Consider the following 71,892-nt stretch of genomic DNA (forward strand, 5'->3'; position numbering starts at 1 on the left):
GACAGATCTATGAATATAAGATTTATGAAAGTGTCTCATGCAACTGTGGGTATGCACGAGTCCAAATTCCATAGGCAGGCAGCAAACTGGCAACTCCAATGAAGATGTTCGATGAACTCCTCAGGAAACGAACTGGCAAGTTCGACGAACTACTCAGGAGACACTTCGCTGGTCAGCCAAAGAAGTGAAGGTCCTCTATCTGTCTCGCTTAAAAGTCTTCAACTGATTGATTGGATTAAATCCAGCCAACTGCATTCTTGCATTGTGAAGACACACCCCTCATTTACATCATCAGTCACAGCTGCAGCCAACTGACTGATGATTTAATAAACCAGTCTGTTGGTTTATCAACCAGGCACAAATGTCCTCACAGCAACAGTTAGGCCAGTGCTTGCTTGACCAGACAGCTGGGTACCATCACCTGGCCAAGTTGACACATGAACCTAACCATCACATGCAGTATGGCCTGGGCTTGGCAGCTGCTTTGGACCCTCTCCGATGGAGCCTGCCTGCTTAGAGTTTGACCTCAGTGTATTTCTGTAGCATTCTGACCTCAACCCAGACCTTCCCCACCCTTGTCTTAGCTGGGATCACGCCGTGATGTCTGCCCTGTCTCCCTGGCCAGCGTGGCCCACAGCACTGTCCCCTTGTCCCTCCCAGACAGAGTGCTTGTCAATCAGAGTTCACCTGGGTCTTGGGTTCTCAGTGTCCTTGAAATTCTAATGAGCTCCTGATAACTTGGGAAACCGCTCTGCAATTGTGGAACTAGCTTGTCTGTCTTTATGCACAGTAAACTTCTCAAAGACTATTTTCCTATGACATTCTGATAATATTTTGAGTGTGAAGGCATTAATAACTTTGTCTTGGAATTTACTTTGGAACTTTGGAGATGGCTTTTAATTTACGAGCTAGCCCACAAAGTCTCTTTTAATTGTTTTGGTTTGGGGATCAGTCTCTAATCCTTTAAAGTTATATATGCAACTACTATTTTTTTTTTTCTTTCCATTCTTTTTGAACTTGTTATTGTCTATTCTACTCACAAAGAAAATCCTTTCTTTTTTCCCTGTCAGATCAAGGTTTTGAAAACATCTAGCCAAATGAACAAAAATCAAGGGGGATAAAATGTCAGGTAATGGTATTACTTGTCAATTGATTTTTTTGAAGCTTCAGTGCTGCTGTAACGCTGGGGAAATCAACCCTGTCTTTAGGGCCACCAGAATTAAGCCTTCCCAGAGCAAAATCCCCCATCACTTTCTTTGTTTTATCTTATACTTTCAACAAATGGAATTGATGCAAGGAGTGTTTAGAACTTACCCATAAGAATTTCACTCACTTTTCCCATTTTCATTTCTTTTGGACCCAAAAAAGGCTTGTTTGTTAATGTAAGTCTAGTAAAACAACATAAATGGCCCATGCAAGCAAGAGTGAGTGCTTTCGAGCAGTTCTTATTTACTCTACAAGGCACCTTAATTTATCCCCCAGTTAGACTCTTTTACTTCCTATTTCACTGTCTGAAATTCCAACAATAAGGCTTTCATTTGGGTAAGGGGTTTTCTATTTAAAAAATGTAAATACTTATGGGGAGAGTAAGGACTTGTGAGTTATGCATACATTAGGGAGAACCAGTTCAATCTGATTGCTTTCCATGCGCTGAGGAAAAGGGAATTTTGAATGAAGGCAAAGAGGAGGTAAATTAGAGGTTGCTTGCAGGTTTGCTGAGGGCAGGCCTGTTTAGGGCCCTAGGGCACTTCCTGGGTCCTCAAGGCCTTTGTTCTCTTTAAGAGGCCAGGACCAGGAAGTCGGGAATGGGCCGTGAGAAGGTGCCCGAGACGAACTTGACCTACTTGGAATGTTTGCTAAGGCAGGTCCCAAACAGAGAGTCCTAGCAGAGAGGTGAGAGGTGGTGGAGCCCAACTTCTCTGTTGGATAAAAGTGATTTTTGAGCAGAGGAGGTGACCTGCCCAGCCTCACACAGTCAGTGGTGGAACCCGGACCTGAGTCCTAATTTCTCGACTCATGGACCAGTGCTCCTCTAATACTCGGCCACACAGCAAGGGGGAGAAACACTTCCCTCTCCCCGCGCTTTGCCTGGATCTCCACCAGAGCTCAGCATCCGCTGCTCCAGTGATTACACAGGCTACTACGGTCCTCTTGGGAAAGTCACCACTCCTAAAGCCTTGTATCCACAGGAAAATGAACTCCTGGCCATAAATCACAAACTTGCCAACCCACCCTCAGTCTCTGGCCCACTCCTGGGTCAGGGACTGCCTGTGCTGTGCAGAGAAAGACAGACTCGTCCCGGGAGGGACTTGACTTCACCACCTTCCTCTGGGAACACAAACCTGTCCTGGGTGACAGACAGGAGCCTGGGGATGGGACGTACCACCAGTGAACAGCCAGAAGGGCACAGGGCTGGCGGGAGAGGCCAGTGAGCCTCTTGGGCCATCTGTTTCCTGTCACCAAGGACAAGAGTTGTCAGGGGAGGAGATGGCTACTGAGCCTCACCTTCTGCTTCTGAACAACTCTGTTTATCCTCAGCACAATTTTTGCCATGCTCACTGGTGACCACAATAAAAGCAATGCAGACATGGAATAAGCCCCAGCCTTGTGCCAGGTGTGGGGTGCTACACCAAAAGATGGGACAGAGCCCCAACCTTGGGTTCCTGAAACAACCAGAAAATATAAGAAGGAGGATAATTAAGTGCCAGGGCAAGGACATGAAAATAAAAGCATTATGTTTGGGAGACAGCTTGGAGATCGATAATAAGAGCCACATGTAGACAGAGATTTACGGTTTACAAAACACTGTCACATTCATGATTTCATTTGAGCCTCAGGTGAGCTACAAGTTAGAGATGAATTATTATTCTTGTTTTTTGGAAGAGAAAATTCAAGTTTGTGCAACTGGCCAAGAGAAGAGACCAAACAGGATTTTATGCCTAGTCATTTGCTTCCCAAATCCACTGTTTCTGCTGCCCCCACGACACCTTCAGACCAAACAGTGTAAGGAGAGGATGCTGTTCAGCACAGGAGGTGAGGGCAAGGATTCAAAGAGCTTTGAACTCAGTAGGGAAGTTTTAAATTTCACTTAGTAGTGACAGGGAGACATTGTCATTTCTTGGCCAAGGTGAAGAAAAGTTTGTGGAAAATGGTGAACCTGAGCTTTAGTCCCATCCCTGCTGTTTCCCAGTTCTGGTTATATTGGGGAACTTACCACTGTGTGCCTCAGTTTCCTTAAATGTGGATAACAGTACCACCTCACGGGGTGGTGAAGGTGCAGTGAGATCTCGTACACAAGGCACGTGTGCCTGGCATGGCATAAGAGTTCAATAAATGCTAGCTACTATTATCAACATCGTTTTCTTTTTCAATACTAATAAAATGAGTGAGTCGATCATTATTCAGATAGACCACGGGGTGAGATATTGGAGTTTGTGCAAAGGCAACTGTAGAGAAGCAGGTGGGGAGAGAGAGGACGGTTGAGTTCTAGAAGTAAGGGACTCTTTTTTTCCAGTGACATGCACTGAGCCTCTCCTGGGCACCAACCATGGTTCTAGATCTGGGGATACAAGGTGGACAAGCATGGAGGCAGGCAAGCTAGAACAGATGTAATTGCTGTAATGGAAATCCACATGGTGGTGGGAAACTAGGAGAAGGATCCCGGGAGAGTCAAGAAATCTTCACTCAAGAGTAACCACGTAAGTACCAAAACATGTTTTGAGGGAAGAAGAGACAAGTGTGGGACGACTTAACCCAGAATGAAATGTGATCAATAGGGGTTGAAGTTTTTAGCCCTGGATGGCGAAACACATGGAGATAGAATTGGCATAAACGGGGAATTTGGGAAGCAGGTTTGGGAAGGAAGAGGGAGATCTCTGGATAGCACAAAGGAGTCATGAATTTCCTTTTTTGGCAGGACAGTTCCCTGAGGGGTGCCTCAAACTCTGAAGATCACAAAGAAAACCCTCCAGTTTTGAACCAATTGAGTTACCAACAGCTAATATTTCCTCAGCTTTTGCCAGGGTCTCACCTAAACAAAAGGATGTCCAGGAATCTCGATCTTTAGCCTTTGACAGCCTGGGGGTGGGTGCCTGGGGACTTGAGCAAATGTGTTCAGGTACAATGAAATAATGCTTTAAGTCTCTCTCCAAATACCCTCGCTAAGACTGGAAGTGAGAAGATGACTAAAGTCTCCTGTCAAAGCATTATGGGAACAAGTTCCATTTGTGGGATGCTCTGAGGAAATGTTTGGATTTGAGTGATACCATCACAAAGCTCTGGGCGCTGGCCTCCCTTCCTGAGAATACATGGGAGGGAGGAATCCAGCCTCTGGGGAGGCAGGAACTTGGGTTCTCAGCCAAGCACCTGCGCATGGAAAGGACCGCTATGTAAGAGGTGGTCTTGGGCTGCAAACCTCAGACTGCATCAGGATTAGAGCCTGCCAAGTTGCTTAAAGAAGTGAAATCTCCTGTGCAGGTAAATTTCTTTGGCTCCAAGAGTGGGTCCAATTTAGCTGAGAGCCCCTAGGGGCTTCAACAAGGTCTGGGTTCAGAAGGTCAGAAAATGGCAAGGGTTGCTTATTAGTTGCTTCTTTTGGTTCAGATTTTGTAGGTCGGATTGTATATGGAGAAAGTCCTGGAATCTGGAGATCTGAATTTTGTGCTCAATTCTTCTAGCACTTATCAGGATGACGTTGAAGAATATGTCTCAGACCTTTGGCCTCAGTTCCCTATTTAAAAAAAAATGGTCCTTTGGGACTGATGATCTCTGAAGTCCCCTCCAGCTCTGGTTTCTAGAGATAATTATTTGAGAGCATTTTTGAGGCTTGGTAGGTGCTTTCACTTCCCAGGATGCAGACTATTCCAGGGTCTTCTGAGCCTCCTAGGTTTTGGAAGGGGTCTGGAGGCAGCTGTGTGGCACCCTGTGGGCTCCTTATATCCAAGGAGGCAGGCTGCTTACCAGGTACCCATGGGCAGCAAGATCTGTCTGACTTCCTCTGTGAAACAGGATGGAAAGAAGACACTGATGACAATATTCATGTCTCTGAGAGTGAAATGATACCTTCCATAATATTTACCAGTGCCCATGGAGGGCTCCAACATGTCTGTGGTGCTGGGGAGCAGCCCTCGCCCAGAAATCAAGAAATCACCGTCACTGGAGCAGTGAGAGGGCTTCTAGGCAGCAGAAACCCAAACTGAGACTCTAGGTGATTCCAAGCAAGGTTGTGACTCTAGCTCAGCCTGTTAACTCTCTCCTATGGAGGCAGAGGGAGATACTGCTTGTTTGGGTGGGATGTGGCCTGGATGTGAGTTAAGTTTTTTTTGGAGGTCTTGCATACGTCAAATCTAGCCTGCTCTGGGGGGATCTCCCAGACCTGGCAGGGTCTGGACACTCTTGGGTGTCTTTGACCTTCTAGAGGGAGGATTCCTGCACATTACCCCGAGTGAACCCATCTGCAGTGAAGGGAAGGGGGCTCTAGCCAGCGTGAACTTGGCCACTGGACTGTGACTTCTGTGCAGGCAGAAGTTTTGTCTAATTCATCCTGTTTTCATCCTGTTCCCCTACCATCTAGCACAGGGCCTGGCTCTTGGGGAAGCACTCAGTAAAGCCTTGTTTAAATGAATTGAATTTACCACTTGCAAGTCCCTCTTAAATCTCTCTTCTAAACATTAATACAGTCAGTCTAAGGGGATAGACTTCATTTGACTGCTGGTGGCATAATTTATCTTGTGATAAATCTCTCCACCTCAAGAGTAGCCACCATCCCGACTCATAACCCATGGATTGGCTTTGCTGTTGGGAAGTTATGTAAATGGAATCACAGGATTTTTGTATCTGGGTTTTTCCACCCAGTATTATGCTTGTGAATGCTATCTGTAGAGTAGTGTGGAGTTCTACTTGCTCATTCTCAGTGCCATATAATAGTCTATTGTGTAATGTACCTCAATAGATTGTCCTTCCTCCTGCTGTTGGAGGGTGTTTGGGACTAGTCTGGAGAGTGCTGTTCTGAACATTTTTGTGCACGTCTTTTGGCACATGAATTTAATCATTTCTCTTGGGTACACGCCCAGGAATGGAATTGTTGTCCCACAGGGAATACACAGGCTTAGCTTTAGTATTTACTGCCCAACACTTTTCCTGTGATGGATTTGCTTTTCCCAAAGTCTTGCCTGGGTTTCTAACAGCATAGTTTGATATTTGGAGGCCCTAGTCCGGTGTTTGCAGGGTGTCTGCATTTCTAGAAAGACTTGTGGCTGTGCAGTGCCTTGGGGAGTCAGGTGGAGGGGGGCATTTCGGTGTGTGTTGGCGGCAGTTGGCTCGGGGCAGGGGCTTCCTGCATTTCCGCCCGCCAGTGACACCTCTGTCAGGCTCCCTTTGGAGAGTCCTTTTCTGCTTTAAGGCTGACTTTATTTTACATAGATTCTCCAGAGCACTTTGCCCGGGACACCACGTCCCCTGGAATGGGGTCCTAAGGCAAGCCTGGATGAGAGCACAGGAGAGAGGAGGGGAGGGTTAATAAAAAGTCCCCTGAAAGCAAACCTCAGCTTAAATCTGCTGTCAGTGGCACGGTTGGTCGGGCTGGTCGTCACAACAGGACAGCTGCTAAGTGGTTGACAGTTTACAAAAACGTGTTCACATCCTTTCTGTCATTTAAGCTTCACGACCAAATAAGGAGACATCCATCTATGCAGTCAGTCAGTCATTTAAGAAATACTTGTCAAGCAGCTGTTTATTCACAACACAATGACAGGCTCTGTGAATCCAGAAAAAATATAAACCATTCCTGCCTTCAAGAGTGTATTGTGTGGGCACACTCTTCATTGTTCCCTGTAAGGCCAATGTCTGCTCTAAAAAAGAAAAAGGGCCCTTGGGGTCTTCTGTTAGAAATTAAATCTAAATGTAGACAGATATGTAAATGAGGAATTTTTAAAAAAATTATTCCAAACTATTAATTGTGCAGAATCATTTCCTCTTTGGTGAGCAGGTCATGCTCTCTGCCTAGCAATACAGGTTTCCCTGTTCAGAATCAGTAACCAAGAAAACATCTGAAAATGGCCCAGGAACATTTGATGTCATCATATCTACAAAATGAATTAGAGACTTTCGCAGAGAGAAACGGCAGTTCACACCTTCAGGTCTTTTGAGACATGAATATTACTGCACGTTTTAAGAGTCTGTAAAAAAAAAATCAATGCATCAGTTTGTTAGAGAGAAAATTCCGTTGCTGTCTTAATGATGATTTCAGTCAGCCCCTTTCTAACCCGTGAGCTCCTGTTTGGGGCTCACTCCTGTAGGGAGCTCTGTGTGGCAATATTCCACCCCCTTTAGACAGTGCTTTACGTCAGGGGTCGGCAGACTTTTTCTGTGAAGGGCCAGATAGTAAATATTTTAGGCTTTGGAGCTACATGGCCTCTGTTGCAACCAGCCAACTCTGCCATTGTAGTGCAAAAGGCAAAATGAAAACAAATAAGCATAAAATTTTATTTACCAAAATTGGTGGGGGCTGGATTTGGCTCCCAGGCTGTCATTGGCCAACCCCTGCTTTAGAGCATTCAAGCCCCTTCACATCTGTTATCTCTTTTGAGTCCTGAGAGTGGGTGGTTGGTGTCATCCTCATTTTACAGGTGAGAAAGGGAGCCCAGAGAAGTGAAGGGGTCTACCCGCGGTCACATGAGAGAGAATTGCCAGACCCAGCCCCTCCTAGAATCTAGAGCCCGGTGACCCCTGCACACCACCTGTTACCCTAAAGGAGTCCAGCCCCTGCCCAAGGGAAATCATAGGGACTGTACTCAGTCTTATTCTTTTGTTCTCACTCTCAAAAGCACAGAATTCATTCGTTTTTCAATCGGTTGTGTTTTATCACAGAGACAGAGCCAATGTGTAAGAAGCCTAGGTTTCTACTCCAATTTCACCCCGAGGGAGTGGCTGTGGCAAGATGCCAGAGTTCTGTGGCAATAGATTATCCCTGGAGAATCTTCCAGGTTCTCAGCACCGGGGGTGAGGAAATGGTGCTAACTTCTTTTGTTTCCTTCCAAGAGCACCGACTCTGCCCTTCTGGGTGGTAGAGGGCCAGCATGGGGCACGGCACCTGCACATAGTAGGTGCACAAACATCTGAATGAATTGACCATCCATCCAGGGACTCAGGGCATGGAACAGCTCCCTGGGAACTAGCCACCTGATTTCTTACTCTGTTTTTCCCAGATTCCTGGGAAATTCATTTCTGTCGCTGACAGTCTCAGTCTTTCCAGCTTTAACGTATCGTCTGCACTTAATCACTTCCAAGGTGGTTGAAGAAGTAGCTTCTCGAAATGAAATCTGGTGGCTTGACAGATCTTATTATTTGAAATCAAGGCAATACATTTAGTTTGACGCTGCCACATGTGACAGCAGTCAGACCGATTCGTTGGTTTTTCTACTTCTTTTTTTTATTTGAAGTAATTTTACTGAGATAGGATTGTGTATAAGAAAAGGTGCTGATCTTAAGTGTGTAGTTCATCAAGTTTTGACAAATGTATACACCTGTGCAACCAGCGCCACAAACAGTATAGAGAAACATTTCCAGTACCCTGGAGTCTCCCTTGTACTCCTTCTCAGCCAATTCCCAATTCTTGTCCCAAGTAACCACTAATCTGTTTTTTCTATATTTTATTTTTATTAAAAACATTTTTTCTTGAGACAAAAGCAATGCATGGTAAACGTGGATTTATAAAGGAAAGTATAATGAAGAAAGATAAAAATGGGTTGTCACATTATCTAGAGATAGCCAATATTATTATTTAGAAACATTTTCTTCCTGCCGTCTCAGTGTGTGTGTTTAACACTTCGGGGTTGGGGTCTGTATGTGGCTTCCGTGATGATTGCATATGAGTCTATGATAACTGTGTCAGAAATCATCATTTTGCTCAAAAGCCTGTCACTGACTCCAGCATCGTAATTAATGGCACTGACTTGCTCATACCAGAAACCTACTTGCTATTATGAATAAATCTTTTTTGCATTATGTTTTCTGATTAGCTGCTGCTATTGTCTGAGAACACTGTTAAGTGTTTGCACAGTATTTTACCTTGTATTCATTGGCCTTCTTGAACTCTGTTATTAGTTCCCATAGAATTTTGGGGGGAGAGGGAATTTTCTTGGATATTCTACATGTAAATAATAGTGTTCTGATTTTTATGCTTCTTTTTTATTTTTCCCGTCTTGTTGGCTCGCTAGGATTTATAATTAAAAGTGAGTAAAAATGGTAGTTACAGGATTCCTTATCTTCTGTTTACTTTAAAGAAATATTTTAATATTTCTTCAGAAAGTACGCCATTTGCCCTAGTTTTAACAAACATCCCTTTTTTAGATTAAAGAAATTTCATCCATTTCTAATTTATCTTAGGAAAATAGAGATGTGCTTAAATACAGAGCTAAAAATAAAGTAATTATATCACACAGTATCACTATCTGCACATATTTTGTTATATCTCTCCCTAGGATATTTCTTTCTTTTGTAAATGGTATCATATTTTGAAGTCAACTTTGGTTAATCCATGTCATGGCATACTATATGATCATTAAAAATGGTCTCATGGCTTTGATTTATAGATAAAGGAAAGCATTTGTTAAATGTTGTCAAGTGAAAAAAAGATACCGAATGCAATGTGTGTATAATATTATCTCACTTTCATAATAAATATAGTTACGCACAGCAAATAAATCTTTAAAAGCATGTAACAAAATGTTAGTTATGGCTGTCTCTGAATGGTAGAAATTTTTATTTCCTTCATTTTGCTTCTAGGTAAGGAGGACGTGAGCCTGGGTGAGGTTCTGAATCCAAGGGACCCTCAGTCATTAGCCACATCCTGGGCAGTGAGGGATGGTTACTCAGGCTTGAAGGGACAAGAAAGTAAGTCCCTGCCTGTGTGTGGCCTCGTGTTTGTTTGCAGACGTAAATGTGGTAGAAGAAATTGTGGGGAGGAAAATGGGGCTGGGTGGGCGAAGTGTTGTCTGATAGCCCATATTAGGAAGAAAAACTCAGGTGAAAGCACAAAACCTCAGTAACGGTTTGTGGAGCTCTGTCAGTGGGGCCAGCAGAGCACTGGGTCTTCCCACAGGAGGTGCTCTTAAGAATAGCCAGGAATCAGGCTGCCTAAACCAAGAGAGTAAACCAGTATTATCCCATAGGAGTTGTTCCCATTTGCTAAAGCTTCACTGACGAAAGGCCAGTCGTGTCTGGAACACCTCTGAGGCACGTGGCCGAGTCTGCTGGTCCTTTGCTCCAGGTTGTGTTGCTTTCAGTTTACGATTCCAGTGGCTTCTCCATAAGCATCTGTTGGTTCTCACTTAGCTTCTCTGGGGCAAACTTTGGGCTTCATCTCCAAATGTCTTCCTGTCTGCATCTCCAAGCATCTGACTTGTGTCAGCCCCTGAGCTCTCTTAACGTCTCCAGTAAACTAATTAAGACCCACCTTGAATGGGTGAGTTCACACCTCCATGGAAATAATCTAATCTAAAGGTCTCACCCACGGTTGGGTGGGTCACATCTCCATGGAAACAATCTAATCAAAAGATCCCACCCATAATAAGTTTGCACTCACAAGATTGGATTAAAAGAATATAGTTTTTGTGGGGGGACATAATAGGTTTAAACCAGCACAGGAGTTAAAAAACAAGTATATTCACATACCATACAAATAGGTGAATATATATTTCAATAAAATTTAAAATAAAATAAAATAAGAAATTATAAGAGCAGAGGATGCTTCCGCATATGAATCTTTCCAAGCCAAATGGGGTCCTATGTCCATGGATAGGGTCATTCCGTGAACTGGTCATTAGCTGTTCTTGATGAGCTAAGTACAAAACTGAGGGTAAGTGTTTAAATGGATAGCAGTTAGACCAAATAATTTTATTTCTGCTGAATCTGAAAATTAAAAGGGGGGGGGGCTTGTTTTTTGTATATCTTTTTAAAATTTCACTTTTCTGTTAATTCATCTCCATTAAACTTTTTAGAAGTATCAGTCTGTGGCAAATTGGAAATAAAAAAAAATCCTGGTCCTTCCCCGGTGATAATTAGAGAAGCACCATTAGAGAATGGAAGACAGTAAGGTGCGTTTTTTGACTGCGGGGCGGACCGGGGGCCGGCAGGCCAGCAGGACGAGGGGGATGCAGTGAAGGGCAGGTGCTCAAGGAGGGCTCCCGGGGAGGGGTTCATGTCAGGCTATGGAGGACAGGTAAGCTCTTGACAGATGGAGAGGACCGTCCGGTGATGCCTGAGGCTGGGAGGGAGCACTCACGCTCAGCATGGACATGTTTGCGGACTGCCTTGAGGGTGTATTCATCCTGCCCCAAGCACTGTGCTGGGTGTACCGGGGAGTCACAAAAACAAAAGACCCCAAGGGCCTCGGGGTGTGGCACTCAGGGAGGGGCAGCCGGGGCCCTGGGTTCTGGATCTAGCTCTGCTTCAACTTCCCTGTGATGCCCTGGGAAGGTCACTTGACCTTCCCACCCCCCACTAGACTGCAAGAGCCACAGAGTCAGGGTCCAGCTCCAGGGAACAGTGTCTAGCTCAGAGGGCAAGTTCCTAACACAGTGTTCAGCGAGGGAGCAAATGAATGGGTTTCTGTGTTAACACCTGAAAAATGAGGAGGCTAGACAAGACCAGCAGTTTTCAAACCACACAATGAGAAACCTTGCGAAGATGCAACCTGGGGACTCAAGTCTCCACCTTTGAGTTTCTGTAAGATTTCATTTGAAGAAAGAATCTCATGATTCAAATAATTTTGAAAAATACTGAACTACATGATTTCCAACTCTGACATTTTCTGATGCTAAGAGTATAATACTGCAAATAACAGTGGTAGAAAAATTATTGAATTAAATCTTACGCTGCACAAATGCAGACGCAGGAGACCTAAGAGTATGTTGGAATATTGGGGTTGGTGGGGCCCAGTTGTTTTTCAGAGCCCTTAATTAGAAATTCATGGGTGGGCTTCAGAAGGAGGATCCATTGGCCCCCTAAAAATGTAGGTAAAGTTTTACATGACATTGTGTATCAATTGAGAGTGCTATGGCTGTATGTAATAGAATCCTGACTATGGCAGTTTAATAAGCAAATGGTTTGTTCTTCTCATGTAATAAGGAGTCTGAAGGTATACAGCCCAAGGCTGGTGCATTTGTTCAAGACAGTCGTCAAGACCTAGGCTCCTTCTCCCCTGTGGTTTTTGTCCTAATGGTCCCAAAGTAGCTGCTTCATCTCCAGACATCACGCCTACTTTCCAGGAAGGGAAAAGGGAACAGGTCAAAAGCAGTGCCAGCAGAGCCTGTTCCTTTTATTAGGAAAAGCACACCTTTTCCCAAAGCCCCCTTCCAGTAGATTTCTGCCTTCATTTCATTGGCCAGAACTACATGATGTGGCCAACCTGTCCTGCAAGAAGCCCTGGGAAAATGGGTTTTGTAGCTGGATGATCAAAACTGGGATTCTGTTAATAACAAAAGCAGAGAATGAGTTTTGGGTAGGTATTAGGCAACTATCAGTGTTTGTCACGATGTATGTGTGTGTGTTTGTGTGTGTGTGATTTTTTTTTTTTTCTTTTTACATAGCCAAAATCATCCTTAAGGAAGGAGCTAGTTTTGGTTTTGCAGGGAGGCATGAGGGGGACACTGGGGAGGGAGGAACAGCATGTGTGTGAAGCTCAGAGGGCAGAAGTGGGTGAGGCCCCTGGGGGGAGGACAGAACGAGGCAGCCACTGCTGCCACCACCTTGCCAGGCCCACAGACCCTCGAACCCAGTGCCCTGGGCTTCAGCTTCCTGCTTCTCTCCTTTCCTCCCCTTCCCTGAGCAGAAGGGGCCTCTACAACATCGGAGCAGAGGCCCAGGCCAAGCCTGTGGCTGGGGAGACCGCTCCTTGTGCACAGGCCTTGGTGGCAGGAGCCTGTGGGGAAGGTACTTCCACCAGGAACCCGAGTACTTGAGCTAATGCTCAAGGACCCGCACGTTCCTGATTAGGAAATGAACCAGGTGCTTCAGTCTCTCACAGGCTCATTTCTCCCTCTCACATTCTCTCATCTTCCTCCTCCCTGTGAGAGAAAGGCCAAGCAGAAACAGGAAGTGAGTAAACTGCTCTCCATTTCAGCAGCAGCAGAGACCCTGCTATGTCTTCATGGCCGTCTTCCAGAGGGAGAGGGAAGCAGGGGTGTAAGGACTCAATGGGGAGCTCCTCTTCAAAGACAGCAGCTTCCCAGCCACCCTGAGCCCCATGGGCAGGGGTCCCTGGCCTGCAGCGGAAGAGGCCTCCAGTAAGGGGCTGGGGAGGGGGCTCCTGGACAACACACACAACATGTGTCCCTCCAGACCCTCCTTCTGAGGGCTCAGGGCTTTCATCTCCCAGGTCTTACTGTCACTGATCCTCATGAGAAGGAAACTGGGTAAGTTTCCCACATTGCCATTTTTTAGATGGGGAAACCTGGGGTGACGCTGGGGCTAGTCTATGATGCAGATCACCCTCATAAATGTGCAGAGAAGCTGCAGCCAAAAATATATCAGGGTGCTGTTCAGCTTTCTCTGAGATGGCCAGGCTTCCTGAGTCACCGCTGATACCATCTGCTGGAGAGACACATTTAGCATATGTCCAATGCCCCAAACCAGAGCTCCTAAAGCATGTAAATTAGAAGCTATTAATCACCACATGAATATATTCTCCTCTTTACAAAAGGTTTTAAAAAGCAATTGCTTAATGCTTTCAAATGAAATTCATTTCCCCCAAATTTGACTTACACTCAAGATTTCAGGAACATGACTAGTGAACAAAGGAACGTCAGCCTGGGTTAGAAATTCTTCTCTTCTCTGTTTCCCTCCCAGCCAATAATATCAACACCTGCAGCCTTGGATTTATTAAGGCCCTCCTAGGGGTAAAGCCTCCAAGAGTCCTCCTAAAGCCGGATGGCACCCGAGATCCCACTTCTTCTCCCAGGAAGTCTCAGGAACTGCTCACATGGACACTCCAGCACACACCTGACCCCTGGGGAGCTGCCTGTGTAAGGACAGAAGGATTTGGTGCTTGTCCTGCAACAGAGACCAGCCCTCCACTCACAGCCCCCACCCCAGCTCACATCTCAGCATGGGAAGCCAAAGAGGCCATTAAAATGGGGGCAAGAGGGACTGTGTACAAGAATTAGGAAGAGAATACAGAGAAGAGAAAATCTCTAGGAAAAGTGGGAATACTCTCAATAAGAGGCACTTCTCTTTTTAACAGAAATGCCAAGAAAAGGCATTTTTGGTACAACTGCTATTTCTCAATACCTACATGGAGTTCTCTAGGCCTCTGACTTACAAGAGCTGTAAGAACAAACGAGAGAACTGAATAGATAAAATGTGAAGAATCTATATCCCATTTTTTTCTAGGACAGCCCTGATTTCCCATATATTCTGTATCTAAGAATATACACTAGGTAATTAGGAAATTAGGAGTCATTTTGGAGTGTGGGAAAATATGGTGGCTGTAGCTCCAGTAGCATCTTGGCTCTCCACCAGAGTGGCAACCCTGTCTGCCTCCAGGAGCTGCCCAGCAACCCTGAGCCTAAAGGCTGGCTCTGTGCCTAGGAGCAGCAGGTGAGTCTGGGCACCCCCTGGAGACATACACCTGCTGTCTGCAAGCCTGGCCAGGCCAAGAGGGGACTTGAGAGACCCCAACAGGGGAAAGACAGGTGGGCCATAAACTTACTCAGCAGGAAAGCCCAAGCTCCTCCTTGACACACTCCGCTGTCTGCTGGGAAATTTATAACTGGTCCTCTGGGCATCCATGGGAAAGCCACCTTGTCTAAGCTCCTGCTAACCCTAGGTGTCAGTTCCTAGGTCCAAATTTTGTTTTGGGATAATGTGCTCACCCTACAATGAGGCCCTTCATGGGAAACCAGTGACTAGACTCCCCAGGACAGGGTCAAGCAGGCCTATCCACACCCCAACGTTCTTTATAGAGTAACACTAAACAACCCTTGTCCATCTAAGAAGGCACAAGTATAGCAATACCTATTTCACATTTGGGAAGTGGAGCCCAGAATGGGTGAAGTTTTCCCAGAGGAGCAGACAGAGTTACAGAGGCAGGCTTAGAAAAGCTCGAGTGTATTTGGGTCCAAGTTTTCAAATACGGGATTTTCAGGAAGTTGCAAGCTTGTCCACGAAGATGGCTCAATTCCTGGTGTCAAGTCTGGATTCCAGCCAATGCTCCCCACTCCCAACTTCGCTCCCTCACCATATTTCTCCCCAGTATCTGATCCTCTTCCTCTTAGTTAGGCCACAAGTCTAGAGAAAGTAGCAATTGAGACTCAGGTATTTTCTTGCATGGAATGTGTCCTCAGTAGATTCCTGCAGACACTTGTGGGACAGAATTGTGTGCTGGCCGGCCTAGGAGACTGCTGGTTCCTGGCTGCTTTGCAAGCTCTGACTTGTGCCAGGACATCCTGCGCCTGAATAAGAGTGTCACTGAGGAGTGTGCTGGCATCTTCCAATTCTGGTGCGTCTCATCCTGGTGCCCCAGTGTGATGGTTAGCTTCATGTGTCAACTTGGCCAGGTGATAGTACCCAGCTGTCTGGTCAAGCAAACACTGGCCTAACAATTGCTGTGAGGACGTTTGAGGCTGGTTAATAAACCAACAGGCTGGTTTATTAAATCATCAGTCAATCGGCTGCAGCTGTGACTGATGACTCACGAAAGGGCGTGCCTTCCACAATGAGAGAATGCAATTGGCTGGATTTAATCCAATTAATCAGCTGAAGACTTGTAAGCAAGACGGATAGAGGACCTTCACTTCTTCTTTGGCTGCCCAGCAAAGAGTTTCCTGAGGAGTTCGTCAAAGTTACCGGTTCGTTTCCTGAGGAGTTTGTCGGAAATCTTTGGAGTTGACAGTTTGCTGACTGCTCTACAGAATTTGGACTCATGCATACCCACAGTTGCTGAGTCACTTTTATAAATTTTATAGTCATAGACATCTCTCATTGATTCTGTTTCCCTAGAGAACCTTAACTAATACACCCAGCCAGGAAGGACCCACGGGAATGGGGGTTCTCACAGGAGCCACGTGTGTGCTTCCTGGGCTGGTAGTTTTCCACAGCTGTCCTCACCCACCAGCCACTACTCTTGTCTCCCAGTTCCTGAACTTGGGGAACTGGGTTCCCGTGGTGAGAGGTGACCCTCTGCCTGGGAATGAGGCTGGCCAGCTGGTCTTTGTCTCCTCTGACTACAAGAACTTGTTTGGGGGGCACTCCTGGAACAGGCCCATGCCAAGTAAGACAACTACCGGAAATCTCTCCCCACCTCTTCTCTTCTTTTATTAATGTCAAGAGAAGGGGGTGGAGGCAGGTGACTTTCATGAACTAAGACACTGAGGCACATCTTAGTCAATGTAGAAAGGACATACCCAGGGTCTCTTACCCCATCTGAACAAGTTTTCAGAAATTTTGCTTTTCCTTAATGCATGGACTTGTTGAAAAGGGGTAGGAGTTTACATTTCTCTGTCTTTGGGATAACAAGAAAAAGTAGTAGATACATGCCCAGAGAATAGCAGAGCAGGGGCTTCATGAGACTCATTTGGACCATCCCAGGCTATGATGGAAAAGCCCCATCCCTTCTTCTCCCACATGTATTCTTTCCTCGGTCAGGCTTGCTGGCTCTTATGAAGATTTGCAGTTTTGACAGGTGTATGAAGCCCTTGTGGACTTCACTAGAGGGGTGACGGTGACCATCAACCTGGCAGAAGCTCCTGGCAGAGTCTGGGACATCCTAACTCAAGCCACCTACAGCAGAACCCCCAAGGACTGACTGGGGCCTCCCTGTTGTCTCTGTGGAAGGGGCAGGTGCTGGAGAATGGGCTGGTGGATGGCCAAGCCTGTGTGCTCACAGGAATCAGGAAGGTGGGTTGAACTAGGACCCTCTGGTTCCCTCTTGGCCGCCTCCTGCTCTCTGAGAACTCCTGCCAAGGCCACGGCTAATCTTGGTGAGTGTTAATATCTGTGTCCAGTCTGGGCAGTAAAGTACCTGGTGAGTCCTCCAGGACTTGCCAAAGCAGATGGTGGGCTCCCGGTGCCACTCTGTTTCCTGGGGCGAGGGGATGGGCATAGGCCCAGCCTTTGCTGCCTCCAAGGCACCATCCCCACCTCCCTCCCCTGGGGCAGCTCTCGCCGATTGGCCATGGAGCCCTGTGCCTCACAACCCAGCGACAGCCCATATATCTGGTTCCTCTTCCCCAAAGTCCTGCTTCTTTCTCAGATGCTCCCTTTCCACTGCCTCCCAGAATCTCCCAATTGCTCTTCATCTTTTGAGTTCTCCCAGGCATTGAGGGGAAGAATCACAGGGGCCTGCTGACAAAGAGCTTACAGTCAAAGGTGGAGACAAACCCCAGTAGAAAGTGATGAGAGAGCAAACCAGGAACAGAGAGCAGCACAGACAAAGGGCTGCAGGAGTCAGAGGTGGGAGAGAGGATGTCTGCCTTGCCAGGTTGGAGGAAATCAAGGAAGACCATATAAAGGAAGGAATGTTTGAGTTGGCCCCTGAAAGATGGGTAGATTTGTGCGAGGGAAGAAGGGATTCCTGAAGGGAGTGCCGTGGAAAAGTCACAGAGATCAGAAACTGGAAGCTTCTGTCTCAAAAAACACCTGATATTCTTTATAGTACCTGATTCTCCCAAAGTCCTCCAACTCCCTTAAACTCCTCTGCCAATTTCTTCAACTTCTTCTTCCTCTCAGATCTTCAACAAGCTCATTTGTTTGTTTGCAAGAATTTTTTATTTATTTTCATATTTATGTAACAAAATTTATATAGCACTATATTATTCTAAATAATTAACAAATGTCAACTCACTCCTCATTTTAGCACTATGAGTAAGACTATTCACCCCATTCTAAGATCAGGAAACTAAGGTGCAGAGAGATTGAGTAACGGGCCCTAGTATGTAGCAGAACCGCTTTCTCTTCTACCAACTCTCCCAGGGCCTTTGGTTTTCTGTTTCAAGACTTCACTGTAGGGCGAGTCTCACTCAGATATCCGGAACGCTTGGAACGGCACTCCACCCAGCCATTTAAACTCCTTATTTTGTGCAGGTGATGTGCAAATAGGGACACAGATACCTAGTCAAGCTGTGGGAACCTGGGGGAGGGTGGAGTGGAAAGGAGACTGGAGCGACAGGTGAACTTCTGGGACTGGCTGGGAGGGGCGAGAAAGGGGCAGGTGAAGGCTGGCAGACAGGTGCCAACTACAGACAGAATCAAATGTGTTCTTCCCTGGCACCCAGGCTCGAGAGGACAGCTTTCAAACCGTGAGCATCAGTCCGTCACTTTTATAAGATGCTTTATGGTATACAGACTGCCTTCTCATTCATCACGATAGTTAAAACTAATATTAATTTAGGGTTTGCACTTAGCACTATGCTAAGCCCTTTGATTGTTATTATCTCATTTAAACCTTCAAATAATGCTATTATAAATTGGGTAGCTTAAGTCCTAGTCTGTTGACGAAGAACTGATGCTTAGGTTATGTGAATCACCCAAAGTCACACAACATGACTCAAAGCGAGGCCTTTGGTGTCCGTGCCCAGTGCTCTTTCCCAGACACGGTAAGTGCATTATTGTGGTTGTTGAGTCAAAGGCAGACAAATCTAGATTGTCTCCTACACCCTCATTCCCTTTAATTACCTCTGAGTTTTCTGATTAGATTCTCCTACTTAGCTTGGTCGTTTCTGCTGAAGGGATGTGGACTTTTCAAGTTTCCAACTGGTTAGAGGGTGCAGGCAAACAGAGAGCTGGTGATGCAGTCACTTCCCCTCTTGTGATAGAGATTTATAACATGTAACCCTGTATAACTTTTTACATATATAAACATGCCCATAAATACATTGTAACTTAATCATTTTTATAAAGGAAAATAGTAAGACTCAGTAAAATCAGCTGAATTTTACTCCTGACAACACGTGCTGTTTTATATTTGTCACGTTATCAGTAAATAGAAGAGAGCTGTCATAGGAACCGTGTCTAGGTGCAAAAATGGCATCCAAAGAAACAGAAACTTTAAATTGCTATAGAGATATAATGTCACATTGTTGTTGGTTTGTTCATACCAGAAGTACTAGCATTAGAGATGGATGATGGGTTAAATTACAGCTTTGTTACTTCCTACCTGTCTGATCTTGGGCAAGCTTCTTAATTTCTCTGAGCTAGAGGTATGGTGAGGATTAAATAAAATGGCTTTTTATTCTTCAGTGTTGAATCTGCTATTAATCCCATTCAGTGTATTTTTCACTTCAGATATGGTATTTTTTGGTTCTAGAAACTCAATTTGAGTGTGTTTCTGTGTTACATTTCTCTTTTTATTTTGTTCATCAATGAGAATATGGAATATATTTATAATAGTTGTTCTAATGTCCTTATCTGCTAATTCTTTCATTGTTGTCATTTCTAAGTCTGTTCTTGTTTCCTGGTCATGGATCACATTTTCCTCCTTCATATATCTGGTAAATTTTACGGGATGCTGGACATGGCAAATTTAAGTTGCCTGGTGCTGAATTTTGTTGTAATCCTTTAAAGAGTGTTGGACTTCTTCCGGTAGGCAGTTAAGTTGCTTGAGAATTATTTTGATCCTTTGAAGTTTTGCTTTTAAGTGCTTTTAGGGCAGGTCTAGAAAAACCTTCATTCTAGGACCAATTTAGCCCCGTTACCAAGGTGTGGACACTCTGGGATCTCTCCTGAAGATCTCATGAATTCAGTGAAGTCTCTCAACTTTGGATGGTGGCTATTCAAATTATTTCCAATCTTCTGTGAGCTACAGAAATTGTTCTGCTTACCGTTCCCAGGTAATTGTTCTTTCCAAGGAAGTTATTCTTATACAACCTTGTGGAGTTTCGTTTTACCTATGTACAGATTTTATTTCAGCCAGAGACTCAAGGGAATCCATATGCAGATTTCTGGGGTTCTTTCTTTGTGCAGCCCCCTCCTCTCAGATACTTTGTCCAGCAAATTCTAGCTTCTTTGGTATCTGTAAACATCAGACTGTGTCTCCTCAGCTCAGTAAGAAAGCTAGGCGGAAAGCCTAGGTGATGTTAGGGTTCACCTCATTTGAGTCCTTTCTCTTAGGATCACAGTCCTATGGTGCCTGCTGTCTGAAATAGTTGTTTCTTATGTTTTATCCAATTTTTAGTTGTTTATGGTGGGAGGCTAACACAGGATAGTCTTACTCCCTCATGGCCAGAAGTGGAAGTCCAAAATGATGGGCTTTGAAAACAAGCAGTACCACTGTAAGCCCAAATGCCAGCTTTGACATTTAATAGTTTTGTAGCTTTAAGCAAGTGACTTAATCTCTCTTAATAGAAGTTTCCTAATCTCTAAAATGGGGGTAAGAATCCCTACCTCGCATGGTTGTTGCTAATCTTCAATGAAACAAAGTATGCCAAGAGCTTTGCCCAGTACTTGGCCTATAATAAGTGCTCAATTAATGTCACACATTGCTTTCATAATATGGGCTATGAGATTTTGTTGTCTGCAAAGCAGCATGAAAATTATGACAAATAGTGGCACTATAGAGCATTTACTAAAGAATTCCTAACATGTCACCCACAATGCTTTCACTCCCCCATGAAAACATCTTTCTGTTTTCAGGTCAAGTCCATGGGGGCAGCTGAGCCCCAAGGAGAAGATTCCACTGCTGGGGAAAGAGGATGGTGGAGAATTCTGGTATTTGACATGGGAATTAGGAACAAATGCCCAGGCTTGCCTTTCAATGTCCATCCAGTAAACATCTAATGCCTCTTGAATGCCAGGCACCTCATGCACAGAGATCAATCAGACACAGTCTCTGCTCTTTAGGACCTCACAGTCCAGCAGGGGAAATAGCCCCCGAAACAAACCGTCACAGCCTTGTGATGAGTGCAGAGAGGGCTGACTTGGGGTCCACAGACACTCAGAGCAGGGCTTGGGGTGGCCTCCTCTTCCTCTCTAGCGTCCACCCTGCTCTCTTGCTCAATGCATTTAATCCCAAGGATTGTCCTACAAAGGAGATGAAGAAATAACCTTTTGCCAGCCTATAAAACCCCTGACTTGTGACCCTCCAGAGCAAAGTAGCAGTACACCCACCCACCCTAAAACCACTCACCCCTTTTTATGAAAGGCCACCGAGACTCCTGAGCTGATTCTGCTTGTAGGTGTCTGACATGAGACTCGTCTGTTCCCCTTTACCTTTGAGTTTCGTCCTTTAACATTTTCTTCAACCACCATCCCCATGGACCCCTGTTTTCCCATTAGTCGTCCAGTATGGACTGCTGTGCCCTGTCTCTTTGGAAGGTCTTTCACGGAACTCAAGAGCCCTGCAGATGCTATTATTTCCATTTTACAGATGAGAAAACTGAGCATCAGATGCTTTAAATAACACACTCAGGTCACAGAGTTAGCAAGTGGGGGCTAAGATTTTTATCAATTAATGATTGAGCACTGATTTGTGCAATTCTTGTTGAATGTTTATAAATTAATTGACTAGTAATAAATGCCTCAATTCAGCTCTTACCACTGGGATCCACAAAACAGGAACATTTCCCTCCAGCCGCCCTTGTAAGAAGCAGCTCCCCCATTGGGTGGGGTTTCTCGGTAGCTCCGCCTCCCCATGATGGACCCTCCCTCGGGTCTATCTGCTCTCTCCCGTTTCCAAGGCCAGCTCAGTTCTGCATGTGAGCTTGCAGGATGAGGGCCTTAGTTTGGGAGAGAGTTGGGTTACACTTACTTTTTTTTCTTAAATTAAATTCAGTTTTATTGAGATATATTCACATAGCATACAATCATCCATAGTGTACAATCAGCTGTTCACAGTATCATCATATAGTTGTGCACTCATCACCCCAATCTATTTTTTTGTTTGTTTCTTTGTTTTTATATTCATTTTATTGAGATATATTCACATACCATGCAGTCATAAAAAACAAATTGTACATTCGATTGTTCACAGTACCATTACATAGTTGTGCATTCATCACCCAAATCAATCCCTGACACCTTCATTACCACACACACACAAATAACAAGAATAATACCCAATCTATTTTTAAATATTTTCCTTACACCAGAAAGAAAAATAAAAGTAAAAAAGAACACCCAAATCATCCTCCAACCCATCCTATTTTTCATCTAGGTTTTGTCCCCATTTTTCTACTCATCCATCCATACACTGGATAAAGGGAGTGTGATCCACAGGGTTCTCACAATCACGCGGTCACCCCTTGTAAGTTACATTGTTATAAGTTTTCAAGAGTCAAGGCTACTGGGTTGGAGTTTGATAGTTTCAGGTATTTACTTCTAGCTATTCCAATACCTTAAAACCTAAAAAATTTTATCTATTTAGTGCGTAAGAATGACCTCCAGAGTGACCTCCCAGCTCCATTTGAAATCTCTCAGCCACCGAAGCTTCACTTCGTTTCATCTCGCATACCCCTTTTGGTCAAGAAGATGTTTTCAATCCCACGATGTCAGGTCCAGATTCATCCCTGGGAGTCATATCCTGCATTGCCAGGGAGATTTACACCCCTGGGAGTCAGGTCCCATGTAGGGGGGAGGACAGTGGGATCACCTGCCAAGTTGGCTTAGTTAGACAGAGAGGGCCACATCTGAGCAACAAAGAGGCACTCAGGGGGAGACTCTCAGGCCTAATTATAAGCAGGTTTAGCCTCTCCTTTGCAGTAACAAGCTTCATAGGGGCCAGCCCCAAGACAGAGGGCTCAGCATGTCAAGCCATCAGTCCCCAATGTTTGTGAGAACATCAGCAACAATCCAGATGAGGGAGTCCAACACCTCTGCATCCTCCCCCAGCTCTTCGGTGGGGGAGGCGAATATATATTTTTAATCTCCACCCAAACTACTTTGGGATGTGGGGTTGGACTAACTTTACGTTCCCCTTTGGTCCTGGTGACCAGGCTTCATCTCATTCGTCTCTTTGCATGGGTCCCTCTTCCTCTCCATGGGAAGACACTGCAGGATTTTAAAGCACATTTTCATGCTTCTGATCATCTGCAAACTGAATCCGGGACTACTGAGTCAGGTGGTTGGCGCCAAGTGGCTGTTCACCATGCAGGAGGGGAGATGGGCGGGAGAACGGGAGCGCAGCTGGTGGCCAGGTGAAGTCGTCCCAAGGTGAGTGGTTACCCAGGAGCCAGGGCCTCTGGGTCTCAAGTGGCAGGTTTTCCCAGCAAGGACAGGGATTCAGGCAGAGCCACAACGTGTGACTGTGCAGTTTGCATCCAGCCCGGGACATCTGGCTGAGGGGTGAGAGGGCTGTGCCGGCTAAGCTGTGTGCCCTGGCCCTGGGATGTGTCTCCTGGGGAGATGGAGCACCTTCTTCCTGGTTTGCACAAAGCCTTGTCCCCCCAGTCAAGCTGTTAGCCCGTCTGGTACCTTTTCCTAATCAGCACAAAGGACCCTTTGGGCTAGCAGAGGCTTGCCCCCAGGCGTGCAAACATAGCAAAAGGGGCGGGTTAACTCTTGCTTTGGCTTTAGGACAAGACCACTGATATGCTGAAGTAACCACCCCTTACAGGCAGGGTGGAAGTAGTCCTTCCGTCATATGTCAGTTCCTCCTCACCTGGTGCTTGGCAGGGAGACAAGAGACAAGAAACAACACGCCTGAGTTACAAGAGACAGCACGTCTCATCTCAAAATGGCAAGGTTTGGTGATGGTCTCCCTGCCTCCATAGTGGAGACTCAGTGATTCCTTTGGAAGAAAGGGCCTATGGGGGCCAGGACTGCTTCAGCTCTGGCTTCCCCCACCCCCTAACCCCTATCCCGAAAACAGTATTTCTTCCAAAACCCAAAGCTGCTTTGAGAACACAAAGCCCCTGCTGGAATGCAAATGCCCTGGGATCACGGCCTTTCTCCCCCGTTGGTTAGTGGAGCCCCTCCTTCAGCAAACGCTTCCTGGGCCCTCGCTCCACGCCGAGCACCACGCAGGACCATGGGCCACGGTGGAGGAGCACGGGGTCAGGGGTCAGGGTCCTGGGGTGGCCGGTGGGAGATGCAGCCGACCCTGAAGAGACCCAGCTCCATCCCGAGGGGTCTCGGGTGTGGGTCCTGCACAGGCATCCTCAGACGCGGCTAGTCTCAGGGGTTTGGTGGCCTGGCCGGGAAGAGGCCTCAGACAGGGAAGCGAGGGGAGCCGTGGACCTGATCTCAACTCGCTCAGTTCTGCCCCAGACACATTTTGGAAGAAACTGCGGTTCCTGCTGTCCCCTTGGAGGCCTGAGGAGACCAGGGGGTCCCTGAAGACCTGCAGCACACCGGTGTCCGTGCTCCAGAAGCCCAGGCCCCACCGCCACCATCGGAAGCCTCACCTCACCATTGGCTTCTTTAGGGTCGGTGGCCGCTCGGGCCCTGTGGGGGCCAGGGAGGGGTCTCCAACAGTTTATCATTTCTCCCTCTTCGCTATCCTCATTACCATCCACCTCTGTCTGCAGACCTGGCTTCCAATCCTGGCTCTGTTCTCTGGGAATATGTGATCTAGAAAGTCCCTCCCCCTCACTCGAGCACCAGTTTTTCCCTCTGTAAAATGGGGACAATGATATTTATGCAAAGGGTGGAATAGCGGAAGACCATGTGGCAGTGCACAGTTGGCACTTAGTCAACGTCAGTCTCCTTTGCCTCTGCCAAGACACCAAAGGTGCCTTCCCTCGCCCTTCCTCAGAATTCCTGATACTGGATCAAAATGGCATTGACAGGGCAGCAGGTCTTGTTGGGGGGAGGGTGCCCCTGGGTGGAGTCTTATTTATTAGGCTCCATTAGGGTTTGGGCTTGTGGAAAAGCCAGACTCCCTGCCTAATGAGGTCTCTCTTTCCATGTTTTCAGAGGAGCAGGTGAGTCCCACCCTTCACCTCTGGCCTTGGCTTGGGGTGACATTGCAATGGCTAAGCCACTATGAGGCTCAGTTCAATGGAAGAAGCTCCTTCTTCTGTGAGGAGCGGTGAGAATGCCTGACGGTCAGGCCAGCTGCAAAGAGCAGCTGCTATTCTTTGTCACCCAAGGACCCCAAGAAACCCTTGTGCATCTAAAGGGAGGTCTGTGAGCCTAGCTTAGAATCAATGCATGCTAGAATATATCACATCCCTGGAATATATAAACACCCAGAGCTAACATTGAAGACTGTCACAGCCTACAGAAGATGATAAATCACAACTTGGCCTGAGTTCTGAAGCCCAGAAAATAGAGGCTGTAACTCATGGCACATCAAAAAATCAGGCAGCCCACCTCCTTGGGGACGAGAGACAAGGCCTTGGGAAATAGGAACACAGGCAGAGGGACAAGAACAACTCTGTGTGTCAGCTGCAGTGGCCGCCTGGGGGACCAGTTAAGATGGCACAAGGTCTCCCAACCACAGAAGGGTGCCAGCTATTATTTTATCTCCAAGAAAAAAAAAAAAAAGAAAACACAGGAGTGAAAAATTTTGTTTTCTTGTGTTGGATTGAGCCAAGCGAAATGATTTTTATAAAGAAACGATTTTGCTTTGTGTCCTGGGTTTTGTTTTGTTGTATTGTGTTTTGTTTTACTCTCATAGGAACACTGAGTGCTTCCAAAGCTGCTGCTTAATTTAAAAAGAAAATGTTATTTATGTCATGCCTACTTCTCAATAGAATTTGGGTCAGCCTACAATTAAAAGTATAAACAGAGAAAAACTATAAACCAGTTCCAAAATTAAAAAGGCAGGAGAAAAGGAATAAATAGATGTAGGATAGGTAGGTAGCAGTTGATGCTACACAGAAAAGTTAACCTAGGGAATCTACTGATTATAAAATTTAACTCTGAGATTCCTAGCAGCCAACACAGAAAGGGCAACTGGATGACCCTCTGGTCTCATTGTCTGAGACTGTTTCCCCAGCCCTGAGTGGAACCTGCTAAACATGTCTTTAGTGATGGGTAATGTCTTTGCCAGCGGTGGTATATAAACCAGAGAGAATGTCCTTTTGTGGGCCTCATATTCCTCTTAGCCCGGAGTAAGGGCAAAGTGGGGAGGGAGCAAGAGAGAGAGACAGAGAGAGCAGGGGACAAAAGGGAAGAAAGAATGAGAAAGACAGAAAATTAGAGAAGACAACACGCATCCCACAATGCCGGGCAATGCCAGAATCCGAGCTCTGACTCTGTTCTGAGCTCTCGTCCAGTTCTCTTTCCCTCTCTGAGGCTGTTCATTGTGTTGATGTGGAGCATCCGGTGTATCTGGATGTAGCTGTCAGGATGTGGTTGGGAAGCTAGTTGGTGTTCTGTTTGTATCTGTGATCATAAGTCATATTATAATCAACCTTGAAATTGAATCTCATCCACGGAGGCAGCATCAGGAAGGGTAAAGAACAGGGGCTGAACTCCGGGACTCTTTCACTGGGCATGAGACCTAGCTTACCAGAGCATCAGACGTCTCAACTATAGAATGGAAATCACAGGCTCAGTGACATTTCTCACATCATTTTGCATGATGGTGTTTTTAATGTAATATCAAATCAATTGATGTGTTTATTCAGCCCCTGGTAGGGTTCCAGCTGAAGTGCCCACTCCTCACATGTTCCGGTTTTTGCCTCCTCCATTGATGCAAGTTGGCTTTGGCTGATCAGGAGCTACCTCTGTCCTGGCTCCTGGCCACAGCCCCGGGTGATCACCTCGACTGGTTCCCTTCTGTCCTCCCCCTACAGTACATGATGGCCCGAGGAGACTGCCCTTCAAGTTCATCTGGGAAAATGCTCTCCTGAGTCCGCCTGAGGCATTTTGCACTGAGAAAGAAGTGAGTCAGGAGCTGTGGCTGGAGACAGGGATGTACATCATCATGCTCTGCACTTCTGAGGCCCACCAGACGTCAGAACTCATCCTCAGGGTCTTCTCCAGGAAGCACCTCTTTTTGTAGGGGCACACGGCTTCTCCCACTCTGGGGCCAGGCGAGGCAAGGAGGGCCAAGTTGGAAATGGGGGTGGGCAGGGTCTCTGTTGCCAATGCAGAAGAGAGAAAGAGGAGCAGGAGAACAGAGAGTTCTCTGTATGGAGGCCATCCCCCACCCCACTTCCTTCCCACTCTCCCTCCTAACCGGTCAGGAGAAGCCCTATGCCAGACATTAGAGATAAAAAGACAGAGCCGTCGCAGCCCCTGCCTTCCAGAAGCTCACAGTCTGACATAGAAGCAGTTAATTTCAGTATAATGTGATCAGTGTGAGCACTTACATGCACAGGGTGGGAGAAGGGCATCAAGGAGGAGCATCTGAGCCTTCCTTGGTCCCGGGGCAGAGCTGGCTTCAGGGAGCAAACGGTTCTTCAGAGATCAGTAAGTGCTGTTCAGATGTGGGGAGGCCTCCATAACTAGCGGTCCCAGATCTATACACATCCCAAACAAACTTATTATTTTGCCCAAGATTGTTTGACGTGACAGCTCTTCAATACTTAGAATCCAGTTTTTTGTTGGTTTGTTTTTGTTTGTTTGCTTGCTTTTCTAATGTCTTGGCCTTAGGTAGTTTGACTTGATCTTAGGCCTCAGCTGCCATGTTAGACTTCTGAGTCTAAAACTCTGAGTAGGAGGAGTTAGATGAGGGTGGAGGGAAGTAAAGGGCAGGCCAGGCCAAGGCTCGGTGTGAGCAAAGGCATGGAGGCAAGAAACAGCACAGTTTCTGTGCCACTGCACTCTTGAAAGAACATGGGAGGTGAGGCTTGAAAGCTGGCTCTGAACTTTCATCTAAGGAACTTGGAAGATGAGTTCCCAGGGTTGGGGTGTGGGGATATTGGTGAAAAAATAAGGCTCCCAAGATGATCTCCAAGAGGCATCTCTCTTTTTCTATTTCCTCAGTGAAACTGGCAGCCATTCCACTGTTGTCTTCTCTAAGGTGAGTAGTCGGGTGGGATTCCACATGGCTTGGACTGCTTTCAAAGCCAGGGTGGAGGGTTTCTTCCATCTCATGCTGGAGAAGAATATTAAAGAGTCCACAGGACCTTGCAGACCTGCAAATGCTACATCATCTACTGGGCCCTCATAGTACCCGGCTGGGGTGTTTTTGCACCAGAAAGGGTAGAGGAACTGCCTTCCTGGTTGGGTGCTGGCCAGATGGCCCCCAGGCCCAGGATCATAGGCTCCTCCTAGACATTCTTCTGCTGCTTTCTACTGGGTGTTTCTTTTGCACATCTCACTGTCAGGGATAGTTTGAGAAACAAGGGATGTGTGTGAATGCTACAGGAGAAAGTAAAGACAGTGCAAGGTCAGAACTCATGGATTATCTGAAGTCTTTGTCTTATACATGAATTTCACCATTTCTAGGCTAGCAGCCCAAACACTTCTATAGCTGGTCGGAAGGTGCTCATGTTGATCTATTTTTTCCACCTTCTTTGAGGTATAATTGACATACAATGAACTGCACATATTTAGAGAGCATAGTTTGATAACTTTTGGCTTATCTTTATCTATTCATATATGCATATATGTGTTGAAATCATCACTGCAATCAAAATAATGAAAGTAGCTATCACTTCCAAAGTTTCATTGTGCCCTTCACCTCCCAGCCCTCACTGCCACATACTCTGTTTCCCAGGTGACCATGGACCTGCCTTCTGTCACTATAGATTAGTTTGCATTTTCTAGAATTTTATATAAATGGAATACAGTCTGTACTCTTTTTAACCAGCTTCTTTCACTCAGGAAGTCTATTTTAAAGTTCATCTATGCTGGTGCATCTACTAAGATTTACTTCCATTGCCTGGTTATATCACAATTTGTTTATCCATTCACCTGCTGATATTTGGGTTGTTCCTAGTTTGAGGCTATTATAAATAAAGCTCCTGTGAATGTCTATGTACAATTTTTTTGAGGGCATAAGCTTTCACTTGCCTTGAGTACATGCCTAGGATTAAAATGGTCCACTGATGTACTAATAAACTGCCTCCCCTAACCCCCAACCTCAAAAAAAAAAAAAAAAAAAAAAAACCCTGATTAAAGTATTTGCCAATTTCCATCATGAAAATACTCTCACCATGGCTGACTTCAAGCAACCGACCTGAAGTTATCGAACAAGAAGTTGGGAAAAGATGAGCAAATTCAGTTCTCTCGAGATGGTACGAACTGGCACCAGTACACCACTGCCTGCTCACAAGATAGGTGTATGTTTAGCATTTTGAGAAACTGCCAACTCTTTTCCAAAGAGGTTGTACCATTTTGCATTTTCATCAGCAATATGTGAGAGTTTTACTTGCTCCACATCCTTGCCAGAACTTGGTATGGTCAGTTCTTTTTAATTTTAGATGTTTTAGTAGGTTTATAGTGGTATTGCATTGTAATTTCATTTTCATTTTCCATTATTTCTGTCTATATATCTTCTTTGGTTAGGTGTCTGTTCAAATCTTTGCCTTTTTTAAAAAATTGTGTTGTTTGTCTTCTTATTATTGAGTTGAAAGTGTTCTGTATATACTGTACATACAAGTCATTTGTCAGATGTTTTGCAAATATTTTCTCCCAGTCTGCAATTTGCCTTTTCATTTTCTTAACAGTGTTTTTAAATGGGAAATAGTTTTGGTTCTGATGAATTTCAATTGATTATTTTCTTTTATAGTTTATGCTTTCTGGGTCATATTTAAGAAACCTTGTCAAATCTGAAATCACAAGTATGTTTTCTTCACAAAGTTTTATAGTTTTAGCATTTATATTTTGAGTCTATGGTCCATTTCAACTTTGCTTTTATATATGGTATGAAGTAAGGGTCAAGATTTTTTTCTTTTTTTTTTTTTTTTGCCTGTATCTATCCAATTATTCCAGCACCATTTGTTGAAAAGATTATCCTTTCCTATTGAATGGCTTTGGCATTTGATCATATATGTATGGGTCTATTCTAGACTATCCTATGCTCCTTAGATCGATTTGTCTATATTAATGCCCAAACTATACCATCTTGATTATGATCACTCCAAAGTGTTGAAATTAGGGAGTGTGAATCCTTTGGTGTACGGATCTTACACATCTTTGCCAAAATTTACCCCTATTATATCTTTTGAAACTATTGTAAGTGGCATTTTTTTTAAATTTAATTTTCCAATCTTTTTTTAGTTTATAGAAATCCAATTAGTATTTGTATATTGATCTTGGGTCCTGCAGTCTTCTAAACTCAGATATTAGTTCTAATAGTTTTTTTGTAAATTGCATAGATTGTAGATATCCCGTTTAGGTGATCATGCTGTCTATGAATAAAGACAGTTTTACTTCTCCTTTTCCAATCTGGATGCCTTTTATTTCTCTTCTTTTCTTTTTCTTGACTTGTTGCATTGACTAGAACCTCCAATACAATAGAAATGGTGAATAAAAGTGCTGAGAACAGACAAACTTGTCTTTTTTCTGATCTTAGGGGGAAAGCATTTAATGTTTCACCATAAAGTTTGATCTAACTGCAGGATATTAGATTCCCTTGAACAGAGTGAGGAAGTTCCCTTTTATTCTTTTATTCTTGTTTTCCCAGAGTTTGTATCAAGAGTTGGTGTTAGATTTTCTAAAACTACCTTTTCTGTATTTATTGAGATAATTATGATCCCCCCCCTTTTTTTTAAGTATGTTAAAATGATGAATGATAATCCAACCCTGCATTCTTGGCCTATATCCCCTTGGTTGTGATACATTATCATTTTTACATATATTGAGCTGTTCAGTTTGCTAAAATTTGGTAAACTTTTTTGCATCCATATTCATGAAGGATATTAGTCTGAAGTTTTCTTTTTTTGTAATGACCTCATCTGATTTTGGGATCAGCGTAATGCTGTCCTCATAGAACTAATGGGAAGCATTCCTTCCTCTTCAATTTTCTGGAACAATTTATATGGAATTATTACTATTTCTCCCTTAAATAGCTTCACTGTCAGATTATAACAACTATTTAAGGGAGAAATAGTAACAATTCAAGGACCAAAGAAATAGTCAAAATAGAAATTAGAAAGTATTTTGAACTGAATGAAAATGAAGATACAATATATCAAAATTTATGGGGTACAGATAAAGCAGTTCTTAGAAGGAAATGCATAGAACTACACAGCCTGTATTAGAAAAGAAGAAATATCTCAAATCGATATCAGCTTCCACTTTAAGAAACCAAAAAAAGAAGAACACATATAAAACAAAGTTAGCAGATTAAAAGAAACAATAAAAATAGGAAGAGAAATCAGTGAAATAGGCAACAGAAAAATAGAGGCAATCAATGACACTAAAAGCCGGTTCTTTGAGAAGGTCAATAAAATTGAAAAACCTCTAGCCAGCCTAATAAGGAAACAAAGGAAGATGACACAAATTATCAAAATAAGGAATGAGACATGTGATGTCCCTACAGAAACTGCACACATTAAAAGGATAACAAGTGAATATTGTGAACAACTTTATGTCAATAAATTTGACAATTTAAATGTAATGGACAAGTTCATTTGTAAAGCTCACTCAAGAAGAAATAGATCACATAAATAGCCCTATATCTATCAAAGAAATTTACTTCATAATAAAACCTTCCCACAAAAACTCCAGGCCCAGGTGGACCATATACCCTTCTTGGTACTTGACTCAATGTTCTGTGATTTACAAGGTCTCCATCCTGGCTGATACAATCACAAACTATTCCAGCTTTGGGAGCTTTGGGGATTTTTCCTACTATCTCTTTTGGGTCCTTCTTTCCCTGATCTTGGGTAGTTCCCTCACAGTTATGTGTTGTCCAGTACTCAGCTAAAGACTTGAGGGTAACCCCTGCAGATTTCCAGAAGCCTCTCTCCATGCCCCTCTCTCCTCTCTGTGTTCTGTCCCAGGAACTCTGTCCACTTGGGCCTTCCCGGGCTCCCAGCTCTGTCTGCTCAGTGCAGGGAGACTTTAGGTTCTACCTGGGTTCTCCTCCCTGCACCAATGCCTGGGAGCTCACCTTACTTGCTTACCGCCTCTCAGGGATCTCTGTCCTGAGTTGCCTCATGTTCAAAGAGTGAAAATTTTTGCTTCATATACTTGGGCTACATGTTTTAGTTTTAGACAGGAGAGAAAATCTGGTGACTATTAGTCCATCTAGTTCTGAAGCACAAGTCTTGTTGACCTATTTCTAAGTGAGACAAAATGTGACTTATGCTTTTCTCTAATGAATTGCCTTGTCACAGTGCCTTTTCAGGGAGTCTTAGCTAATCTGCACTACAGATGAGACAGATGTGGAAAGTGACGATCCTTGTGGCAGCACAAAGAGACCCTGGAGTTCTGGAACTAGGAGCAAAAGCCCTGGAACCATTCCTGGTACAGTCTTCCTCCTTCTGCATCACTAATTCTGTGTGGGTTGAGATACTTAGCAAGCCCTAAAGGAGAGGTGTACATACACTGAAACATATGTCAGGATGTATTCTGAATGTTCAGGTGTTTCATTGGCAGATATTTCTAATTAGAATAAATGCTGATCAATATCAGAGATATTTGGAGGGCTGTGGACTTAGGTAGATACAATTTCAGGTTGACTATCGAATAACTCACCACAGTCCTGTTTCTTACTCTTCTCTGTGCTCAGTTTGGGAAGAGAGAGAGAGGTTCAGGTGAACAAGGCCTGGAAGCTTTGAGACATGAGTGTGAGCACGAGAGTCCATTTATGCGGGTGAGCAATGAAGTCTTTCTGTGTGTCTCTTCCAGTAGGAAACGGTAGACCAAAATGAAGGGCAAGAGGAATTCTTCACTAAACTTTTTGAAAAGGTAAGTTGACCAGGAGTGGTAGCACAGGGTGGGAGCTGCAGGGGACAGAGTAGAGCACATAGTTCCAAGGCGTATGTGTTCGTATGTGCCTGACCCAATGTACAAACTGGGTTTACAAACTACTTATCCTCTCCCTGGTGGGTGAGTGAATTACAGAGCACTGACCCCATGGAGCAGCCGTCTCACCCCAGGGTGGCTTATGTGGTCTGACAAACCAGTGAAGATACTTTTGTAGTTTTGAAAATAATTATTTCCTGGCTTAGTTTGGATGAGTAGAGATACACGGCAGTGAAAATGAGTGTTTCTGACATTTTGCTAGTTTGAGAGGAACGACTGAATACTTCTTTCTTGGCATATAAATTCCATGTGGCAGACTGCACCCATTTCCTCAATCCGGCAAATAGATATTGAGTATTGACCAGCCCACCCAGGGAGCCCGCTGATGAACTCATATTTGAGTTGATCGATCTGCAAAACTTTGGGAGGAGGGAGCACATCTCCTGAGAGGATGGCAAATGATGACATGGATGCCTTCACACAAAACCTGGGGTAAACCATGAGAAAAGGTTAAAGTCCATGTGAAATACTTTATATTTATGTTTGGAGGAAGAAGAATGTGGAAGAGATAGGCCAACTTCTCCAGGAAGAACTTCAATGCATAAAAGGTAAAAGAGATAATTAAAGGGAATTTGCATCTTAAGATGTGATTGCTTCCTCTTTATATGAAGCCTTTATATGAAGCAAAGGTTTCCAAACCCAGACAAATTACAGCCCAGGGTATGGTATAATTCAGGGTTTTGAGATCATTTCCAGATGGTTTCTTAAAACCAGTTTCAGTTGTCAGTGAAAGGGCCAGAAGAGGAGACTCTAGAAATTATAGAATATAAGAAACTAAGCCCCTTAAAAAAATTTCGAGGCTGGTTCGAGGGAAGTGGCTCATGCATATTTAAAGTGAAAAACATCTGATGACAAGAATTCAAAGAATGTGTGGGGAAATCATTTTCATTTAGTCCTTTGAGAGGGTTTCTGGATTGATAGATCAGGGAACTACTGACTACTGTCAGTTTTGGCAAAATATTTGGAAAAGTCTACCATAATAAATGATGAAATGTGGGCTGGAAAATGGCAATATTAGATGTACTTACAGCAAGTTCTATACAATTCCCGAAGAATTATACACATGTAACACTAGAGGAGTAATCCTAGGTGAAAGTCCACAGATTCTGTTCTTGATCCTGTTTATATCCACAATTTTGATCAATGAGTTGGGAGAAGACATGGAATGTAGACTTATCAGATCTGCAGATGGCACAAGGCTGAGAGGAATCATTAGTATACACGATAGCAGAATTGAAATTTAAAATGCTATCAACAAACTGTGCCAAACCAAAAAGATGACACATAATCTGGATGAAAATAAAGCACTGCCATTTTGTTATATTTAGAAATTGGCTGCACAAGTTTACAACAGGACACCTCATTGGCAGAGTATACAACAGCAATCTGGTTAATTTAGTTGACCTCAAGCTCAACATGAGGTGATAGCTTCAGTTGCTGCTTAATAAACTTACCTGAATTCAGGCTATATTTAATTGAATCATTTAGATTCATGCTTTTGAAATTTTCCAAGAAATATTAGAAACCATGAGGTTGTAATATGTGCTCCATTAAATAAAAGGGGCCAGGTACTGTGGTCAGTTGCACTTGGGGAATTCTGAGTTAAACAAAATTTAAATTACTGCTGATTAATGTGCGTGGCAAATGGAGAAAAGGGTATATAGATATAAAACATGTCCCAGATTTGTTTAAGCACAAAACCCTTTCTCTGCAGAACATCTCCCTTGGTATATAATTTGGGAAATGATGTCTTAACAATTTGGAAGTGATAAACTGACTGTACTCTGCTGAATCAAATTGCATCTGAAGGATTGTGTGCAAGCCTAGGTGCCACATTTTAGAAAGATACCAGCTAATTATAGTGTCTAGAAGAGAGGGATGAGGATTTAGTAACCATGTCACATGAGGAACAGATGGAGAAATAATTAAATGCTTACAATGGAGGGGAGAAGACTAACAGGAGACAAATACCTGTTGAATGCTTTTTCTGGAGGCAGAACTAGATCCCATGGGTCCTTTGGACTTAACATAAGTTTCTCCTGGCTGGAGCGCTCTGGCAGGAGAAGGGGCTGCCTTGTGTAAAAGTGAGCATCCATTACCCACAGATCATGGGTCAAGAAATCCGAGGAAAGAATTCCCCAGGATGGATGGGTGCTTGAACAAGTTGACCTCTGAGATTTCTTTCAGATTTGGGACTCTGTGATTCTAGCACTCTGGCCTTTTCTAGGTACAAAAGGTCAGGTTCATTTGTCCCACTGTGTAAGCAAAGCTTTGCTGAAACTGGTGTTCTCTACAGAGTTTTACTGTGCCCCATGGATATAGGAATCACCACCAAATGTTCTCTTTCTCTTCACTGCTCTCCCTTTCCCATCCTTTCCAGCCCACAGAAATGGTAGTAATTAGAATCTATGGCTGGTGTAGACAGGCCTGCCTCTTCCTGTTGAGGAAAGTGGGGTGCAGTTCTGGGACCAGCTCCCGTGTGGATCCTTTCTCTTCCTTCCCAGGTCTGGGCTGGGAACAGGCCCCCTTCAGCCTTGGTGATGCCAGGGCCTGGCCCTCCTGGATGTGTCTTTGCCATAGTGTGGCAGGATTTATCCTGTTGACTGGGAGCTCAGCTCTGCAGCCAGACTGCCTGGTTTAAATCCCAACCCCACCACCTCCCAGTGTAAGATCTTGGACAAGCCACTCAATCTCAGGATGCCACAGGTCTGCACTGGAAGCTTGGAGATGGTAGTGAACCTGCTCTGTTGGATTGGAATGAAAATGCAAATGGGTTTAACGCACATAAAGGGCTTTGAACAGAACAGCCATATAATGTGATCAGTCACAACTATTGATAACAATAATCGCATTTCCTGATGGGGGAGGCAGCTTCAGAGTGGTGATTAATTATTCTCTGGGTTTTCAAGAAACTTTTACAAGAGTCCCCAGGCTCCTATGCTTTTCATTCTGTGACAGGGGCAGTGGCTCTTCCAGTTACAGACCAGGAAACTAGAGTTTGGGGAAATTAAATGGCATGCCATAGACCCAGCTTTCCTGGTTGTCAGCCCTGCAATTTTTCTAGCAAAACCTCTGCCTTTCTAAGTGGATAATTTAATCAAAGTTGTATCATCCATTCTATCGAGAAGCATATGGAATGTAGAGTCTGAGAATGGCAAATACATCAAACAGTCTTCCAAGAAACTCAGAGACAGTGTAGGGTGGTGGAGAAGGGTACAGACATTGGAGCAGGTCCCAGCCTTGTCACTCACCAGCTGTATGACCTCAAACAAGACAGTAACCTCCCTGAGCCCTCATTTCACTGTCTCTAACACAGGGCAGATAATCCCAACCTCACCTACCAGGAGCAAGTGAAGAAATCTAAGTAGAGCATGAACTCAGTGCTTAACCCATTGTAAGGGCTCAAATAGAGGTGACGCATGGTGGTAATTGACCCAGTCAGTTTGGAAGTTGACATGGTCTACAAAGCCAACCATTAAGCTTTCAGCTTTTCAAAAGACTACTAAATATCATGCACAAGAGGCATCCTAAGCCACTTATGCCTGATTTCTTTTGTAAGCTGGTTTTAACAATAATGATAGAGTTACTGATTTTTATTAAAACCACAACAAATTGGCAAAGTCAAAATGTCCCGCTTCACTAAATGGTAGCTGCTGTATCACCATCATCATCACCACCACCATCACTTCTCCCACTGCTGCTGTGTTCCGGCTCATTCCATTCTATCCTAGGAAGGGCGAGGGAGCCCTGGGATGGACTGGCCATCGAGGGGAGGCCCACTGGGGATATCAGACATTGAATGGGGCCATCCACAAAACGCACAACTGCTGTGCGAATGGCCTGTCGCGAACTGGTGTGCTGTGGTTGTAACTCCCAGCTGACAGTTTATACCTTCACCTTGTTATCAGCTTAACGCGCCAGGTACCGAGCAACCAGGAGTCCAGGGACCTGTGGAAGCAGCTGATGCTCTGTCAGGTAAGAACAAGTCTTATCCACACCTCTTTGCGAGATGGTGCAGAAATGGCCACTCTGCAAAGCTGCATAAGATACTTCTCTCCTCTTCAGCCCTTTACACTCAATGGCTCACCAAAGCTCCTTTAATCTCCACTCACCTAGCCCCTCCTCCTTCTTTCAACTCTCCTCAAAGATCCTGTAGAAATAATCTCCTAAATTTGTAAAGCACACACCTGATCATGTCTCTTCCTTAGTGAAGGCTTTTCAAGACTTCCCTTTGCCCACAGAGAAAGTCCAAACTCCTTAGCACAAGGAAAGACCTTCATAAATTGGCCCCTTCCTACTTCTCTGATCATTACTCAGAGCTGTCCCTTCTTTCCTGAGTCACAAAGTTAGAGTCACCTAAAAGTTTGCATAATGTGCTTAAGCGCATAGACCTCCACCCAGACCTACACCCCATGAGGAAAGACTGCTCCTTTCTCAGAAGCCGAGTTCTAAAGAAATGGAGCAGTGGTGGGCTCCTGGCACGGACCCTCTGCTGGGTTCTTATCCTGGCAGCAGGCCCTGGTGGGGGAGCCTCAGAAGTCCCCAGCAGTGTTTACACTCAGCCTTCAGGGGGTCACAGGTGGTGCTTGGACATGCCTGGCTTCCCGAGCCACTGGCTTTGGTTCTTCGCAGGAGGTTTTCCTCAAGCAGGACAGTAACTGGTCAGGATATGTGAGCTGGACCCAGCCACAGGCAGCCATGGAGGGGGAGGTGGGCACTGGGGAGCTGGTGCGGCCAGCCCTGAACTGGCAGGGGGCCGCCCACCAGGCAGGGGATGATCAATGTTCCCAAGACATCCTCAGATGCAGTGTTTCTCCCTGAGTTTGGAGGCCCAAGGGAGTGGATGTACAAGTAACAAAAACAGTTATTACTGTTTACTATTATGATCACAGCTAACTTTTATTGAGGATTGGCACATCCGGCTTCTCCCTTAATCTCCAACAACACCCTGTTGTAAGCCCCACTTTGCTGAGAAAGAAATTGAAGTTCAGAGAAGTTAAGTAACTTGCCCAGGGTTTACACCAGGACTCTCAGGCTCCAGGGGAGACGCCCTAACCACTAAGCAGACTGCCCCCTGCTGTGAGGCCACTGATGTGCTTGAGAAAAAGACCCTTGTGCTGGTTGCATGAGGAGGTAAGGAGTTGGGAGTAGAGAAAAAATAAAATTAATTGATAAAATAATTAACCATTAATACCAAACCCCATATCAGAAGATCCCCCATGCTCTCAGGAATCAGGTCATTGAAGTGGAGGGATACTCTAGGGGTCTCAGATGGGAAGAGAGCTGGGTACAAGGCTCCCAGCATGCACCGTGGGAGCCTGTGTCCAATGCAGGGTTCATGTTCAACGATGATGTCTGCCAGCTGATGCTTGTCTGCTGTGGAGGCCCCAGCCTCCAGATTGACTGTGGGAACTTTGTCCACCTGATGCTGCATGTGGAGGGCGTGGAGGGTGAGCTGGTAGGAAGGAGTGGAGGGCCGGGGCTTCCTCCACACTCCCTGTGGAGTGCCCGTCTGTCCCTAATTCAAGCTGCCCATCCAGAACAACCAGCCAGGGGAGGCTGGCTGTGTGCCTGTGAGACGTGGCTGCCTCTATCCAGACAATTTATGCCTTGCCTTGTTCCAAAGGCAAAGGTTTGAAGTTGCTCACTTATAAGTCTGGTCACATGTGGCGGCCCATATGCCCACACTGGGTTCCCTCACATTTTCAGCATGGACATGGTTGACTGAGGTGCAGGGATGTATGGGAGGAACTGTTTCATAATCTTTCCAAAACACACACAAAATCAGGTGGTTCCTTTCTGCTGCATTTTCATAGATGTTTACCAAAATTTAACCCAAGATGGCAAAGGGATATACCTCCAGAAGCCAGAGGTGAGACTTTCTCCATTCTCACATCATCTTAGGTACAGATGGCCATTGCAGGTCCAAGCTTGGTGAAGAAGGACTCAGGGAGCCCTTAATTCCTCCAAGCTCAATATTTAGCACTGAGTTTATTTATTTATCCATTAAATATTTACCGGGTACATATGCTAGGTAAGAAGGGAGAAGGAGACTGACTTAGTGCCTCCAATAACTGTGGTCACAATAATGCATGTGACAAAATCCAGAGAACTTCAGCAGCATATAGTAAGCTCCTGACTCACAAGGAGAGAGAACCTAAACGCCAAGGCCTCCATGCCCCTGGCTGTGATCTGGCACACAACCGCTCGTAACTCATTCCAACCCCATATTCAACAGATGGGGAAATACCTCATCCTCCTTTATGAGTGGAACTCAGGTTCACTTGGCAGAGGGCACGGATACAGAGATACAGAGATGGGTAAAGACCTGGGTCCAGCAGTGAACTCTAGCACAGACAGTAACAGAGCTACCCTAGGTAGACTGTTCCCAAAGGCCCTTCTGGAGAAGGTGACATCAAAGTTGAAACTTCAAAGATAAGGAGCCAGCCAGGTAAAGTGGAGAATAGGAAAGACCCAGGCGAGGTGGAAGAGTGTGTGCAATCCTGGCTAGACTAAAGGGAACGAGGGGAAATGGACTTCAGATGAGTCTGAAGTGGTCAGGATCATATCAGGTAGGACTTGGAGGCCAGAAATGTGTACACGGGCAGGGACTCTGTCCAGTCTTGGCTCTGTACCATGCTTTGCCCATAGGAGGTGCTTAACAATTGTTTGTTGAATGAATAAGGAGAGCTATTGCTTGAAAGAAAACAAATCCGTGAATGACATCAACTGTCTTCCTTGATCATTCAAACCACGTATTCATTGAGCACTTCTTGTGTGCCCTGGGTGGGGCGAGCAGTGTTCACTGCAAGGATGTTGGAATCTGGAGTTAAATCTTCTGCTCTTCTTTTCTGAAACGCATCCTTTGTTTGCACTGCTTAGAAAGGCCCCAGTAAAAGCTGGGATTTCTTTCTTGACCACACAAAGGTCCATTTTATGCAATCACTTTTCAAGATACAGGGACCCTCAACACATGTCTCCAATCAGTTACTCCAATGTTCAAGTGTGAAGGTGAGATCCAGCCGGAGGGGCAACGGCTAGAATCTTCTGACTGCAGGGTTCCTGAGCTGCCTAGCCCCATGCCCAACTGCTTTGGCATCACCTCCTGATCCCAGGCAGTCCTTCCCTAGAGGCAGGTACAGAGCTGGGTGGCCCATGAAACAGGACACCACAACCCAAGCGGGCTCCAGCAAAGCAACGTGCTGCCATGGAAAGAGAATGTAAGGCCTGGATTGAAGCCACAGCAATCCATGTAACTAGCTGCAGACCATAGACAAATCAGGGTAAATCTCCGAGCTCTTGCTTCCCAGTATGTAAAATGAAGGGGCTGGGCTAGGAGGTCTCTAAAGGTCTTCTCCAGCTCTGACCACCTCTGGTTTCATGAGGAGGAGATCACTGGGGCCATTTGAGGTCTGCAGGGGTGGCAGCCAACTTGTTGGCATTTTACTCTGTGTTCTTCTCTGACACTATCATCATTTTCATCATCAGCATCATTTTGATGTAATTGGCCTGGGGAGTGGCTTCCCCAAGGTCCCCTCTACGCGAGTAAGAGGGACTGTTCATCACATCCACATAAAGCTGTCAGACAAATGGGGCCATAAATGTAAACATGTAGAATGTGTGCTAATGGGTTTCTGCTACCCAATCAGACTGCACACCTGCACAGAGCTGCCGAGAGCATGCCAAATTGAATTCATGGAAGAAATTCATTGAGAATTGAATACAGAATTAGCCCCTATCTCAGCTGTCACAGACACCATGAGAAGTTAAGGTTGATCATATTTCTTGTTGATTTATACTTCCTACTGGGTGGCTAAACCATCCATTAATGTCCTGTCTTCATGGCTCCCCAGGGGCCGGGGTGGAGGAGGCCCCAAGTTCTGTGTCAGGCTCCAGTACCATGAGTCCCTGCCGACAGGGAAATGAAAGCCTCTTGACTGCTGGCAAAAAGTGGGTGTGAACTGACCATACTTTGCTTTCTCCTTATGTCCCTGGCTAATGATGACTCTGCCCTTACTGAGGACTCATCATTCATGTGGTCTTGGGCTGAGACCACCCCATGCTCAACCCACTCGCTGCTCTTCAGGACCACATCTCCAGCTATCACCTTCTCAGCTGGGAAGATCTCTCTTCTGAAGAGCTCCCCTTTGGATGGCCAGTGTGTTAAAAGGGAACAGAGGTAACAAAGATTGCCTTGGATTTGTGAAGACCAGGTGTCCTCTCCTGTGGCAGGGATGTTATCTGATGTGGCCTAAACAATCTGACTCAGAGCCTGCAATTAACCTCTACACTGCCTCTGTCTCCCCAGCTTAAATGACCCTAGACGCTCCAAGCATGGCCGCATTTAGGATGACAGGCTATGTGTCATGGTCTGAAGAAGGGAGTGATGTATCCTTAAAAATATATACTAGCATCTGCCAATTTTTGGTAGCCATGACTGTCTCAATGGGTTGGCGTGGCGTTGGGTGTGTAGTGGGCTTTCTGGCAGATCCCATGTGGGTGTGGGCTGGGTCCAGCCCCTGAGGTCACTGGGTTGTCATCTGCTGACAAGGTCCCCACCTGATTGGATTGGGAGGTTAGTGGATTGAAAACACAGCTCTCAAAGGGTTTCCTACAGGTGTTTACTTGACCTAGGGACTACAGAATCCATTTCAAATCAGAGCAAAAATTCTCCATGTATCTGCTTCAAAGAAGAACAACACATTCATACTGAATTACCGAGTTAATTAGGGGTGGGCTGAATATCCGATTTTTTGAACTATAGTGAGACCTTACTTTTGTGGCAGCTCTACCAACCCAAGACCTAGCTACAAAACCAGAACAAAGGCCACTTTCCAAAGCCTGTGCATTTTATTCATAAGGTTGGCACCTTGTTAGAATTTTATTTACCCTTAATTTACAAACAATTCTAACCAGCCTGGCTGTCTGGTTTCCAAGTCCATAGCAGACTTATGGAGGAAGCTGAATGAGGGGATATACGGGTGTCTGTTGGCAGCAGAGCCAACCGAGAGCAGACAGCCTGACAGATGAGCCCTGTAACCAGAAGATAGGAGCATTTTGAAACATGGTTTAAGGAGATAGGAAAGTAATTTCTTTAGAAAGCCCTACAATTTATTCCAAATGATAAAATGTAAAATGGTTTGCTATAAAATGCCAGAGACATGATGTGTTACTGATTTTATAAATGATGATTATGTATTTATAGTCTTTTAAATATTTTTATATCCATGTATTTATCTGTGTCTTTGTCTTTAGATTCTGTCATTGTAAATACTTGTTTTAATAAAGTAGTTCTTGCCTTGGCACATAAAGGCAGTTTTGGAGATTTTGGGGGGCAGTGGGGGGGGTGCTGCCATCATCCTTCAAGACCCTTGGACTACCGTGTGCTGGTTTTGTTCAGTGCAGATGGGACTATTTCCAAATTAATGAACTCTGAGAGAGTCCCACTTCTGGCTTCTTGATGGTGGGAACTGCCCTCATACGTCACTCATGGGTTGCCCTCTTTCCCGTGGCAACTCAAAGACAGTCTGTGCCTTGCTACCCTCAGCCAGTCTCCCACAAAGCTGGGTACGGGGGCTCAGGGGGCAGAGCTGTTTGGCCAACCCATCTCTCCTCCCATCACCTGTCATCCCAGGGCATGGTGGGTCAAGAAGAGTTGGGGAAAGCTTGACTGGACAAGGGACAGCGTGAAGCCAAGCCTGGGAGGTGGATGTCAACCATCCAAGGAAAGGAAGTTGAAGCCAAGAGTTCACTGTAATAAAGAACAAATAGGAAGTGTGTAGACCAGGGGTCCTGTCAAGGAGAAGGATGGACTCAGGCCTCAGGTGCCGAGGCAGCAATGTCAAAGGGTCCTGGAGGTCGGCTTGTCCACAAGTCCAGCCCAAGCTGGCAGAGTTCTCTAAGGTGAGCCCTTATCTAGGCTTTCAAATGTCAGAAAAATGACTCCAACTGGTAAAAGGAAAGGACAGTACAAGAGGGAACTGCAATACTTCACCTTTCTTTATCCCTGTTTTCCTTTTCTCCTTTCATGTTTTGTATAAAAAGAATCAGTCACCAAATAGAATCTTTCATATTCCAGATGGACCCCGGGAAAGAGCAGTCAGCAGCTGACCGTAAAGTGCCTGCTTTCTGCACTGGTTTAGAGAAAAGATTTTAAGCTCCAAGATTTTCAATCTGAAATAAGTGTATTTATTTTTATAATAAAAAAGGAGGAAATGCTCCGCCGGTCATGGGTAGGTTCAAGTGGTCTGGCTCTGCCCGGCTCTCCATGAGCTCGGGGGAAAACAGCCGTCTGTGCTGCTGGCCCTGGGCCCTGAGTTACCATGCCTTCTCCAGTGTTCCAAGACAGAGGCGGTAGAAAATCCAACACAGGGGTTGGGAAGGAACATTCTAGCTATGTGACATTGGGGCTCAGTTCATTCATTTGTAAGATGGAGCCAAAAATGCTTACATCCTGGGGTCATTATGAAGATTAAATAATGAGATAGTACTCAAACCCTTAAGTACTCAAAAAAAAAAAGAAACACCTCTCTTTTTTAATCCTTAGGTGATACAAATATTTTTCACAACCATTATAGTTGATTTTTCATTTGTTTTAAAACGTCCTTCATAGTGTCAGATCTTCAGAAACATCCAATATTTCTTACTCTATTTCCACTTTCCTCCTCTCCTTCCATACCCCTTTCTGATCATATGAAACCACTTCCTTGGAGTGTGTGGCATCAGGAGCATTGCCCCAATCTTTAGTGCCAGGGACCCAGGCACCTTTACCTCTGAGAACACAGCCAGGACTCTAGCAAAGCTCCTTGTGAGTCAGTCAGGTGAGGACCCTGCCCTGGCTTACCTCTCGCCTCAGCAGCAGTGAAGGATTTTTCATTAGACCCCAGCCCAGGGACCAGCAGTTTCCCAGGCCATAGGCCAAGCGAGCTCCAGAGACTGAACACTGCTCAGTAGTTGTTCCAGAAACTCTGCTGGGCAATTCTACTGTGGCTTAGAACTGACCTGACACTAGTAATGAGAAGACGGCAAAAGGTGCAGTCTAGAACGTGACTGCTCCAGCCCGATTCGCCCCGCTGGTTAACTCAGCTGGTTAGCGTGTGGTGCTGCTAAGGTCTGGCCTGCTCAGGCAAGTGGGACAGTGAGCTTCATCTTATCCATCTGTCCCTCCTCCATCCAGCCAAACATTCATCTACCTGTCGGAAAACGTTTACCCACCTCCTACAGAGGGTCAGCAAGGTGGTAGGAACTGGCAATAGAGAGCTCCCAGACTCCTGGGGCAACAAGGGACTGACAGGTGGGCAGAAGTGCCCAGTGGCTGGATACACAGAGCACTATGGAAACACAGAAGAGAGGCAGTCAGGGCAGGCTTCCTGGAAGAAGATAACACTTGAGCCATCTTAAAGGGAAAGAGTCTCTAGTTTGGAAAATAAAGGGGGTGGGAGGTGATGTCCCAGGCAGAGGGTACTATGTGTATGAAGACACCAAAGTGAGGATTAGAATGGTGCAGTTGGAAAAAAGCAAGAGATTCAGAGTAGCAGGAGCTTAGCTCTGCAGTGAGGGAGCAGGGAGGGCTGAGGCGGCACAGCCAGGCAGGGGCCAGATCACTGCAGGCTCTGTCACGGGCTCTGGGTTATATCCAGAGGGGCTGAGTCATCATGGACGAATTTGAAGTCTGATGATGAGGAGCTCAAGACTTTCTTCTCCACCAGAAAAGCAAGGAACTCAGCTGAGTGCAGGTGCTGGCCTCGGAGACAGAAGAGCATAGAACAAAGGACTTTCGTGGAATTACTTAACCTCTCTGAATCTCTCCAGCCTCACTGATAACATGGTGATGACAATGCCCAACAGGGTTCTCCTGAGGTTTGGGTGAGAGGATGCACGTGAATGTTGCTGGCATCCGGCAGTACATTTTTTAAAATGTGAGCTTGACCCGATTTTCCTTGGGGGGAGGAGGGCATCTGCCTTCCCACGTCTGTGTCATGTGCAGGGCCTGAGGCCAACGCCAGAGGGCGCGCTGTCCCCACGCAAGGGTCCTCGCACTGCGGCGGGACAGCCGGGCGCGCGGGCTTCCGGCCGGGTCAGTGTGGGAAACCCGGGAAAATTGAGTGCCCTGCCAACCTGGCAAGACCCCAAAGGACAGCGTCAGCCCCACCTGGACCCACTTCCCTTTTTGTACCTCTTTTATTCTGCTTAGTTTTTAATTGTACTGTGCTTTATTTTATACCTTGTAATTTGTTTCTGGAAAACAGCAACAACAAGCCATTTTTAAAGCACTCATGCTAAATGCATCTCTTCAAGTGACAAAATCGTGCCTGGCCCGCTCACCACTGTATCCCAGCACTTAACTTTGTGCCTAGCTCACGTTTGGTGTTTATTGAATGAATGAACACTACTGAAAGTGATTTGGGGTAATCTTGTCGTTAGATAGTCCATCTCTTTGCAAGATGCTAACTGCAAATATTAGTATATAAGGTTTGCTTAAAGAGACACACAGCTGCTCTCTAAAAGGATCCCTCTGACGCCCCTCTATTGCCTAGTGCTGTACCCTCACCGAGGGAGCAGTTCCAACCGTCATTGAAAAGCTCATCAGACTCCACCTGAACAGAAAAATTCCTTGATGGGAAAGGGACTCGTGTGTCACTTTCTCCTGCACACTGAGAATTCGCCCTCCCAGGATGATTAATCAGTTAGGACAAGTAAGAGTTCTCGGGCCCTTTGCTTTCAGGGTGCAAGTCACAGCAGAGCTCTGCATAGTGGGAGACAGTGGTCCTGGGTCAGACACAAATGGGGGTGAGGCTTGGCCGTTAAGCCCCAGCCTGGCTCCTTGCCCTCCTCTCTATTCTGAGCCTCAGTTTCACCTCCATTTCTCCTGCTTGCATAAATAATAATAAGGCCAGCAATTCTGCAGGATGGGATAATGGAAAGAGCAGGCCTACGGCTCTCCTTGGCAGGAGGTCAAAGGGTTTTTAGTTCTGCAAAACTGTCCAGGGCCCTTCGAGGAGATCCCTAACTTCTCAGTTCATCTTTTTTTTTTTTTTTTTTAATGTACATGTGCAGTTGGAGGAAGTTGGACTGTATAACTTATAAATCTGCCTCAGGTTGGAGATGAGACAGTTGCCGAGAGCACAGGCTGGACTTAGATGAGTGTAAATGGCCTTTACAAGTGTCACCGTTGGTGAGTTGGTAATGTTTGAATCTATGGTCTCAGAGGAGGTGGGAAGGATCAAGTGTGATCCCACATGTAAGCCACTGAGCACGGGGCATGGCCCCTGGTGTGATTTGCCATCACCCTTTACAGCCATGTTGACCCCAGGCTTCCAGCAGGGGAGAAGCCAGCAATGTAGTTTCTATTCCAGGGCAAATCAGAGGCCACGAGGCCCTGCTGCCTGATCCCCAAGCTTCAAATCCTCTTGGAAATAGTCTATTTGAGGGTGTTTGCACAAAAGATTCATTTCCCAGAAAAGAGCTTTTGGCTCAATGAAATGATCAAGATGATCATTATCTTTGTTTTGACTCCCTGTTGGCCTCACATCAAGTTTCACCCCAGAGGCAGCTTCTCCAGGCTTGACGTTCCCATCACACAGCTGTCAGGACTCGTTTGCTCTTCAGCTGCTATGGTGACAGGCAGCCCTGCCCCGACCATGCGGCCAGCACGGTACATGCTCGAGCTGAGCCACGAAACAGAGGCTGCTGGGACCCCGGGCCACCCCCTCCCACTCTCCCACCTTTTATATCACATGCACTTGAGAAGCGGGCCCAGCTCAGGCTCCACGGCAGTGCTGGATGGGATGCCACTCTTGCTTGCATCTTATGTCGGTGTAGAGGCAGCTCATGGTGCAGCTCGGTTGGCTGATGCCCACTGGGCATTCTTTTTCTGGCCCTTGACTTCCTTGAGAAAGGAGAGATCAGTGATTGCCAGGGTGGCGTTGGCCCGGCGTTCCATCCCAAGGTGATCCTGGTGTTCTCAGGGTGCAGATGCTCTTTTCTTCAAACTGCCACTGCCTTTGAGTGAGTGAGTGAGTGAGCTTCCGGAAGGACTGAGGTGCAGGGAAGCCTTTCTGTGGACTCCGGTATGTTGTGGAAAAATGAACATGCAGTTGGGTTTGCAGCAGGGCCTAGAGACGGGCCTGTGAGACTGCTGCTCGGGCATGTTCCTCACTGAATAAACTGTCTCTGTGAAGTGTGTGTGTGCATGTCTGTGTGTGTTTGTGTGCATATGTGTGTGTGTATATGTGTTTCAGGCTGTGAGGCACAGGGGCTTAGCAGAGTTCTGAGTTCTGCTGTGGGAGCTGGGATTCCTTAAAGGGGTGAAACTGATCTGAACACAGACCCGTAAAATGGGGAAACACACTTGACCAAAGCCAGTGAGCTCAAACTGTGTCCTCTCTGCCACCAGCTGGCTGCGTGGTTGTGTGGCCTTAGGAAAGTCACTTAAGCTTCCTGGGTCTTGGTTTACTCATCTCCTAAATTGAGATAGTGGCTTCTGTCTCACAGGATGGTGGCAAAGATGAAACGAAATTGTGAGTGTGAGCTTTGCTAATCATAAAGCTACACATGGTGGGGGCTACAGTTCTAGTGGGCAGACTTGGTATAATGTGCATTTACTGAATATTTTTAGAATATTCCATTCTGCTCTAGAAAATAAGAGAAACAAGCATCTTATTTTGGTCTGTGAGCTAAATGAAACTAAGTGTAGAAACAAATGGCCTGTGAGACCTGTTAGTCCTAGATAAAGTCAAGCATATGTGTGTATGAACTGATGGGAAGGGAGAGAGGAATCGAGTAGGCTCTGAATATTCATGATTTATACTAAATATGCATGAGGCACATGAAGCATCAAATATTCATGATACATCAAATATACACAAGCCCACCAGGCATTCAATATTCAATCAGCCACCCATTGATGACACCCATCGCGCTCCCGTTCTGGCCCCTGGAAATGCAGACAAAGCCCCAAGGCTGTTCGGCAGACTAATTGGTGAGCCACAGCTGTGGGCAGCTGCACTTGCCCCTGTGTAAGTGCCTAGGATGGAGCACAGGTGTGATGGGGCTCCAGGAACCTTCTACCTTTGGGACCCTCTTGCTCCATCCTGAACCTCGGTGCTCAAAACCACACCCCTGTGGGAAAGTCTGATGTGGCAGAGGGGTAGGATGTGTGAGCATCGTGCAACCCAGGATTCAGTAGTGCGGGCTTTCTAATCCTCTTGCACAACATTCTAAGCATGTGAACTTACCCCGTCCCCCTCCCTTTGCTTTTGGCTGTGTGTTTTAAATTGATTTAATAAAGTGATTTGAGCATCTTATTTTGGTATGTGAGCCTTGTTGTTTCATGACTGAAATGGCTCACCTGGTAGTAGATTGAAGGCTTCAACTGCTGTAAAATAACTTCCACACAATGCCTGGAGCCAGTATGTGTCAGAGCTGGGGACAGTGGGACAGTTTGCTTCACTGACCCAGCTTGGCTATTATGATGTGGGTGCTGTGTCTACATGTGCAACTGGCTGAGGGTCCCCTGCTGGCACCCTGGGGTGGCCCCCAACTCATCAGCCCTCATCAGAGTGGATCGGCTCCCACGCACAAAACTAAGCGGCCTCTACATCTGCACGCCGTGGGCAGTTTCCCAGCAACCTGGCTGCCCCCGATCCAACAAGGACAGAAAGTGAAATGACTTCACCAACCACCTGACAATTTCACACCCTCCCTGTTGGCTTGCTGATGTTCCAAAAACACTCATCACTCATCACTGCCTTCCCATAACCCCTTGGAAAAGTCATCCATGAGAGGCTTCTTGTCAGAGCACTGAGTGAGAGTCCAGGCTTTGTCACTTATTAGCTGTGTGACTCAAGCAAGTCATGTACACTCTCTGTGCCTTGGTTTCTCCATTAGTAAAAATGATGCCTAATCAGCCTTTGTTACAGTTAAGATTTATTCAATAACCCCAAGCACAGATAAAATGTCATATTATTTTATTCTATTATCTGTGTACATTTTTTGTTAACAAAAAGAAAAAGAAGAAGGAAAAGAACAGATACACAGGCATTAGGCTAGATCCTTCCATACAGAAATAAGAATTCAGTTCTTTCCCTAAAAGAGATTGCAATCTAGTTGTAGGGAAACATAAGAAAATCAGGACAGTGTGAGGTGTGATCCCCTGGCATACTCCGCCTCAACCTGGGGAGTCTTAGAAAAGTTCCTGGAGAACATGGTACTTTATTGGAATGTTTAAAGACATATATTCCTTCTAGAACAGCAAGAAAAAGTTCACAGAGAATTAGAAATGCTGATTCATTGGGAGAATTACAAGCGGTTATAATACCACTTGTAACAGGATATAGAGTGTTTGGGGTAGATCATTTTGGTAGCTTAGTGCAAGATTGATTGGTAAGAGGAGAAACGGGAAGAGAGTCCAGAGAGTCTAAATGACCTGCACAAAGCCCACAGGAAGTGATTTGCCCTCATGACCTACCCTTTCTGGGCTTGCTCCTCAGGTTTCTTAGAATCCCAGAGGGCCCTGATAGATGCCTTTCCAATTGAGTCTCCCATCAAAACACCAGCGGCTTTGGTGGAAAGGGGGGTGAACCTTCCATCTCACACCATCAGAGGCCCAGACACAGCCCAGGAGAGAGAGAGACAGGGAGAAGGGCAGCCATGGGCTAGGCAGAGGGTGTAGAAAGCATGGGGGTAAATTTTCATGACCTTTGTTTTGGCAATGGATTTTTAGATATGAAATCAAAAGCATAAGCCATAAAGAAAAAATAGATAAACTGGAATTCATCAGAAGAAAAATCTTCTGTACATCAAAGAACATCATCAAGAAAATGAAAAAAAAATTGCAGAATGGAAGAAAATATTTGCAAATAATATATTTGATAAGGATCTAGTATCCAGAATATATAAAGAACTCTTATAAGTCAATACCAAAAAGACAAACAACCCAACTGAAAAATGGGCAAAAGACTTGAGCAGACATTTATGCAAAAAATGGCCAACAAGCACCTGAAAAGATGCTCAATATTATTAGTCATTAGGGAAATACAAATCAAAACCACAGTGAGATTCCACTTGACAGCCATTAGGGTGGCTGTAATGAAAGAAAGAATAAGTTTCTACAAGGATGTAGAGAAATTGGAACTCTCGTGCATTGCTGGTAGGAATATAAAATGGCTCATCCATTGTGGAAAACAGTTTGGTGTTTCCTTAAAAAGTTAAATTTAGAATTACCATGTGACTTGCGATTCCACTCATAGGTATATATCCAAAAGAACTGAAAGCAGGTGCTTGAACACATACATGTACACAAATGGTCAGAGTAGCAATATTCACAATAGCCAAAGGTGGAACCAGCCCAAATGTCCATCAACCGATGAACGGATAAACAAATTGTGGTAAATACATACGATGGAATACGATTCAGCCATAAAAAGGAACAAAGTACTGATATATGCTAAAACATGGATGAAGCCTGAAAACATGATGCTAAGCGAAAGAAGCCAAGCACATTGTAGTATTGAATGAATTATCGGTGGATGAATTAAATGAATTAAAGTTTGATGAAGTTATTGTATGATTCCACTTATATGAAATATCTAGAATAGTCAAATTCATAGAGACGGAAGGTAAATTAGAGGTTACCAGGGGCGAGGGGTAGGGGAGAATGGGGGGGTAAGTGCTTAATGGTTACGGGGTTCCTTTTGGGGTGATGAAAATGCTTTAGAACCTGATAGAGGTGGTGGTTGCACGACATTGTGAAGGTACTGAATGCCACCGAACTGTTCGCTTTAAAATGATTAATTTCATGTTATGTGAATTTCATCTCAATAAAAAATATTTTTTTCAAGTAAAGAGAGAGCAGAAAGAATACAACAGTAGCCCTCCCTAGGTTTAAGCTACAGCAACTAAAGAACAACTTCCCACCTGGGCCCCCAGCCCCCACCTGAAGACTGATCCAGACCTTGCTGGCCAGGAGCAGCCACGGCCCACGGAAGGGCAGAGAAGTCACTTTCCAGAAGAACTTTCTGGAAATCTTCCCTCCAGGGTACCAGGGAAAGCTGCTCCTGAGCCAGTGTCTCACCAGAGGACTCTGCTACTAAACCATCTACTTTATGTGCTTCCCATCTCCTCTCACACCATACTGAAGGTTTGCATTCAAGGGTTGAGATTTATAAAATTAATCACTTTTTCTCTGCTTCATCAAAAGCATTCCTAAATGCAATTGACTTTTCCCCCTTTATTACTGCGAGCGTGTGGTGGTGAAGAACACGGCGACGACTGGCAGAGCTTGTTCACTGTCTTGATGCATGCTAAGGCACTAGTAGTTTTACCCAGTGCACCTTCTGCACCATCAGTGCAAATATCAACACAAAGGAAAGGAAAATAATATCTTAGGACTATTATTAAAATAGTTTGACCTTGAAGACCTCCCAAAGGGATGTTGCGGCGTCTCAGTGGTTCCTGGAACACCCTTTGAGAACTGCTGCGTTGAATGACTTGCCCAAGTTCCAGACTGGGAACTCATGGAAGCAGAGCTCAAATGCTGGGCTGCTGGCCTCAAACTCGGCCCTTTCCACCAAACCCGCAGGGGTCCCCAGTAAATAGCATACCTCTTCTTTGCCCTGATTCTTAATACGTTGAGAGTTAAAAAGAGCCCAAATGATATTGTTATTAATGAAAGAGACTAGTTTGGAGGATGTAGAGTTAGGTCTGTTAACCCAGTGGGCTCAGGGGCTGAATGATAGTAAACCAAACTATCCCTGGGGACTTGGGAACACTGGCCTGGAAGTGTGTGTGTGTGTGTGTGTGTGTGTGTGTGTGTGTGTGCGGACAGGTGAGCACTGCCCCCAGGAAGACAGAGCAGAGCATGGGCGTTTTGCAGCTGCTCACTCCCAGGAGGTAGGAGAACAAGAGAGCTGAGCAGAACATGGCCAGTTATCGCTAAATCAGAGTCTTTCCACCTTCATAGGACAGGGGAGAAAACCTCATCTTAGAACGGGACCCTCAGATGCTTGATGCTCTCCTGCTCCATATTTGAGATGTCTTCCCTCCACTTCGTGTCTGTGTTCTCATTCCACCCTGCCAAAGATGGCCTGTGTGTAGCCAGTTCTCAGGATTTCCCATCATTTCTTGAACATGCTCATCACTGCCTCCTCTGGCCTTTGTAACTTCCTACATCCCAGATTAAAGGTAATTGAATGCTTTTTTAGACCTATAAAGCATACAGGAAGTACATGAATACCAACCCCCACCCACCCTCCGCCATGGTGGGGATGGGGAAAAGAAGCAAGCTAATTTCCAGCTGGGCCTCAGAGGGGCACACTGTGTGATGGAACTGCACAGATCAGGGCTCGGTTGTCAGAAATCCCCAGATCAGGGCACCCCAAAGTTCCAGGGTCCCACCAGCCATGCCCATGTACTGATTGCCAACAGAGGATGCCCCTTTAGAGGGGCCAGATATTCATGTCCACCCTCTAAGAAGGGTCACCTCTGGGCACCTGGATGGTGCGTGATCCGCTGCAGAACAGGCCTTCCAAGAGAAGAAATATTTGTGCTTTCAGGTGCACACTACCTGGCCCCTTGCATGGCCCTTGCACAGCGGTGAGCTCTGCTTCCTAAGACTCTGCTGGGACCAGCTGTCACTTTTTCTCAGCCGTCTCTTTGCACTTGCCATGACATCATCTTCACTTTAACACGTGGTGCTTTTGTGGTATGCTGCGCTGTTCAAAGGTGTAGATTGCTTTATGTCCATCGCGTTTTTGAGTCATTTTCAAGTGCCTGCCTCCCTGGGTGGGCAGGAAGGCACCGAAATTCACCAGCCACTCCCACAGCACAATCTGCTCCTGGGAAGATTTCCTTTTAGATAGTTAATCCCTACCAGGATGTGGGTTCCAATTGGGCCTGATCAAAAAGCTTCCCTGGGACCTACCCTGCTCTTAAAGCACCACATGTGTTGGTTTTTTTCTTTGTTTGTTTGTTTGTTTGTTTAACTAATATTGCTAGAAGCCCATGGGGGCTTTATATAAATATCTTTTAAGCCAAAAACAATAGCAAGTACATACGGGGATTAATCAGAGTCAATCCTTTGAGTTTAAGAGTTTGGGGTTTTGAAACTGAAACCTTTGTTTCCATTACAGAGAATAATTTTTAAAAAAGATAAGCAAACAATTAAAGGTTGTTAATAAGCATTTAAAATCTAATCTCAGAAAATGCCCTTTAGAAGACATGAACACCTTAAATCCCAGCTCTTTATCTCAGAGCCCAAATTCTCCCTTAAAGCTCCAAATTTATGAAACCTGAAAGCATATATGCTTTAAGATGTTTCATTTGGGGATTATCTATCTGTTCCCTGTAGCTTGGTTTCTTAATTGTTTGTAAGAGATCGCACCATAAAATCCTGTTTGTAAGGAAAGCAGTCTTTAAGGGAGCCAGTCTGCTTAAGATGGAGGTGCTTAATTGTTTCCTTGGTTTAAAAGACTTGACTTATGACTTCAGGTAATTTACATGGGGAGCATCCCTGGGTACCTCCTTGCTGTATCTGATCAGGCGTACCTTAAATAGGAATCACCTGGGAAGTTTTAAAACACAGAGCTTCCTGGGCCCCAGAACACACCCTGGTTCTAAACACATTCTTCTATGGTGTGTTCTGCTCTTCAGGTTTCCAGGTGATTTTTTCATTGCTTGCATTTTAGAGTGGCTGCTTCCCTGATCATGCACCTTAATTCAACTCTAAATCTGAAATTCCAGGGGAAAGACATGAAAATCCAAATTTTCACAAAAGCTCCTCCAGTGATTCTAATATTAATATTATTAATATTCTAATTATATTTCAGAACACACCAGACAGACCTCTCTTGGCCAGCTTTCATTTGTTCTATCCATCTTCAAGGTGGGCTCAGGTCACAGGTTCCCAGAACATACTAGATCCCGACAAGATGCAATGATTGGCACCCAGAGCTTTTGCATTCTAGAAAACGCCCAGTACTTTTACACCTCTGCATCCTTCTTCCAGTGCTGTCCTCTCACACCTGCATTTTCTCCAGAGCTAACCAACCCTAGAGGTAGATCTGCAGATGCTGCACCTCACCTGTTGGCAAATTGTGTACCTTGTCAAGAAGAGTGCGAAGTAGTCAGCATTCGGTTTACAGTGCTGCCAAACACACGTTAATTTTTGGGTCTTCTTCTTCTTTGATAGACAAATCACAATGTTTCCAGGAATTATAGCGTCTGTTCTGACAATTGGTTTCTCTCTGCCAGTCTGTTGAGAGTAATGTTCCATAACTGTAACAGGTATTTACTTACGGGGGAATCAGCTTTCTGCCCACCTTCTCCATTTGAGAGAGACCTCCACCTGCTGCAGGAGCCTGGGGGTCTGGAAGGGCTGGAGGGTTCTGACTTTGGGAGCCTGTAGCCTGAGGTAGCAGGTCCTGGCACACAGGAAGATCCACAATATCCACAGCCGGTGAGTGTGCTGTAGGCTCCTCCTGGCTTCTCTATACTGAGATGTCCACGGTTCAGTCCTCAAGGACTTCACAGCTCACTGCTTGCCACGTGGAACCGATGGAAGAGCATCCAGAGCTAAGAATCAGGACAGCACGTGTTCAGCAAGGAAGAGGCTGGTGCAGGCTGAAGAATTGTGAGCTGGCACTTTGGAGGAGGAACTTGACCTGGGCTTTGGAAGATGGGAAGGATTCCTGGAGAAGCATCAGGCGGGAAGACATTCCATTCCCAGGGCAGAGTTCGAGGGAGGAGTTGAGGTATCATGGCCTGTCTGGGTGCAGGGGAGCTGGGCCTCCCAGCCTGGGAATAACTGACATGTGTTGGCTTGCGTCATCTCAGGTTCAGTTGGGTACCAGCTGACAATATCTCCAGGTAGGGGAGCTGAGGCAGTGAGGGGTTAGAGTGGATTTCCTAAGGTGACAACACCAGGAAGGGTGAGAGACAAGTCTGGAGGCAGAGGCAAGATTGGAAGGCAATGGAAGTTCTAGAAATCCAGGGGGACTAATTGGCACATGACTGTAGGATCTTGGTTTGTGATGAAAGGACAATGTTGGGAGGATGCACCAGATGAGAGATGTGGTAGGGGGGAAGTGAGGGTGGCCATGCTTATTTTTCTAGGTCTTTCATCTTCCCTCCATAAATGAAAATGTCTTTTCACTCTGATTTTGTATTTGGAACCCAATAAAAATATTACCCAGTTTGACAAGATAGAACTTATTTCCCATAATTCATAGATATGGAAAATGAGACCAAGAGAAAGTGTGCCACTGGTCATTTGGTGACCTTTGCATTCAGTCATGGTGTTGCTGACACCATTGGGATGTGGTCTGTCCCTCTTATTATTAATAATATTATTGATAACATGAGAAAGCCATTCAATCCATTGAGTGCATGGGCATAAGAGAGACACTGGATCAGACGGAAGAGCCGTGTTCATTCACCTGACTGCCGACTTGGTGGGAAGGGGTCAGAAATCTGACGGCCTGGGCATCCCAAAGACAGAAGCCACCTCAAGAGGAGGCTGCCAACAGATGAAACTAAAACTTGAGCTGGCTGAACTAAATATGTTGCTTTTTGCTCACCAACTAGTGGGTGGAGGGCAGGGTTGAGAGGGAGAGAGGAGGCTGGTGAGGAAGACCATGTCAGCTATAGAAAAACAGAGGAGTAATATTTTCTCTGCATGGTAGAGTTGTAATTCAGTTACTCTGTGGCCTGATCCCATGAGTTCAGGAGGTTTTATGCAGGATGGGATTTGTACATTACTCATTCATACATTTAGTCAATGAGTATTGATTAACTGAGCACCTGCTCTGTGCCAAAAAGTGGGCAAGGTGCTGGATATTCAGAGCTGAAGAGACCCAGTCCTTGCTCTCCATGACTCCCAATCTAGTCAAAGAGACCCAGATAGTCAGGGAATTTAATTCAACATGGTGCTCTGATGAGGAGTAAGTATAAAAAGTTATGCAAAGCCAAGGAGGGGCCATCATGCAACTCCTGAGGTGGGGAAAGGCTTTCAGGAAGAGGTGACGTTGTTCCCAAGCTCCAGCTGTGCTAGTCTTCTTGTAGTTGCAGATTCCTCCCCAGTCCCAGAGCATTTGCCCTGGCTGTTCCCTCAACATTGAATGCTGTTCCCTGTACTGCTTGACTCTCTACTTCTACACAGTCTTCAGGTCTTGGAACAAACACCACTTTCTCAGAGAGGCTTCCCCTGAGCCCTCCCCAAATCTAAATGACTCTGTTATTTTTCTTTCCTAGTACGCAGTTCCTCTCCTTTATAACACAGATATATTTGTGTCTATGTGAATTTTTAAATCACTGTCTATTTTTCCCACTAGTGGGGAAGCTCCTTGAGGCATAGTCCCGTCTTCTCTGCCACACAGATGGCCCTCAATCAATATCGGTGGGACAAATGCATAAACTTACCCAACAAAGGCTAGTCAAGAAACCCTCTGGATCTCAGTTTCTTTATATGCAAAATGGGATTGCATGCTAACTGCCCAGGGTTTCTGCAGTGTGGCACCCTGAACCAGGCCCCCAAGACTTCCGCGTCCTAATCCCCCAAACCTATGACTAGATGGCCTTGCATGGCAAGAAATTATTAGATTAAGGCTCTTGGGTTAAGGCTCAAGTTATCCTGGATTATCTGGATGGGTCCAACGTCATCACAGGAGAGGAAAGCAGGAGGTGAGGGACAGAAAGCAATGTGATCATGGAAGCAGAGAGAAATTTGAAGAGGTTGCACTGCTGCCTTCAAAATGGAGGAAAGGGCCATCGGCAAGGAAGGCAAGGAATGCAGCTCTGGATGTTGGAAGAGGCCAGAAACAGATTCTGCCCTGGAGTTTTTGGAAGGAACTGCGTCAGGTGACACCCTGATTTAGCTCATTTTGGACTCGTGACCTCCCGAACTGTAAGATAATAAATTGGTGCTGTTGGAGGCCACTAAATTGGTGGTAATTTGTTACAGTGGCCCTAGGAAACTAATACATGCAGGATCAAGTCAGCTAATGTGTGGGATGGCTCTTGGAAGAGCACAAAGCCAGGAATCATTATTAGTTTTTGATGGCTCCTGCCTTGTTTATTCCAGCTCTGTGCAGTGCTGTGTAAGTTCCTGCTCCCATAATGAGGAGACAGGCTTGAATAATAGCCCTACACCCCAAGGAAGGATATTTTTTCATGGCTTGTAATTGCCATAAAGCTTGAAAACCTTCCAGGTCTTATAGTTCTTAATTATGCTCTCATGCATATGCATCAATTACCCACATGCTCCTACCTAGCTTGTTACTGCAAAGATATTAAAATATATATATATTTGGAACAGTTTCCTCTGCATGCATGTTTCTCTCGCTGAAAATATCCTCTAAAATATTTCTCCGCCACTGCAATAATCTGCTCCAGTTGGGACACGCTTGCCAATCTTCCCCGACACAGAGGAATTAAACCTTCCCTCTCATCAGCTCCAGCCCCGGTGCCTGCTATTCCACCTGGCAATTCTCCCCTCATAAGCTTAATTGCAGATTTGGTGTAATCAATACCAGGGGCTCTCCCAGCTCCTGTCTGCTTGGCTGGGCGAGGTCTGCTGTGCAGGAAGGACCACATCTGGGAGATCTGTCATGTTCCAGGGCCGTGGAAGGGGAAGAAAGGGCATTCGCATTTTTGCTTGCTGCTTTTCCCGGTTAGAAGTGGCTCTGTTGGTTCTCTGCTTCTGGCCTATTGAATTCTAGCCAAGTTTCCATGCTAGAAGTGCAGCTTCACCTACAACTCAACGACTTTGCCAAATAACAGCATGTCACTGCCCTCCGTGGCCTTCTGGTGGCTTTCGGTCCCTCTTGGCTCTGTTTACCTATCTGGCAGTCAATTTCCTTCTTCCCTGTTTCCTTCCCCGCCATGGACTCCCCTTCTTCTTTCTGCTCCTTTTCTCCTTGCCTGTTCCTCTTCTTTTAGAGGTTCTCATAGGAACTGTACTTGTTTGTGTTGAGAAAATCATGGTAGATCTGCATGGGGCATTTGTATCAAATGAGCCACAGTCATTTTGTTGGTAAGCTAAAGGATGGTGATCTGCCCTCAATTTTTTTACTTTTAGGTTGGTCTTATAAAAATTTCTTTGTTTGAGAGAGGAGCTCTTACTTTCGAAAACTTCACTTAATCACATGCAATCTGTATTATCAGATATTCTCTTAAGCTCTCTGTGTCTCAGTTTCTTTTTCTGTAAAACGGAGATAATAAAAAATGTGGTAACTTTGTAGGGAGGATTAAATAAATTAATATGTAAAGTGCCTGGCACACACTGAGCACAGATGCGCCTCTCCATCTCACCCGGGTTTTCATACTTGAGGATGCACATGCATCTCCTGGAGAGTTTGCTTTAAAGGAAGACTCCGAGGCTTTGTCCATCCCATTCTGGCCCCTTCCAAGTTGCTCTCATCCCTGTAGCCAAAGGGAACTTTTGAAAACTCAAGTCCAACAATGCCATCCCTCTGCAGCTCCCACTCCTCCACCCTGCCACTTACAACCTTTCAACGGCACGACTTCACTGTGCTTTTGGGATAAAGTCCCAAAATTTTTACATGACCTCAAAAGCTCTGTGGGGTTTGGATGTTCCCTGCCTCTCCAGTCCCTTCTTGTTTGATCTTCCCCTCATTCTTCCAGTTCCTTGAATGCAACCCATCCCTTCTGGCACCAGGACTTTGCAAACATAGGTCCTTCTGCTTGGAATTTTCTTCCCATCCTTGCCCTTGCCCCTTGGTCTGGTTGATTTTGTTTTCAGCATTGAGAGCAAATCTCCCTTCTGTCAGCAAGTCCCCCCCATAAAGCCCCCAGTGTAGATTAAACGCCTTTGTTATACCATATCAGCAAACAATGTTCCTTTCCTTCATTGCCCTCATCTTACTTTACAATTAAATATTCAGTAATACAGCTACTTGATTGACGTTTGTCTCCATGACAGCAGGAACTTTTCTGCTTTTGTTCACCCTTGTGTCTCCTTTATCTCAGCTGCTAAAACCCAACACATGCCAGGTGCTCAGTATGCATCTGTTGAATGAATGAAGGAAGAGGAATGTGCAGTTTTCACTGTGAACTGGAGAGTTTGTTTTTGAGCCCAACCAAAAAGCACCTGGTTTGCATAAAGGCCTGGGAATCAGAATTAGGCAGTCTCTGCTTAATAAGTCAAAACAGAAAGTTTTGTGAAAACTGGTTTTGGCTTAACTTGGACTCAGGTGCTTAGCTGAATAATTCTAATATGACCACTTTCATTAAGTTTAAGTCCTCAAACTTCTCAAAGAAAGTAGACTTTCCTGACGAAATGACTTACTGCACAGACTTGGGTAAACAGACGTCCATAGAGGGCTGTGTCGATGTGAATTCTGGAGACAAATGTTTTCAAATGCACGAAGTGACTGCTGGGATTGGAAAAGTGGAGTGTGGGGGATTGAGTGGGGGCGGGATTGGAGTCTTTGGTTGAAGGCATGTACTCCCTATCCAGAGCTAGGAATATAATGCAAGAGTAGATGTGGTTGGGGTAAGAGAAGGGCAAGTAAAGGACATGTTCAGGAAAACGATGCTCAGAAGGTTTAAAGAAGATGTGGAAGAAGAAGAAGATAGATTGAATGAAGGGCAGCTGTGCACAGAAACTATGGGAAACAAAAAGGCTTGGGAGGTTCTGAGCATAGAAGCTGACATAGATTGGGGTTCCTGCCCCACCCAAAGCTCCCTTCCCAGGCAATTGCCTGCAGCCAGATCCTGCTTGAGTAGCTTGGCCAAGGCAGTCATGACTGTTTCATGCAGCCTGCTCTGCCTGTTACTTCTCACATAAGCTAATCAGATCCCTCTCATGAAATAAGCTATGGGGCCAGAGTGAGCACCAAGACAAGTCAAGGCTGAAATTACTGGAGTAGAAACCGTGAGAGAAGAAGCAGGTCTGCGACGTGCAGAAGATAGCGCAAGTCAGAGAGGCAGAGATGCAAGACTATTTGACATCAGAGAGAACAGCTGCTTGGTCCCTGTGTCTTACAATTTCTTGGCTTCAGTTCCCAAGAGGTCCAGCTAGGTAGTGGATCTGGGAGTCAGTATCTTTTCAATAAAATCTCCCTTAGCTAGGCTAGCTTAAGTTGGTCTCTGTTCTTCATTATCAAAAGAATTTTGAGAAGCAGTTAGTGACTGAGCATGCAATAACACTCAGGAAAGACAATTGCAACTTGAATTTGGCATGGACCTGGGAGGACCTAACTTTCCCAAAGGCAAGAACACAACCGTAGAAGGAAAGTACTGGAAATATCAACTGGTCTGTCACTAAGCCGAAAGCCAGTTCTTATGTTTATGTTATGTTATGTTTATGCACACATAAACACTGTTTCTCAGGCTCGAATAAAGAAGATTCCCTGAGCAGACATATGACCTAGCGTTGAGTTGGGATCGTGGCCTGCCATGGAGGAGTAGTGCTATGGAACAGGAAGGCAGGGGTCCCAAGTGGAGAATCTTCTTTGTTGCCTTGGAGAATGGCAATGGAAATAACCAATAGGGAAAGAATTGGTTAAGCTTTTCCCTCTTCCCTGCATTCTCCCCCAACCCCTGTGCCCCAGTGGCAGCCTGGCCTTGCAAAGGGCTTGCAGTGTCCTCTGCTTTTCTAGATTATTCCTAACAGGTAGCACCATGTTGATGCTCTTGTAAAATCACATTTCCCTTGGATGGTGTCTCAGCTACCAGCTCTAAATGCTTTCAGATGTTCAGGTCTGCCGACTCGACACCTTCCTCACTGGCATAGGTGTTGTGAGCTAGTCAGCACGTGTTTACTGGGCCTCCCCTGGGCACCCATCTCTGTACCAGGTGCTCTGTGCTCTTGGCTTATATGTGTGAAGAAAACAGTCAATTGACTACTCAATGTGCTATTCGGTTGGAAGCGTTCTGATGCTTTGTGAGCATTGCTAGGGCAACCAGACCAAGAATCTGTTAATTAATTAATATTGCAGTAATTGTACCCAATTCTAGCTAAATCGAAAAGGAAACAGGTTGGGCTGATTTTCTTCTTTGTGAGTTAACTGCTGAAAGAGAAACAGAGTTTTACGGCAAAATACAGGTTTTGGCCCATTTTAAAGCTAATTGGAAAAGACACGGAGAGAACTGGTATGTGTGCAGGGGGTGGGGTGGGTGGAGTTACGGATGAAATAGCTCAGCTCTTAACCAGCATGGCTAGCACCATATTATTTGAAGGTTTTCTTAGGAGAGAAGGAAACCACAGTGTCCACGCTCCATCAAGGAGAGGCTCAAGGGCAGAGTTAGAGTTGGGGTTGCTAAGGGCGAGCACTCAAATCAGGGCTCCAGGTTGAAGGGCTTCTATAAAATTAGTTGGGGATTCATGAAGAAAGATACACAAGTGCATGATTTGTGCAATTTTTGTTTTGTTTAATTTTTTTGTTTTGGGTGTGTAACAGCAAAAAGCAATTAGCGATTGTCCAAGTTCTCATTGGATTGTTGGTGGTTTGTTAAGGATATGGTTTTTGTACTAAAAAAGTGGACATAAATGACTTTTGACTTAAGGATGCAAATCCTTTCTTCTCATAATCCTGGCAGCCATTTTGTGCTTTGACCCCATTCTCTGATCAAAGCTCTTTGGAGATAGGGTGGATTCAAAACGCATTTAAGCAGAAGGAAACCAATGTGATTTCTTTGTGTCTTCAAGAATTTATGCTAAGAAAACTTCAATAGGAGAAGGAGGTCTCAGAGACCAGGTGTTAGGTAGTCATTCCCTACCATCAGCATCCAGAAGCAAAAGCAAGACTGCAGAGAGCAGGAGAATGCACTCATTCATTCATTCCTTATGCAGGCAAAGTTATTTATTGAGCACCTACTATGTACCATACCCTCCCTGTGCACAGATATTACAACAGTGAGAAAAACAGAGCCCCTTCCCTTGGGAAGTTACATTCCAGTGAGGCAAGGGAGAGAGAAAACAGACATATGCTATCTGCTCAGGAAGTCAGAAATGCTATGAAGAAAAATAAGGCTGCTAAGGCCATGGTGATTGGTGGGGGTGAGGCGTTGCTGTTTTCCATAAAGAGGCTGGGACAGCGAAGTGCGGGGGTAATCCAGGTGGCTCTCTGGCAGATGTGCTGAGGGGTGGGACTTGATTTAGCTGTCCTTGGGTTCTCGGAGATACCCTGCTATCCATCTAATGCATTATCCATTTTGGCTTAAGCCAGTTTGAGTGGTTTTCCTTTTCTCACAACTAACAGATTTCTAAGATATTTATCAGTCCACCAGGTGAGCCTGAAGCAGTTATGAGCCATCTACAATTTTGGTCAAGGCTCCCGAGTCAGCACACGTGGCTCTTTATCACCATCTGGTGGCAAGATCCTTAAATTGCAGGGGCCTTAATAAAGAGGCAAAACTCAAGTCTATAAACAAAATAGAGGTCAAGAGAGAATAACTCTGTAATGTTTCTCATTTCAGTTTTAGAAAATTTTGAAAATGGAATGAATGATATTTTCATAAGAATTAAAAGAGCATTTATTTGTGCCAAGATTATTCCATTTCATCTGGAAGGTTCAGGAAAATGTGGAGACTTGAGTTGTGATTTCTTTGAGTTGAGGGCCAGCCGTGGACTCAGCCCATACAGATCACTCTTCACTGGCTCTGAGTGCTTTCTACAGGTAAATCTGGGGCACAGTTCATTCCTGGCTTTCTGATCCCACTCTAGCCAAAAACTTCATCCAGGGGGAATATCGCTAGAATTATATGGATCCCCACAGGCACAGAAAAACGCAGGCATCAAGCTACACTGTAGCTTGCAGTTTTGTCTGCTGCAGTCTCATGTTCAAGGGAAATAATATTTATTGAGTAGCCAGGTGCCAGGCACTTGTCACACATTATCCCAAGGAATTAAGCCCATTCTAAAGATGAGGAAACAGAACAGCAGAGAGTTCAAGTGTCTGGCTGAATCAGTCAAATTCTGGGTTGCAAGCTATGGAAGAATATTCTGGTTCAGAAAGTAGAAATGGAATAATTTGGGGAAGCTCACAGAGAACCAGGGCTGGGCTTCCAGCAGTGCTACCTAACATCACACCGCAGAATGAGTCTGATGAGAAAACCACTGCCACTCTTACGGAGAACCAGATGCCACTATTTTCACCACTGCCTCGTCTGCACAGGAACTCCCCTCGACTGCCTCTGCTAATGCTGCCAGCTCCTTGACTCTTCTGCATCAGGAGTTTGACCCTTCGGCCATCACTCCTCCTGCTGCTCCCACTTCTCCCTGCCCACTCTCTCTTGTCTCAAGTAAAAATTTGGCACGGGGGGCCCTGATTGGCAGAGTCTAAATTGCATGCCTGGGCTCTAGCTGTAAGGGAGGCTTGAAAAGGAAGACACTAGTGTCTTCAACTCCTTTGGGAGAGACTATTTTTGTCCATCATCAAGTGAGGAATGTTCCAAAGACAAAAAGTGGCTTAAATGTAGGCTGTCAACATAGTCAACTGCCCACCAGTTGCCCAGACTGACAGATCCAGCGAGGGCTGGAGTTGGTGCTTTATTTCCAGAGCCCAGCTCTTCACGTTCCCTTTCATGGGGCTGCCGATCAAGAAGGAGGTGCTGAATTAAATAAACAATTCATCGAACAAACACTGCTGAGTGTTTTCGATACATTCATCATGTCACTATGTGGTGGGGGTACAAAGTGGCAAAAGACATGGTCCCTGCCCTCAAGGTGACCTAACCACTGTCAGCCACTCATGAGCAACAGTGAATGCCTGTTTTTTGATTACCTTTGTGTCAGATGCTTTGCATATATTGTCTCTAAATCCTGACTGGTGAGATAGTCTTAACGCCATTTTTTTTTTCAGATGATGAAACTGAGGCTCCAAGAGGCTCACACTATTAACGAGCAGCAAATCCAAGACTAGCCTCGAAGGCCTGTCTGACCACCTCCACAACCTGCACCTGGTGGCCCCTAACTAGAGCTTCCAGATCCCATAGAACTCCTTCCTTTTTCCCAGTCAGTTGGATGGGGCATTTGTGTAGAACTTTGAATCAGTTCCTTTCATGCCATTTCTCAGGGAAGGGTGTGTCCGAGAGACCAAAACCTCCCTGGAAGGATCAGATTCAGAAATGAACTGAGCAGCAGCTTTTGAAATAAGACAAGTCTCAAGGCAAGTCTCAAGAGGAGAAAATGTGGTGCTTTTTGTCTCCCTTTGAGAGGGAGAAATAGTAATGATAAAAAGAGTTCCTAGGAAAGATGGTCAGAAGATGGACTTGGGCTTATTCCCTGCTAATCACTATCCCTTCCCTGGACCTCCCTTGTGAGACTGAAGACCGGACCTAACTTAATTTGCCTTTTTCCCTGGGCCCTTTTCCTGGGGCTGGACTTTCCCAGCCTGATGAGCTGCCAAGGAGCCTGTCTCCACGGTGGACGTGCCTCTCCTCCCCACCCTGTGGTTGAAAGATCTTGAAGGTGATATATTTGAAGATTGAGTTTAACCTGCTGTCTTCCTTAAGGTTTACTCAGGAACAGATGCACGTGAAGATTACTAATAATTAAGGGACATAAAGAAAAATGTCTATAAATGAAGAGGTAGATATACTATGTTCATGGTTGGCATGAGAGACCTAAAAACATCGTCTTACAAATTTATCCATAAATTCAAACTCATACCAAAGACATTCCAGAAGGATTTTTAAAAAGGAAATCAACAAACATTCCCACTTACATGACAAAATAAATGTCTGTGAATCACTAGATCAATTTTGAAAAGGAAGAACAAAGCTGGGGACTCCCCATAGAAAAATGAAGACATACCACAGAGCCAAAGTAACAAAAATATGGTGCTCTGGACACTGTAAAAGACAATTAGACCAATGGAATAGAAGACAGAACTTAGAAACAGACCCAGCCACATATTGAACTTGGTATATAATAGAAGTAACTCCATGGACAGGTGGGGAAAAGATGAATTTTTAAATGAGATGCTGTTGGGAAAACTGGATCCTAAGCACACACTGAATAAAGGAAAACTGTAAAGTGTCTGAAGTTCTTTGAGACCTTGTGGGGGTGGGGAAGAATGTTATAAACAAGACTACACAAGCAAAAACTCTAAGGCAAAATATAACAGACTTGACTACAAAAAAATTAAAGATTTCTGTGCAATCATAGCCACCGTAGTCTAAGTTACAGGTTGGGAGATGATATTTGCATTATCAAAACTGATAAAGGATTAATATCTGGCATATACAAAGAACTCTTGCAAAACGACAAGAAGAAAACAAGGAACTTAATAGAAAGGAGGCCAAGGTTTATAAGTGCATAATTCACAGAGGAGGAAACCCAAATGGCTAATAGGATATGAGGAGATGTTCAACCTCACAAGCAGTCTGTAAAATGAAAATTAAAACACTATTGAGTTACTGAATGGTACCCCTCAGACTGGCAAAGATTAGAAAGTAATATAAAACCAAAGGCTGGCAAGAGTGTGTGGAAATAAAAATTTGCATGAATCCTTGGTGGAAGTAGACAGCAGTGTAAGCCGATTTGGGGGTCCGTGTGGCAGTACCTAGTGAACTCTAGTGCATGTGCACCCTTAGACTTGAGGAGACCTGTACAGGGCTGGGCGTTAAAGCACTGCTGTAAGGCCCAGTGGGAACAGCAGGGTGCTGGAGGAGGAAAATGTGGCAGGTATATGCCATAGAAAAATTGTAATAATAAATAAATAAATAGTAATAAATAATTAAAATACTATGCACTAATAATAACAACACTTAAGTAATCTTGGGTAGCAGGTAGGATTAACCCAATTAATTCTTTCAGCAGCTATGTTTTCCCCATTTTACAGGTGGTTAAACTGAGGCAGGGAGCAAGTGACTTGCTCTCTGTTCCGATAACTAGAAAATGTCACAGAAGGCAGTAAAATGCATGGACAGATACTAAGCATACAATCATAGTATTGAGTAATAAAATTAAGAAAGAGAATAACATCTCCAGCACATACCACTGATAAGAGTTTGTAAAAACTGCAAAAACTAAGCCTTCATCGTTTTCAAGGTTACGTCTCCATCCTGGGACCCACAGGAAACCCATTAGTCCTGTTGGTAGGACGGGAATAAGCGTGAGGATTACGGGTAAAGGGGAAGAAAGGGGTAAAATAACAGGGGGACTTGCATAGCGACGAGGTGGGTGATGACGACGTGACACGAATGGAGGGGAACCACGAGCCCGCGCGGGCGCCCTTGCGGTCAGAGCGGTGCGAGGCTCTCGGCGGAGGCCGAAGATCGCCTTCGGGGAAGGGACGGTGCTCCCCGCTCCTCCGCTCCGAGGACCCCGGGCGCTCGCTCCTGCCCGCCGGCCTTCCCCTGCCCGCCGCGTCGCTGCGCCCTTGACGCGTGGTGCTCCGGCCTGCCCAGCGCTCTCTGCTCTCGGTGCGTTATGATAATAATTAATACTAATAGTGATCAGGCGCTCTCGCTCATGGGGCACGGGCTGCACTCATCTCTTCATACGTGGTTTCGCTTTTAATTCTTAAAACCACCTGAGGAGGTGGGCACCATTTTGTGGGGAAACCTCAGAGAGGGTAACCGTGAATAACCTACCCGAGGTTTCCCAGCAGCCGTGGTGGGATTGGGGCTCACGCTCAGGGCCAGTGGGGCTCAAGCCTGGTTCCCCAGCTCTCCCTCTTCTGCCTCAGAGCCTGTCCTATGTGTGCTCCTTACAACAGGCAAGAGGGGGGCAGGGGACAGGGGTGCGTCAGGCTGTTTTCCAGATGAGAAATGGAAGGTCCCCCAATCTTGCTCAGGCTCACACAGCTAGTCGGGACAGGCCACGGCACACCACAGCGCCCTCCCGACTATCGGCGGTGGGTGCTCTGCTCGTTGGCTCTTGTGGGGTAAATCGTCCCTTCCTTGGACGCTCCTCCACCACCACCTTTGCTGCTCTAATGAGTGTCCCTGGTTAGTCTTGGTATTGGGCAGGAGTGTGTGGCCATCCAGCTGTGTCCTTTGAGGGTGCAGGGCAGGTGACCACTACCTGGTGTGGGGGGCGGAGACACCACCTTTGCCTTGAGGGCGTCTCTGCCCACCTGCCAGGGGACTACGCTTCCCCTCAGTCCAGGCCCACCTTTGGGTGTCAGCATTTTCTCCAGTGGTCTCGGTTACCATGACCTGCAGCCAGGCTCACCTCATTTGAGATCTGAGCCATGAGGAAATGGACCTGACCCCCTAAGGGGGCCGGGAGGAGTTGGGGACCTAGCAAGGCATAAGGCCCTCTGGGTGTGTCTCATTGGATCCACCCAACACCCCGAGGAGGGCAGTATTCTAGTATTCTCCTTTTATGCTGAGGAAACTGGGAAGCGGAAGGGTTCAGTAGCTTGACAAAAATCTACAGCTGACAGCAGAGCTGGGGTTGGAACCCAGGCCTCTGCCCCCTGCGCCCGTGAGCACAGCCACTAAGCTCTCCCGACTCTGCACCACCTGGGCCACGGCCACTGCCTCAGGTTGTGCCAGCCTGCCCCTGTCTGCCTTCGTCACTCTGAATGCCTTTTTTCAGTCCTGAGGTGTTTAAACTTGTTCTTTCCAGCTCTGTTCATCTTTCCTGAGGGATAGTGACTACCTCTGCTGATTTCAGGAGGAGCTTCACTAAAGCTACGCCACCCACAGACTCCTGGGGCAGGTTCGAGAGATCCCAGGCATCGGCAAACTGGTCGCCAAGGCCACTTCCCTGTCTGGTTTCCAGGATGAGTTCTTACTCTCAGGCAGCCTGTGCCTCCTCTGGGGAAAGAGAGCTCCAGATTGGAGCTCCCCGCTGTGGGACTGCTGGACGTTAGGGTGTCAGAACAGTCCCCCTGACTGCTGGCGGGTCCTGATCCCTAAAGGACACGGAGAGCACTGGTAGGGATGAGCTTTCTAATAAGTGCAAAGGGGTTTAAGAAGGACCCTGCCCCGTGAGCAGAGCACCTCCGGTGGGGGTGTCGTGAGCAATGTCACCAAGCTGCTTCCAGTCGGACATTTTTGGCAGCACTGGGGGGAAGCAGAGGGGTCCTCCTGCCAAGCACATCCTATTGGGATGCACCCTTCATGATGTCATTTACGACACCCCCACGGGAGGTGCTCTGTGATAGTAATAGAGGTCATGAGTGGCCGTGTGAGTGTGTGTGAGTGAATGTGAGTGTGTGCCTGTGTGCATGCAAATGAGTACATGCATGTGGGAGTGTGTGTGTGTGCATGTGAGTGTATACACGTGAGAGTGAATGTGTGAGTGTGCGTGTGTGTTGGAGGGGATTCTTTAGCCCATATCTTTCTCTCCGTCCCCACTCCACTGGTCCAGGTTCTACCACAGTTATCCAGCCTTGGTTTCTGTTCCACCACTTTAACGTACACACGGTCAGATTAGGTTAGGATTGTTTTTACATTAGTCTCAAGGGGCTATTCCCACCAGATCCTTAAAGGGGAGCCCATGCAACCTCCCTGCCCTCAGCTCTCACAGGTGCATGCACCTGACACGCACAGACTCACAGACACACACACCCGCGAAAACCTCAGGGTCATTTGCTGCACCCTGGAGATTGCTTTGTCTCGGAGAGTCCGAAAAGAAAAACCAGTCAGCTGTCAAGGGTTTTAATTATTTATTTTTAATTACACAAGTAATGCATGAATATGTTCTGGTTGTTAAAAATTCACACGATACATATGAAATTAAAGTCTTCCTGAGCAAGGAATTTCAGATCATTCTGGTCCTCACCTGTCAGCCCCCAGCCTTGCTGTGGACCCTTTCTAGGGAGTGTTGGTGAACCAGGCAGAGGTTTAAAAAACACAGAGCACCTGTTACCCAGGGAAGGATGGGGAAGCTGGAGTCACTGGTGCAGTGAATTTGAGGCTCTTCAACTGAAGCAATCCTTTCTGTTTAAATGCTGTTGTCTTTACCAGGAATGTGCTTTTAGATTTGCACAATTCTCTTTTAAAAGAATGAGGAAGAGGAGGCCCTGGGCTCCTGCACCTCCGTGAAGACTCACCCTTTTTTCTGACACAAGCTGCCCTTTTACAGAGGCAGGAGTGCAGCATCCTGGCCTTTTGGTGACTTTCCAGAAGACTTTAATGTACACATGGTCAGATTAGGTTAGAATTGTTTAGTCTGACTGACTAAAAGAGTTTCTCCATGTTGCTCACACTCCTCCTGGAGCTGAAGGAACCTGGCCATCTTTGTCTCTTTCTCCACAACATTTTATTTGTAGGTAGTTCCCATAGGACTTATTAAGCCCCTGTATAAATTTACTGCAGAACCAACTGGAAATGAATACAGTATTGGAAGAGGAGTCAGAAACGCACTGAATCAAATAAAGATCAAGATGGAAAAGGTCTTAGAGATCATCAGTTTAGCTCTTAACAAAGAAATCAAAGTCCAGAGAAGTTGGTATAATGGCCCAAATCACACAGGAAGTTAGAAACAGGGTGAGAGCCAAGATTCAGGTTTCTGGACTCCCAACCCAGTGCTCTTTCCATTATGGCAGAGCTGGAAGCCAAGCTGCCACCATCTTCTACTTGGAGGACCTGGGGCTGGTCACAGCAATTCTTGGCCCCACTTTCCCCATCACTCTTACCTGTCTTAGGAAGTAGTTTTGCTCAGAGAATATGAAACTGCTAAGAGGAGATGAAATAATGACTGTTAAATTAAGTGCCATGCACACTGCCCAGCAATTTTCAAGTACAAAACAGCCTGTAGCAAGTTTCCTTTCAGTTACTGGAAAGACAAGCATTCCTAATTAGTCATTCACAGTGGAGTTTCTCAAAGCATGATAATCACCTTACTGAACCAAATGTTTTGGGAAATGGCCCAGGATGCTTTGCTTTTTTTTTGTTTTTTTTGGACTTCTATAAGGTCCTCAGAAACTTGATTACAGACTGGGTGTTACAGAATTAGTTTTAATTCAGTTAATGTGATGATGTTGTGGTTATGTCAGAGGAGGTTGTTAATTTTGGGGGATGTGTGCTGAAGTATTTCTGGGTTATTTAGGGTTTTTATTTAGGTGTTATGTATCATGACAACTGTAATTTACTTTTCAGTGGTTCAGCAATTACACACACACATGTACACACATATGACAAAATGTTAACAATTGTTGACCCTAAGTTGTGGGTATATGTACATGGTGTTGAGTATGCTATTCTATTTTTCTGTATGTTTGAAAATTTTTATAATAAAATGTCCAGTAAAACAAGGTGGCCAAGTGATTTTGAGTCTCTCTAATGATTGATAACCACTGATGTAGAATTGTGAGCCACTGATCAGTGGCAATCTGTAAGTGGTCTCCTTCCACGTGACTGGTTATGAGCTGGGGCTGTCTATGCTCCTGCTTCCAGTAAAATAACAATAACAATAATAATAATAATAATCCTTTTAATCCCCCTCTTGGTGTCTCATCAGTGGAGCCCCTTTTCCTCAACAATACTGGCAAGGTTCTATTTCCCCTTGCTCTGTTTTGTCTGCCCAAGTTGCCTGTAAGACCAAAGCATTGAAATAATGGATGGTGGTTCTCATCTCCAGACAGGCCTAGTGGTGGCACAAACTGGACTTGGAGGTGTTGATTAGACCTGTGGTCCCCAAAATAGAGTGCACAGCAAAATCACCCATAAAGTTTCAGCAGGTTTAGAATGATGCATGGGCATCTGTTCGTAACACCAATCAGAGGGGACGGTAATGAACATCTAGGTTTAAGATCCATTGTTTTAGACCATGATGACAGTTAAGCCAAAGTCATGAGTTTGATACCCAACTTAAGAGCAATTTAACTTGACATGAAGAAAACTCTTCCTTAGTGGCATCCTGCACACTTTACCTTGTTCTACCATCTTAAAATAGGAGCTCTGGTGGCAGAAAATGGACCAGTAGAAAGGAAGCGAATGGATCATGGCAATTTATTGTGCAAATATATATATATATATGCATATATGTGATTTTCCCCTCTTGTGGTGGCTTGGAGTTTTGTATGCAGGAAAACATTTTCTCAATCTTAATCCATTCCTATACGTGTGTGTTCTAGTTTGCTAATGCTGCCAGGATGCAAAACACCAGAAATGGATCAGCTTTTATAAAGGGGATTTATTTGGTTGCACAGTTACAGTCTCAAGGCCATAAAGTGTCCAAGGTAATGCATCAACAATTGGGTACCTTTACTGGAGGATGGTGGATGGCGTCCGGAAAACCTTTGTTAGCTGGGAAGGCACGTGGCTGGCATCTACTCCAAAGTTCTGGTTTCAAAATGGCTTTCTCCCAGGACATTGCTCTCTAGGCTGCAGGTCCTCAAAAATGTCACTCTTAGTTGCACTTGGGGTATTTGTCCTCTCTTAGCTTCTCCGGAGCAATAGTCTGCTTTCAGTGGCCATCTTCAAACTGTCTCTCATCTGCAGCTCCTGTGCTTTCTTCCAGGTGTCCCTCTTGGCTGTAGCTGCTCTTTAGAACTCACTCACAGCTGCACTGAGTTCCCTCTGTCAGTCAGCTCATTTATATGGCTCCACTGATCAAGGCCCACCCTGAATGGGTGGGGCCACTCCTCCATGGAAATATCTCATCAGAGTTATCACCTACAGTGGGGTGGGGTGCATTTCCATGCAAATCCAATCAACACCAAAACATCTGCCCCACAAGACTGCATCAAAGAATATGGCTTTTTCTGGGGGACATCATACATTTAAACCAGCACAGTGTGAATCCATTGTAAATAGGAACGTTCAATGAGGTTACTTCATTAAGGTGTGGCCCAAATTAATAAGGATGAGTCTTAATTCTATTCCTCTCCCTTTTAGGGAAGACATGAGAGAAGGAAGCCACAGAGAGAGCAGCCAGAATCTGGAAGCCAACAGAACCCAGAAAAGAAAGGAGAAGACGCCACCATGTGCATTGCCAGGTGATGGAAAAGCCAAGGAACCCCAAAGATCGCCGGCCAGCCAGAAGATACCCACCCCAGGAGGAAGCAAGCCTTGTAGACTCTGAAATCGTGAGCCAATAAATTCCTATTATTTATGCCAACCCATTGTATGGCGTTTACTTTAGCAGCCGGGAAACTAAAACATCTCTTATGAGAAGCTGCTACATTCTATGGTAGAGGTGGCTGCATTTTATTGATGGGTGAAAAG

At 45.4% G+C, this 71,892-nt stretch overlaps 1 protein-coding gene across 1 annotated transcript; it reads left to right on the plus strand.

Moving 5' to 3' along the window:
• Positions 1-11,207: 11,207 nt before the first annotated feature.
• CAPN14 (calpain 14) lies at positions 11,208-45,419 on the plus strand. The gene is given in 27 exon segments (XM_037806628.1): positions 11,208-11,218; positions 12,830-12,930; positions 15,392-15,424; positions 15,427-15,500; positions 16,132-16,231; positions 16,234-16,267; positions 16,642-16,789; positions 16,792-16,893; positions 18,079-18,115; positions 18,118-18,163; positions 20,626-20,700; positions 22,923-22,998; positions 23,000-23,092; positions 23,094-23,139; positions 24,196-24,391; positions 24,844-24,851; positions 26,673-26,877; positions 27,808-27,844; positions 32,629-32,685; positions 35,350-35,367; positions 36,711-36,727; positions 36,729-36,777; positions 37,435-37,569; positions 38,012-38,252; positions 38,619-38,674; positions 44,789-44,878; positions 45,339-45,419. Coding segments are annotated over 27 exon segments (2,166 nt in total).
• Positions 45,420-71,892: the final 26,473 nt, after the last annotated feature.

The sequence above is a fragment of the Choloepus didactylus genome, chromosome 17, assembly GCF_015220235.1.
Source record: "Choloepus didactylus isolate mChoDid1 chromosome 17, mChoDid1.pri, whole genome shotgun sequence".
In the NCBI taxonomy this organism is placed as follows: Eukaryota; Metazoa; Chordata; class Mammalia; order Pilosa; family Megalonychidae; genus Choloepus; species Choloepus didactylus.